Source organism: Cibotium barometz, chromosome 60 (genome assembly GCF_041138505.1).
Source record: "Cibotium barometz isolate CiBa-2024 chromosome 60, ASM4113850v1, whole genome shotgun sequence".
Lineage (NCBI taxonomy): Eukaryota > Viridiplantae > Streptophyta > Polypodiopsida > Cyatheales > Cibotiaceae > Cibotium > Cibotium barometz.
The window spans coordinates 15371998-15444086 of NC_141105.1; the positions used below are offsets into that span (position 1 = coordinate 15371998).

The following is a 72089-nucleotide window of genomic DNA, read 5'->3' on the forward strand; positions in this document are numbered from 1 at the left end:
CTCCTTGCATAGGTCTTAGGTGGGGACATTCTATGCTTATGTGGTTAGCACGACATATCAAACACTAGACCAACTCCTTGTCTAAGATATAGATGTGGTTATCCTTTCTTGGCCCAACTTTCCATTTATTATTTCCATTTATTATATACATGGCTGGTGCGGCCTATGGCTCTTTTCCTTTGTCGCCAATCTTTGAAGGCAATGTGCTAAAAGATGCTTCTGATGGGGTCCCTTTAGGGAGATGCCTTGGGGAATTTCCCATGAGTTATCGTCTTAAAATCTATGGCACTCCTACAACATGGTTGATAGTTTTTATGTTTCTCTGAGTGTAAGACATCATGCAAGGTTGAATCAAGGATTTCTTCAAGAACATCCCAATTAGCTCTTCATTAGGCAAAGAATTTATCATTATCAGAACATCAAGGGGGGTAGATATATCTCCCTCTATTGATGTAGTCTCTAATTGATTCTTTCTTTTGCTATATTTGTCATAGTAGAGTTGATCGATTGGGTTTCATCGGGTCCCCTGAAGGGAATACCCAATTATGAATGCAGTCTTCAGGGTGACAAAGTTAGTCTTATCTTTTGGCTTTAGTGATCAAAACACCTATCTCATCTTCCCTTCCATTGTAAGGCTAAAGGCACTCACCCTTACTAGGTCCTCTCAAGTCGACCACGTGGTATTGCACATTTGATCAAGTGTGCAATGGGATCTCCAAGCCCATTAAAATTTTACACTAACTTTGCGATTTACATTAGTTTGATCATATTTTGATACCTTGGGTGTGGTGCCACTGCTGCAAGTGGTGGTGGAGTAACTGCAAACCCTTTTGCTACCCCCTCCTTATTTGGGTTGCTATCCTCAAGATATCTTCAATGGTTAGAGTAGCACGTAGTGCTATAGGTGGAGGTTGAGGTAGTGGCTGTGAGGGATAGTATAGGTACTGGCAGGTTGGCGGTAGCATGGCATATGCTGGAGTGGGTATTGAGGTAAGTTGGGTACAATGAAGGGTAGCAATGTCCTTAAGGAAAGCTGGGGTATTGTGAAGGGTAGCCATGTAAGGCTAGATTGTACTATGGTGTGTATGCTCCTCCTAGTGTCGGGTCTATTCTAGAGCTATAGTGTACTAGTAGATTGGGTTGACTCTTCAGTCCTAGTGGCCTAGGTTATTATGTAGAGTAGATATAGTGTGGCCATATTGAACCTAAATTCATTCCCAAGCCTAGTCAAGCACATACACAAGCAAACCAAAGAGCAGTTTTTTGAGTTTTTGCCAAAAAAAATATAGGTTTTGTCCTCTAATTCCTGCCTGCTTAATGGTACATGTTTTTGGGTTCTTGATTTGATATGATAATTTAGCTTCTCCTTACCTACCTAATGATATGCTCAATGTAACCTAATGGTATTTCTACAAGGGTTAATGATGAGATTAATACCTAGAATGAATAAAAAACTAAAAATTTTACAAATGTAAGAAGGAAAGAGCATGAATCAAAGGAAATAGAATAGAACACTTACTTATAATCATGCAACTTGAGCTTAAAGGGTTGCTCCATGCTCCATCGCACCAAGGTAGCCAATTAAACTAAAAAGAATAATAACAAAACAAGAGTTAAACACTACCAAACTGATGGATTAACACTCCAATTGGGCTATGTTAATATTAGAAATACAAAGTATAGTAAGGGAGTCATAAGCTAAGGCACTACTTCCCTGGCACCACAACACCACAGATGTTCACTAATTTTGATTTGTTGAGTCTTGTAATACAGAGAGAAAAGAGGAAGAATGCAAGGGTCTTATTGGCTTGCATCTCTAGCCACTCTTAGTAGAGAAACCCTAGCTCTCTATAGATCTTGTGGATAGCTATAGTGTCCTTAACCTTGCCTCCCTTGTTGGCACTATAAGGGATCTTATAACAAAAGGATGGGGAGCAAAGAGAGAGTGAGAGCTATGGAAAGCTCAACCTCTACTTTGATGCCTCAGTGAGTGAGAGCATAGGAGAGGAGAGAGGGAGAAGAGAACTAGCATCAAACCATCACTCACCCACATAATCCTTAAGCATGCATGCAAAGAAGAGAAAGCATATAAGCAAACTTCAATAATAAGAGCAAGAAACTCAAGCTCAATTGTGAGAATGGGATCATGTGTTTTCTCATTAGTCAAAATGTCTTACATATACAAGGCTCATATGTACAATGCTCGATTGCCCAACTAATGTCTAGGGCCCCAAAAGCTAGTATAGGCTGATTTCCTAGTCTATGTATACACTATCGACATTACACAAGTCGTAAGATTGATTTTGACTATCTTTTTGCATTACACAAGTCATAAGAAGGGAGATTTTTCATAAATTATTTACATGAAACATATTGTGCGGTATAAAAAATATAGCTCAAGAATGTTGCCATGCTTTCGGAGTAATGCTAGTGTGGATGCAAAATCTTGGTATGAATCTATGAGAAATTAAATACTAATGAATTGTTTGGATAGGCATCATCAATACATGCAAGTTGCTCTTTAAGATCTTTGATCCTTGTGAAAAACTCATCCATTGAGTCTCCTTGATTCACATGCTCGGACTCCAATTACTTGTGTAAGTAGACCACACGTGCATCGTTATGCTCTTGGTAAAGTGCACAAGAGCCTTCCAAGCCTACTTAGGAGTTTTACATGAGAGAATATGAGGGATAATGCTCATTTTCATGAAAATTTCTGCCAATGCATATGCATCCTTGCCATCCCACTTGGGGCTTGTTATAGAGGTGGATGCCGTAGTTATATTTAAACATGTATCACCATCCAAAGTACCTATACTATCTTGTGTTGGTAAGGTAAGGCATGCCTCAATCCAAAGTACCTATACTATCTTGTGTTGGTAAGGTAAGGCATGCCTCAATGCTAATAACAACATTCCAAAGTACTTACACTATCTTGTGCTAGTAAGAAGACGTGGCGTGCCTCAATACCAATAACAACATTCCAAAGCCCTTTTGCAAACCAATAGATGATGAATTATATAAGACCGTAATAAGTAGTTGGTCTCATCAAGCTTATTCTCAATGGAAATCATTTTAAATACATCATTACTTGCTATTTCAGCTATCAAGGATGTAAAAGTTGATGTGACAACAAAGATGATGACGATGTTGACAAAGGATGATCTTAAAGATGCGATGTCGATGAATAAACCTTGATGGAAATAATTCCACATCATTTCTACCTACTATTTCAGAGCTATCAAGGATGTAAAAGTTGATGAATAATGACAATGCTGATAAGCTTGAAGAGGCAATGTCGATGTGAACAACCCTCAATGGAAATTATTCCAAATACATCATTAGCTGCTATTTGATATTTTAGCTATCAAGGAAGTAAAAGTTGATGACAATAATGATAAAGCTTATTAATGATGAACTTGAAGATATAATGTCAATGATGAGTAGAATGCCTAGGTATTTTGACCCAAAAGACAAAGACAAGAACTTGAGAACCTCCAAACTCTTTTGGGATGAAAGGGGCTATGATCAATAGGCAGCTTGAACATGGCTAGTGCAATGGTAGAATCTTGGCATCATGCAAGTCAACCATAATTCTATAATAATTGTCTATTATCTAGCACTCAAAATTTTGATGAAAAATCAACACTAGTCAGGGAACATGACATTAATAACTTCACAAACGCACAATTAGCTTCTTGGTAATAACCAACCTTGGTTGGTGCATGTAGAGCCGCTCTGCACAGCAACCAAGCTTTGCCGCATCCTCCACCCACTCCCCCATGGTCTACTACCTCCTCTACCACACAACATGGCATAACAACAACATAACATAAGCATGAAATACCTCAAATTTAATGAGAATAAAGGGGAAGAACTAGACACACATGCCACAATTTGATAACATATGGTCGGCCAATGGAATGAGGCCCATAGTTCATAATGAATGGAAAAAAATAGCTTTCCAACATGGAACCTCTATTAAATGATGCCTATCATACTATGATCAGAATAATCTCCTCCCATAGAAGCTTCCTTGCTCAAATTTCATCTAGATATAACATCTTCTTAGCTGCTCAGATAAGCTACATAATCTACAACAAAAGCGTCTACCTATAATGAAGAAAATGCCATGAAGTTTTGCACCCTTATGTCTCTCTTGGATTTAGTGGATAGGCTAATAAATAGAAGCATGCTTGCAAAAACAACTTAAGTCAGTTGTTGCCTCAATGGATATAGCAGCTGATGGCTTAGGAACTTACACAATCCAAACTAAAGAAGTCCAAAAAATAGAAGTAAGAGTCCAACTTTGAAGAGCCCAAAGAATATGACTAAACTCAAACTAAAAAAAGTGATTCTGACTCAAAATAAGAGATAAAGCACAAATCCACACATAAAGATAGAAAGAAGGAATAAAAGCATAAGTCCACATAAAAAGGTAGAAAGGAGGAGAAAAACATAGAAGGATTGTTGTTTGCCATGTTAGCCAAGATTATCGGTGGAAGTGCAACACCCTTTATCTCCAAAGTTAGAATGTCTAGTGCACAAAATATGACAATCAAGGACATCTCAAGGAGGATTGCAAGATGATTCTACATTGTGCCATTTTCCAAACAAACATTCCATGAAAATATGCATATATAATGGCAAAATACATCACCAATATCACCACTAGCAAAATGATTACCACAACCGCTTGTGCTAGTACAATAAAAATCATTTCGACCTGTTAATCAAGTGAACAATTACCAGCAACCACCTGTGCCGGTGCAGCAAATAACAGCTTAGCTTGTAACCTCATTACCATAGTAAAGGCGACCTCTCAATCGAGGAGGAGGAAGATAAAATTTTGGACCACCATAATAAGGAGGATACAATGCTACTATTGCGCCATTAGGGCACATTAGGGCACATAAGGAGGATACAATGCTACTATTCCGCCATTAGGGCACATAAAATCAGAATGCACACCATTATGGTTGGCAAAGGCATCATAAAGATTTATTACAAGGGCAGGCAAATGTGTAGAATAATTCCTTGCACCATGTAGTAAACATGGTACAAATTGCAAACTTGTGGGAGGAGTAGAGGCGTTGGCTATTTTAACAAGGTTCATGGGGCCTACTGACCAAAATCAAGAAAAGTGTGAGAGGACAAAGCTCGGACAAAGTAGAAGTCAATCAACTGGGACAAGGAGTAAAAGGTCAGGGATCAAGTGAGGAAAATGGTGCAAGAAGCACAAGGTCAAATCCAAGAGAGCCAAGAGGTTCCTACTCATAATCATGGTAGAAAAAGTAAGGAACCTAGGAAACACCCTTAACTTGGAATAAAATATCCCACAAAAAGGGTCATGGAAGAAGAAAGTGAGCAACAAGAAGAGGAGGTGCTAGTGTGCTTGTCAGTGCCAAAAAGGCCCTCATAAACAGTGGATAATAAAGACTACAAAATTAAATTTTGGGTTGTGACATGCAAGAAACTAAATAACCCATTCACATCATCTCCAATAAATTTCATCATATATAAAGAACCATCAATCCAAGGATCCATTTTTTTTTGTGAGAAGCACAAATACATTTTCTTAATGGGTCATACCCTTTGTTCAACTCAATATGGAGATTCTAAACTTTCCATTTTAGTGGTGTTATCTATGTTTTCTTCTATGACAACTAATATATTCAACTTTTAAAAGAAAAGCTTTCGACTAAAGAAAAGCTTTTAAACTTGAGAAAGACAATATGCTTATTAAAAGCATGCATGATTATGGGATGAATATGAACTATCTTAACCCTTCTCCACACAAATGTGTCATTTTACAGAACCTTAGAAGATGCAGATAAATTTTTTCACATATAATTTATAGCAAATTACTGATATAGATAAGTGCTAGACTAGAATTGATCCAAGTAAAACACTAAGAAGATACACTAAAATTTTGCAAAAAAGATTTCAAGATACCTTAAGGCAGCTTAGATTATGGTTCGGTACTTACAAATTTATCTTATCTCATTTTTCATGGCTTTTAATGCACATTAGGCTAGAAGTGTTGATAACGCAAGATCAACTTATGGAGATGTAACATGTTTTCTAGTGTACAGTAAGTTGGCTGAGTAAGAGAAACCCCAAGAAACAACTATACCTCTTCTTCCTATTCAAAAAAGCAAAGTACAAATGAGAAAAAAATGCATGTTATGAAAAACATAGCTTAGAAAAATAATGAAGGAGCTGAAGACACTGAAGGATAGCCCCCAAACTTACATTATCACAACATTTTTTGTGTATGACTTTTAGAGAATCCTTCTCTTCATGCAAGAAAAAAAAACATTGATGGTCAAATACACTTTATTAAGAAGGTAGATCTAGGTGATGAAATTACTCTAGATTTTGAAGATTTACTTGCAGACATGTTCGGTAAATTATTTATAAACAAATATTCAAGACCCTTGGATAGAAACCTACAATCATGAATAATGAGCTTGACCTTGAGAGAAGGGAAGAGAGAGTTAAGAGAGGGGAAGAGAAAGGGAGAGGGGGGTGTGTGTTGAGATAAGGGTGATTTCATTTTTATTTTAAACTACTTTGGTATTTTGGATTGAGTGTGATAGCTTGTGGCCTAGGCGTGTAAATATTCATATTTTTATTATACTATTGATAAGTTGATTATAATTTGAGACAAGTGGCATATAATGTGTGCACATTTGTTAAGGCATTATATATAGAGTGTAAAAGTCTTGTAGATTTCTTAGATTAAGGTGACAACAACATCTGTGAACAATAGCTTAAGGTCTAGGTGTATAAATATAAATCTAATATTATATGAACAAAGTGATCACATTTTCTACGTGAATGATTACCTTGCGAGCAAGTGGCAAATGAGAATGTATACAATTCACACAACACTCATATATCAAGTGTGGCAAGCCTAGAGAGTTTTAAGGTTAAATGTATAGTGGGATGTAGCATGTTTCTGACATGTTACAATGAGTCATCACTCTAGAACCTTATATTGTACTTTAATATGGTCCTACTTATGACTTACAAAGAATTGAGATATAGTCTCACTTGTATAGTCTCAACATCTCTATGTATACTTTTATTTCCCATTCATTTGGTGACTCAACACTCGCCCTTCATCTATTATTTTTATTACTCCCCCCTCATCTCTCTCTTTTAGTGTGTGTAAGAAAGTGATTTTAGGTGCACATACACATGGGGGGATGTGCCTAGGCACATAGGGGTTTAGGTCGTTACTCCCCCCCTCATCTCTCCTTTCATCTATTATTTTTATTACTCCCCCCTCATATCTTGTTTCATCTATTAATTACTCCCCCCTCATCCCTCTCTTTGTATGTGTGTGTAAGAATGTGATTTTAGGTGCACATACACATGGGGGGGGGATGTGCCTAGGCACATAGGGACATAGGGTCATTTATACATGTTGGCACATGGGCCTTGGGACTATAAAAGGAATAGGTCTTGTGTATCTAGTACTTTATTACCTTTTTGACATAATATACACTTTACTTTTCTTGGAGCTATTAGCTTCTTAACCAAGCTTTCATGGCTTTCTTCATGAACCTATGGCTACTCTAGGAATGTGTGGACTCTAGCCCTTGAGTCTAGTTGAGAGGACTCTAAACCAATGAGTTCTATTGAGTTCTATTCCTTGCCTAGATTTCTTTCTTTCATTGTTATCAAAGCTTTGCTTAGAACCTTACTTAGGAAGTGATTAAAGTTTAATCATTTTTTAATTTTGAATTATATTTCATATAAATTTTTAGATTTGCTTTGATTTTTATTGAGAGTGGATTAGCAATAAAATTAATGTTAATCATTTTTAGATACATACTAGTCATAGTTTTTAAACCCTAATCTATACTGTTTCTCGAGTATCTCTTGATTAGAGTTTCTTTTGTCATAATCTATGATTTAACCTTAATTTTTGTCATTTTATAAATCCTAATTTCTGTATAGTATTATAGCAAACCCTAGAATTAGCATTATCTTAAAAATCTTGAGGGATTTCCTGTTTTAGTGTGAGGGACTTGTCAAAGAACCTTAGTCTTGTGCAAATCTTGGTGAAAAAAGATCAAGACTTGGTTATTGTGCAAGTCCTTGGAGAATCTTAGAGAGTTGATTTACAAATCTTGATCAAGAAAGTGTGCATAGTTAAAATCTTAGAGTGTTAATTACAAATCTTGATCAAGAAAGTGTGCTGAGTGAAGTTCTTGTGCAAATCAACGTACAAGGTATTAGAGTGCAAGAATTGAAGTACGTGTTCAATCTTTCATTCTTTCTGCAGTTCTTGCTGATTTTCTTGCAAAAAGAAGCATGAAATGGTTGTATAAAGAGCAAAACTGTTGGTGGGCAGTAAGCAGATTATGCAGGGATTAAGTAAGTTTAACATTTTAACGATCTGATGGTCCTACTGTAGCAAAACTATTGGTGGGCAGTAAGCAGATTATGCAGCGATTAAGTAAGTTTAACGTATTAACGATTTGATGATCCTACTATTTGATGATTTCAGTACTCTATTGGGGTCTCAACCAACGACAATCCGACATTCTGTGCCAAAGATGAATTGATATTCTATGCAACCCCAGCCTAAGCTGACGATCCCAACAGCTCCATGCAATCCTAGCCGAAGACGATAGCATCATCTCTGGTAGGCGCAATAAGCTGAGCATGAAGTAGGAGTGCAAGCATCTTCTTTAAGAACTGGACTAGTAGCCATAGCCAGCAAGATTGTGTAGCATAAGATTTGACTTAATTCCACTACAGCAATGCCACAACTCAGCTATCTCAGAGCAGTCACCCTATGCAGCATAGCTCCAAAGGTGTGCTTATAGAAGCACATAGTCTTCTCAGAGAAGCCGACCTGGACCTGTGTGCAGCACAATAATAACAAACAAAATAGGCACATGATCACATAGGGAAACAAGAAGAGGATGATGTAATTCCACAATAGACAAGCCAAATCTGGTTAGAGACATGGGCTACATTTGCTAGAAAACATGCAGCCAAGTGTGAGAGGGAGAAGCTTAAGCTAAAAAATAAATATAAGAGGGAGAAGAAGAAGAGGGAAAAAGATTTATAGCCCTTTACAAAAGGCCCTTATATCTTTAAACCTTAGGGTTCCAACTCCCCTCTTCACACTCTCATAACCCTAACCCAATTGGTCTATTCACACTGGCCTTGTCTAGCCACACCTTATCTCCCATTTCAATTGTGGCTATTTCCCATTTTCCATTTCACTTGTGGCCATTTTCCATCCTAGATTTCACACACATAGTTTAGCTTGAGGTGTATTCACGTGTCAAGAGTATATATATATATGTATATATATATATATATATGTATATATATATATGTATATATGTATACATATATATGTTTATATGTATATGTATATATATATATGTATATATGTATATATGTATATATATATATACATATATATATATATGTATGTATGTATGTATGTATATACATTATACATATATGTATATATGTATACATATATACATATATATATACACACACACACGCATATATGTATGTATGTATACATACATACATACATACATACATACATATATATATATATATGTGTGTGTGTGTGTGTGTGTGTGTGTGTGTATGTATATATGTATATGTATGTATGTATGTATATATATATATGTGTATATATATGTATATATGTATATATGTATATGTGTATATATATGTATATATGTATATGTATGTATGTATGTATGTATGTATACATACATACATACATACATATATATATGTGTGTGTGTGTATGTATGTATGTATGTATGTATACATACATACATACATATATGTGTGTGTGTGTATGTAAGTATGTATGTATGTATACATACATATGTGTGTGTGTGTGTGTATACATACATATATGTGTGTGTGTGTGTATACACACACACACACACACATATACTACATACATACATACATACATACATACATACATGTGTGTGTGTGTGTGTGAATTGCTACTTTGTGCTTCATATCATGCCATGATTTACAACTTGCTAGTGCCAATAGAAGGAGATGGAAACTACCCAATAATACTCTCATGTTCGATCCCGTTTCCACTAGAACGAGATGGAAACTGCCCAACAATACTCTCATGTATGTGCCCATTTCTACATTTGGTGCACATGTGCTTGTTATAAACATCCTCCATAACACATTGCGTGCATGTGAGATTTCCATAACCCATTCTCCTTTTTTAGTTCAAATATAAAGGAGGCCAAGCCCATTATTCGTAGACATCAAGATGTAACCTTGATCACACCCATTAGCATTAGTTAAATATTTACACCTTTTTTACTTTATCCTTTGTCTTCAGGGCATCTAACTCTCACTCTATTAATCCTCTCCCTTGGGCAGCAAGAGCAAATAAGGTGTTTGTTAACATTGATCACTTGAGCTTATTAATGTTTATAGTAGCTAAAGAAAAAACTACTTTTCATTAATAGTAAGTTGATGGAAAATATACATTATGATCTAGAAACCCACAATATCATTACCTTTTCATTTATTTCAAAGGTAAACCGTTATCCTCCTCATACCTTCTCCATAGTTCAAGCTATGTGCCTTCTTGTTTCAATGCCAATTAAGTTTAAACTTGCAAAATAGTTTTTTCCAAAAAACTAATTAAATGAGACAAACTTTAGTCTTGCAATACCTACATGACTACACTAAGAGTTACAACACAATCGGTTTGTTCAAATAAGGTGTCTGTTAATATTGATCACTTGAGCTTATTAATGTTTATACCGAAAGCAAAAACTATTGCTTTTCATGAATAGTAAGTTGATGGAAAATAGACATTATAATCTAGAAACCCACAATATCAATTCCTTTTCATTTATTTCAAAAGTAAACCATTATCCTCCTCACACCTTCTCCATAGTTCATGCTATGTGCCTTCTTGTTTCAATGCCAATTAAGTTTAAACTTGCAAAATAGTTTCTTCCAAAACACTTTTTGAATGAGACAAACTTTAGTCTTGCAATACCTACATGGCTACACTAAGAGTTACAACATAATCGATTTGTTCATAAATCATAATTAGAAACAAAAATCAAATAGCTAGATTACAATAAGCTGAGAGAGCAAACTAAAGTTATGAGTAGAATATAACAAGGTTTGGCCTCTAGTTGAACACACAAGAAATACAGTTTCAATAGATTCCAACCTATGACTCAACCATTGAATCATATACGATGGTATTAATAATAAGGAAAATTTATTGTTTTTATATATGCGTCTTCACTACTTTTTGCTAACAATTAACTTTATTTGTTCCACAATTCATAAACATTTCCTAGTGTTTCTAGGACTTTATTGCATAGCCATGGGGATGAACAATCTTGGCTCTTAGTGATTCCAAAGAAAAATATTGTAAGCAACATACAATTGAGTTGCAAAATGGATTAAGAATGAGCAATCCAAAAAAAGTATTCTTGTTTGTACTTTTGAAGATTCATATGGTTAAGTTAATCAATCTAGATGATTAAGTTAAGTAGTTTTAAAGATTCACGTGCATGGTTAAGTTAATCAATCTAGATGATGCACAAATCTTTTCATGTGTAAACACTATCAAATAATGCACGATCATGTGTAAACACTATCAATTTAGATGATGCATAGACCTTTTCATGTGTAAACACTATCAAATAATATTGCACGTATCATAAACACTATCAAATAGTATTTCCAATTGAGTAGGCATATACACTAAAGCATTAATCCTACTTATCATTAACACGCTATCATACTGCACATTTTTCTCCTATTTAACGCTACCATTGTGAGTATTTGAAGCAAAAGTTTAAAATATGTGCTCCATCATATTAAGTGTTTGGGTGATTATCATGTCTTGCTAGGCCTTATTGTTGATTTCTCTTTGAATGGACAAAAAGAGGTTTGGCCACCCAAAAAAAAACTAATTCTTGGTTAAAGTAAAATGGTGCCACATACTATAATTAAGGCTCACACCTCAATAATAAGAGTGAGTCTAGATTTTAAAGATTACCCACCCCTTTATATCTTTGTGCCTACCTATATAGTATAAGAAAAAACTGAGATTTACTATATTTCCAACACTTAAAATTGAAAATCGCCTTCAAAAATTAAGATTAAAAGTTTTAGAATTTTGTAAGTTCAACGTGTTTTAGCTATAAAAACCTTCAAAATGCCTAGTTTTTATAGATTTACCTTTTTAAAAAAAATGAAAGCTTGTGAATTGTGTAATAGTAATAGCATATCTTGGAAATCTTGGATCTCTTATTACTTTTGTTTTGTAAAAGCTTGACCCTAGAAAAGTTATAGTAGGCCTATAATGTTTCTTACAATTGTTGTTTTTTGAGACTTTATGTATTTGTGTAGTTATAAGTAACATGCACCGTGTGTGCATGTAGGTACCCAAAACATACACATCTCCTATTTGCATTCAATCAAGCTGGCGATGGCCAATAGTAAATTTACCATAGTAAATTTACCAAAATTCATATTTTTGGATGTAGCTTAGTTCTTTTTAGTAAAAGTCATAACCAACCAGTTCTTTTTAGTTGAAGTCATAACAAACGGTACGAGATCCTTGGCTAGCTAAAGGTTAAGTTGAGGCACGCCTTTCCCAAATGCCGAGGTTATGCCTCGGAACAATCAAATCCTCTCAGTGCTAAGCTACAAATCCTCTCGGTGCTAGGCTACAAATCCTCTAAGTGCTAGCAAGCTACAGGCATGTGGGTGCAAAATCTCAAAATTGTCTTTTTATTTAAAAAATCACTCTCCCTACATTATTTGATCCCACATAGTAGGTGGGTCATGTTGTTATTGTTCTAAGTTGACTTTAGAAACAGGTACACATGACAATAAATAGATAGAGATTATCTAAAAGTGGATAACCCACATAGCAGTAGGTGGGTCATGTTGTTATTGTTTCTAAGTTGACTTTAGAAACAGGTACACATGATAATAAATAGATAGAGATTATCTAAAAGTGGATAACCACAAGGCTGACGAGGGGATGCTACGGAGTGTACGGTACTAGACGCGCAACACAGACGTACGGAGACTAAGCTGTTGAGGTAAAAGTCGTGCACACGACAGACATGAGGGCAGCATCCATGACGATATTTTTATGGGCGTCAGAGCCATATGACGTGCAATACACACACACAGGCCTAGGCCGCCATTTGCGTACGGCTCCACCAAATACGGCTATGGAAATGCAACCAAAAAAAAAACAATATATATAATATATACAGGAACAAACAAACAAACATTTGAGACACTACATGAAGTAGGGCCCCATTAAAGCGAGAGAGAGAGAGAGAGAAAAGCGCTACACGAATAGGTCCCTTTGAGAGAGAGACGAGAGAAGATGCCCTTGAGAGAGAGAGAGAGAGAGATGAGATGCCCTTGAGAGAGAAAGAGAGAGAGAGAGAGAAAAGCGCTACATGAATAGGTCCCCTTGAGAGTGAGAGAGAGAGAGAGAGAGAGAGAGAGAGAAGCACTACATGAATAGGTCCCCTTGAGAGAGAGAGAGAGAGACAGAGGCCCTTGAGTAAAAAGCCAAAGATCTTGTTTTTGTATTAAAAGTAGAGTGTTGTATTTTCCCATCTTATCACAAAAACTGATGTACTTTCTCTAAAATTTTTAGTGCTAAACCTTGGTTATTTTGGAGCATTTCCTTTATTTTGAGAAAAACACCTTTTTTTAAAGGCTAGTACCCCTTGCAAAAATTCATTAGCAACTTTTTGAGACCAAAATTCACATTTATAAAGTTTGGATATCATATTCACATACGCTCCCCAACACACACAACTCTTATGGGCAGTCATTATGATCGCTCGTATGGTGTGTGGGACCTTTATGTCTAAGTAGCCTTAGTTACAATCCCCCACACATGATCCAAGTCTTGTAGGTAGAAATCATGGTCCTTCCTACCTAGCCAAAAGTTTTTGGCGTTCGTTTGCCATTTGTGAGATTAAATATGCAATTTTAAATGTGGAATTATTTCAAAGTATCACCTTGAGAGTCGTATCTTCAAACAAAATTTACACTTTGAGTTTTCATATCATTTTTTTCAGTCAATCACGTGTCAATGTTCATGCACGCATTAAAGAACTTATGGCTGCATTTGTGAAACCATTATCAAAATCTCATTTTTTGCAAAAAAAAAAGTTATCATCTCATTTTGTGAAACTAGACAAAGAATTTTCATGTAATGAGACTTTTCATATGTGCCTTGAAACTATAACCTCACGACATGTGGCATTAGACCTAAGGTTGCCAACTTCTCATCGCTCGAAACAAATGGTTTTAATCAATGGAGGTAAAAAAGATGTTCATCCTACTACCCATACCATGTAGCCATAGTTTACACAAGCTAATACAAAGCAATGAACTATTCCAAACTTGTGCACATAATGAAAATCAATACCCAGTTTCCCAAAAAAAAATTGTTGGCTCATAACTCTCCCCCAAACCCCATATAATATTTCATTAATGTACTAAGGAGGTGCTACTTATAGAGGCCTTAGCCACTTAGCCAAGAAGCCCCAGCTCAACATAGAAATAGACAAGGAGGAAGAAAATCCTAACAAACAAGTCTAGATACCCCTTCAAAGGGAACATATAGGAAATAGATGCCAATGGCACCCTTGAGCTTCTTATCAGGATAAGAAATTATACATAAATCTCAAGGAGAGAAGGATAAAGCATAACAAGAGGCAAGCCATGATCTTGGAAGGGGGCACCCATGCAACATACTGTTGGAGATTGACTAGACCAAAACATCAACTACATAAGCCAAATCAACCAAACTCATCCAAACACCCAATGATGTTAACTAGATGGCATAGATCATAAGAACATAGGCTAGACTTTTAGCCTAGACTCCACACAAGTTTAAGCCAAGGTGCATTATGTTTAGATGAATGGATTCAAGAACATAGAGGATGAGCGGTACAATGTTTAGCCGATGTGCCAAATTGACAAAGATCCAAACCGGTCATATAGGAGAATGGGGTGGAAGAACTCACATCTATATGACATTGTTATGTCTAATGATTATAGTGATGGGTGGGATACCAAATCTTCATCCCATGTAATGACATCTACAATAGTTATAGCCATGTGGACATGTCCAAGATTGAGAAATGGTTAAGCCCCATGACAACCAAGGAGTGGTAATAGTACTAAAGGAGAATTGGACCTACACGACAAGAAAGTTATCACTAAAGAATGACCATAATAGACACATGGAGAGTAGAAGCACACACAAAAACATCACCAAGCATTGTAGAGGGATATTCACACTTTATTAGAAATTTTCCTACACATAACTTGAAAGATCCAATTTCTTTATCTAAGCTTGAATAAAAACAAGAGTACTCGGCCATGTATTATTTCGTGTATTTTGTACAAAATTTATATACATGCCATCTATTATTTCATGTATTTTGTACAAAATGAAAACAAGCGTGCTCGGCCATCTATTATTTCATGTATTTTGTACAAAATTTATATACATGCCAAGCAATGGAAGTAGAATGCTTGAGTCACGTGAATGTGCTAGGAGCTACAAGAGCTAATTAGGCATGATATACCACCCACGGAGTGGTGACACTAGAAGACCTACATGACAAGATAATCATCACACAAGCTACCATAGACACATAGAGAGGGCACACACAAATACTATACCAAGCATAATAAAAAGATGTTCACCTCTATTAGGCACATTAGTTTTACATTATGAGCATCTTAAATGCCACTCAGTTTCTTTTTAAAAATGCATTTTCTTGCACACAACGTTGGAAGATTCAACTTTTTGTACCTAAGCGTAAATGAACACAAGAGTCACGTTAGTCATCTATTATTTCATGTTTGTGTGCATAACCTTTTATATATGCCATTATGATCAAGGAATGGAAATATGCCATTTATGATCATAGAAAAAAGTATTTCTTTGATTTCAATTGATAGATTTTTTTTGGCCGAGTATAAGATATATTTGTCATGACCATGGTTTATTGTGGTAGTGTATCTACAAATGAAAACACTACAAATATATAACTAATGATTTGTTGCGGTAATGTATCTACAAATGAAAAAGACATGACCATGGTTTGTTGTGGTAATGTATCTACAAATCATGGCAAATACAAACTTGAAATAGAATTTTACAAACCTAAAATTCAAGTTGTCCAAACAAATTATCACCACACTACTACATGAAATATTGAAAAAACTACTAATATAATTATCATTTGCCCCCAATGTTTTAAACAATTATTTTGACTCTTTCAAACAAGATAATAATAGTATTAAACAACTAGACCAACAATAGTCTATCACTTCCTATAAAAAAATTATACAAATTCAAACTTGTCATTTTGACCAATTCTTGAACAAATAGTGCATTACATCAATATCACAAAATTAATCATTAATAAATAGCAATAATCTTGAAAAGAACACTAGGAATCATACATAAAACACCTTTTTCAAAGACTTAAAAATTGGTGGACAATGCAATGCTCATACTTGATCCATACATCACATCTTCCTATACAAACTCAAACTTGTCATTTTGACCAATTCTTGAATAAATAAAACATTACATCAATCTCACACAACCAATCATACTAGGAATCATATGTACAAATGCATTGTTCAAAGACTTAACAAAGTTATGGTGGGTAATGCACATGCATAACTCATACTTAATCCATACATAACATCCTCTTATTGTACTACCTACTTAACTAAAGTTGAAAATATAATTTCATTGACTCTAGATAAGACAAGATATGGCATAAATAAAAGACCATGTTGATATAGCAAATAAAACAAAAAACAGATAGGTATATCACATCAAGGACTCAAACCACCCAAGAAGTACTATAAGTAATATTATCAATTCCTTTGCATCATGCTCCAAGGACAACTTTCCATTTATAAATACAATTTACAAATACAAAACACTAGAAAATTTATACATTTGTCCTTAAACAACCAAAAAAATCTAGAAAGATTAAATAATGAGTCTACAGAGCATGTATGTCCATTGCTGATAGTATGTAGCAAGACCTTTTGTTCTTGAAAACTCATCTCTAATGGCAACTATAGCCACTCATTTCACACCATATCATGGTTATCAAGGCCATGCATGTCCACTTGACTAGTCTTTACATGCCTCATTGCAGTTATAGCCAACCATTTTCACACCATATCATGATCGCTAAGATAATGCATACCTAATTTTATGTTGTGTTACATACATGAATGGTTTAATGATTATGACTTCATAGCATGCCTTTTCAATCAAAATGATCCATAAGACCAAATATACAACACAAGACCATGGAGGTCTTGAGCTAAATTTGTAATTCAAATGATCTTTGAGACCAAATATATAAAACATGACCATGAAGGCCTTGGACCAAGTTTATAATCCAAAAGAAAATATTTGGAAGACAAAACCTACTTATCAGCCTAGAAGAGCTCCACGGTTCCCTATTATAGCATGACCACCACCAAGGTACTAATACCCTTCCAATAAAAAACTACATCACATTAATAATAAAAGCATTCATTGCAAGGTTCCATGTAGCTGGAAAAATAGAGCACACTTGTGCCACCTTAGATAGGGGTGCATGTTATTAAAAATTTACGCTCTAAGACTAGCCATGTCATGATCCCCGTATCCTCTCTCTCTATGTGGAAAGTGATTTGTAGGAAGCTCTAAGTTTGGATGGAAACATTGAAGAGAAGAAGACACCTCACCTCAATGGAATCTCTTAACCACATCAGACTTAACCTTATTTCCACAATTATAAGCCTCTTTCTCATTCCCATTGAACAATACCTCTCAAGAAAACACACCACCTCAAATATAGTTAAGGCTTATACTATCATATGCATTTAAGTGTTTCCTTTCTTGAGAAGGGGAAAAAAAAGATAGCACACACAATAGATGCCATTCCCCTCAAGTGTCCTAGCTTAATTTTTTTGTCATTATGCTACAATAGCATAATCTACACTTTCAACATGCCTTAAACCTAAAGCTCTTTCTCTTTTTTCTTTTTATAAGATAATTCAGGCATGTACATCTTATAAAAATACTAGGGCAAGGTTCAAATGCTTCCATTTAAAAGCATCTAAATGGCTTTAGAGTTGGAATGGAATGTGCACCGCTACATTTATACATCTTATCCAAGATTCATTCTAGCATTGGCTTAAGTGTTAGGCTCTATGGTGAATGACGGAGATTCAAGTCCACTACAAATGTCTCCACCTTACAGAGTTATTTTCCACATCTTATCCTCCCCACCACTTTTATGAAGGTTCTTCAACCTACCCTTCTATCTTTGATGAACAATGCAACTTCATAAATTTCAACTCACTTTTTATGCATTTTTCTCTTAGCTTTATGTAAAGTAGTTGTATTATCCTCCCAAAATATCTATCTTGCAACTTGCAACTTGGCATGATTTTAGATGCCGCATATTGGTTCCATCAAGCATGACTAGAAATCAAAATGGTTGGCTTGGATTTAAAATGTATCCTTTTGTGATACCTTAAATATAAAGGTTAGGCTTGAGAGGGGATGGTGCCTTGTGGAGTCTTGAATGATAGGATTAAGAAGGGCAAGAATAGATCATAAAATGGTTGGATTGCCTCCTAAAGTTGAAATACTTTTTTTGAATAGGATCTACTTTAATATGATGCCTTTCGTGGTACCTATATAGAGGCAAGGCTTGAGGAGGTTCCTTGTGAAGTTTTGATGTGAATGATAGGAGTGAAAAGGGTGAAGACCAATAGTCGTGGGGAGAGAGAGAGAGAGAGAGAGAGAGAGAGAGAGAGAGAGAGAGAGAGAGAGAGAGAGAGAGAGAGAGAGAGAGAGAGAGAGAGAGAGAGAGAGAGAGAGAGAGAGAGAGAGCTCCCACTTGCCGTCTTTTCAAGGTAACTTTGGATAATTTTGTCTTCTTTGCGTGAGTTACATTGGGGTCACTTCCTCATCATTCCATATCTTTTTGTCTTCAAGTTTGTTCAAAATCCCAATCTTATTGAATTTGGTAAAATAAGTGATTATTGCATGATTACCTTTGAGAGAGAGAGAGAGAGAGAGAGAGAGAGAGAGAGAGAGAGAGAGAGAGAGTAGGGGGGGAGTATCATGATGAAAAAGAATTTTATTGAAATATAGCAATGTGAATTCTACAATAAAGATCAAAAGGTATAGCGAGTCATTAAACTATGTCATCAAGGCTATAGCTTGTTCTTAGTGTTTGGGTTATTAAAAATTTTGTAAATGAAATTTTATAACGTAATCAATGTTATAATTGTGTACTTACATTGGTTATCTCCATTCGTTTTGTTCTTTAGATAAATGGGCTACCTATTTAGTTGGATGACCTTTCATTATAAACATATTCTTTATGCCAATCTATTATGCACATGATGTTAAATGTTTATTGACCTTTATAACTATTTTTAAATATGCTTCAATATTCATGTTGATCTGATTAACATCAAATTCTTAGCATGATGATTTTGATGAATGGAAAAACTATCTTCCACCTTATGAGACTTGTTATGGGACCATATAAACTACCTTCCACCTTATAAGACTCATTTACGGGACAAAGAGTTCGCCATATAAACTACCGTTCACCTCATAAGACTCATTATGGGACAAAGAGTTTGGCATATAGACTATAGCATGATGGTAAAAATATGGTCTCCTACACAATCTCAATATATTGTTCAATCAACTCATTGGAAAAAAATGCCCATTGGTGGATAATGTCATAGCATGATGAAGGTGACCCCATCTAAGCATAGTTGGCACACTAGTTAGCTTTACATGTTAAAGCATAAGTTTTTGGAGACATACAATGTGATTTGTCACATGCTTCAGTTGGTGTATAAAAACCTAAGTAACTAAAGGGTCATTAGATATAGTTTTTGTACAACAATTAGAGAAGAAAGACCTAAGTAACTAAAGGGTCATTAGATATAGTTTTTGTACAGTAGTTAGAGAAGAAAAACCAATAAATTTTGATATAATATAATCATGAACATTTTAATTATCACCACACACACGTATGTGTTAGGACCTTTATGACACTTGGAGAAGAAAGTCTAATTCTCAAGCATAAAAATTAGAGCATAACAAATTAAAAGCGTAAACCTTAATTAAAAAAATTAAATAAACAAAAGAGCTAGAGAATAAGAAAGAGATCACTGTCTCGACAGAAGATTGGGTTGAATCTCCCCTGGATGAGTGTGGTCCTTGTACCACTCACCCATATTTATATGTGTTAGAAAAAGCTTGGCTTTCAAAAAGATAACTTCTAAAAATAGTGCTTCTGAGTTTTTAAGTGTTAAAGCTCTATAAAAATATAACAAGCTACAATTAAAAAGTCTTGGGCCAAACAAAAGTATAAAATAATATTTGGTATGTACAAAGGTATGAGGCCTTAGCCTTACAAAATTACTATTCGGTATGTGCAAAGGTATGAGGTCTTAGCCTTACAAAAATATTAATGCCTAAATATGAAACTATAAAAGGTGTTCACATGTCAACCAAAATATCTCATAGTGGTTCTTGGTTAACACATAATCTGCTACTCAATCATCACCTACATCCAAAATAATACTTTTCAATGCACACAAGTGATTAAACACATTAATCCTCACTATATCATATTAGCGTACACAACTGATTAAACACATTAATCTTGGTAATAATATAAATAAAAGGCTCATACAAAAAGCAAGAAGGGTGGTTTTCTTGCACAGAGGTGGTTTTTGGTTTTAAAAAAGTGACAAAGATCTATAGACCTTGATCTAAAGCTTCATCTAATGTTCACAAAAAGCACATAAACCACTCAATCCTTTGCCTAAAGGTTTTTACACCCTTGCCTTCTTTATCCCTTAAATTTTTCTATGAGCTTCTTTCTTTCTCCAAAGTACTTGTACCCTTCACAATAAATTTCATAATAGTGTCCCAATTTTTTGGGCTTCCCGTGCAAGTATTTTGTCTTTATTTGAAGCTTTAGTATTTACCAAAAATCAAATATTTGGCCTTCTTTGCTCCAAATAATTGCGTAAACCTTGCTTTCTTAAAAAATCCTTCTCCTGGAGTGGTCCCCAAAGCTCTAATACCACTGTCAGGACATTTATGACACTTGGGAGATTCTTAAGCACAAAAATTAGAGCATAACATATACTTGCAAAAATTAAAAGCATAAACCTTAATAAACAATAGAGCTAGAGAATAAGAAAGAGATCACCGCCATTGACACAATATTGGGTTGAATCTCCCCTGGATGAGTGTGGCCCTTGTACTACTCACCCATATTTATATGTATTAGAAAAAGCTTACTTTTCAAAAAGATAACTCCAAAAACAAAGCACAAGTGCTTTTGTTTTTTAGCGTAAAAGCTATACAAAAATATAGCAAGCTACAATAAAAAAGTCTTGGGCCTACCAAAAGTATAAAATACTATTTGGTATGTACAAAGATATGAGGCCTTAGCATTACAAAAATATTGGTGCCTAAACATGAAACCATAAAAGGTGTTCGTGTGTCTTCCAAAATATCTCAAAATGGTCTAACACGTTCTATCCTCGATTAACACATAAACCGCCACACTCTATCATCACCTACACCCAAAATAATATTAATCAGTGCACACAACTGATTAAACACATTAATCTTAACCATATTATACTAGCACACATAACTGATTAAAGACATTAATCCTAGTAAATAATATAAATAAAAGGCACATCCAAAAATAAAATATCCTTGTTATGGCTCACCCTTACCCCCCTTGAAACACATCCAACAAGAGATTACTTCGTGAACTGCAATTGTCGTGTGAGAGGATCTTTCTGATGGGCTGAGCTCATAATCCTTGAGGTCTCCAAGCTCTACAACTCCTTGAGAAGCAATTCCACCGTGCCTCGCGAGTGTTGTCACACCGTCGCGTTGCACTACGGGTACTCGTCCCTCCTCTCACCTCACTTCACTCACACACACACACACACTAGCATGCATTAGGGAGAGAGAATAGCAAGAGCAAGACTCTATTGCACAATGGGAGAGTATCTTGTATTGTAAGAGAAATTCACTTATATACATGGCCATAAGTGTTCACACTCACTTAAACTGTGGTGGCCGGCCAGGCACTTTAGGCTTATAAGAAGCCTAATGCTATTAGAATAACTACTCTCATAATATATCCATGAAGTACATCACTTAGGACTTCATCTTAACTTACTACCACACGCTCTTGAAGCATGAATTGCCATAAGTATTCTGTCAAACCATTACCGATGCCCGTCCAAGTTGTAGATTTGGACGTCATTGCTTCATATCTTGAATGTACGACCTTTTGGTGTATCTACCTTGATTCCTTGATATAAGATAATGGTAGTAGCTCTTGTTAATCCTAGAAATGGGTCAACAATATCGAAATAAAATAATGGGCATCCCCATAGAGGTTATGACTAACAATATATATGCACACATGTATATATACATGTATATGTATGTGGATGTATATATGTATGCATGTACACGTGTTTGTGTGCATGTGTATTTACATGTATGTGTCCATGTGGGTGTATATGTTTATGTATTTGTGTGCATTTATATGTATTTATGTGTACTTGCATGTGTATGTATGTATGCATGCATATATGTATGCATTTGTGTATGTGTGTGTGTGTGTGTGTGTGTGTGTGTGTGCATGGATGAATAGTGTATATAAATACGGCATATATATGTAGATATACATAGATCTATGTATACAAATACGTGTACGCATGTATACAAGTGTGTGTACGCATGCATGTGTATGCATGCATGTGTGTGTGTGTGTGTGTGTGTGTGTGAGAGAGAGAGAGAGAGAGAGAGAGAGAGAGAGCACGCATGTGCATGTGTGTGAGTGTGTGTGTGCATGTGTGTATGTGTGTATGTGAAATGGGAATGATAAAAAAATCAAATTCACAAGAAGAATTAATGGAAATTAAAAGTCTATAATCCAAGAGACGTAAGGTAGGACAAAAAAGACTACAAATGATGGGGCAAATGCTAATTAATAGAAAGATGTCATCAAAGTTCTAAAGTTGAATGCAACTATATCAATTAGTGGAAGCGACATTGAAGAATCTCTTCTCAATAATTGTTTTAATTTTTTAATCAAAGAATGTTGTGCAAGAACTTGTTCATTCAAAAAAATGAGGTAAATTAGTTTATGCGGGTGTTTGTGTGCATGTGTGTTTACATGCATGTATGTGTGTGTGTGTGTGTGTGAGAGAGAGAGAGAGAGAGAGAGAGAGAGAGAGAGAGCATGTGCACGTGTGTGTGTGTGTGTGCGTGCGTGCATATGCATGTGCATGTGCATGTGTGTGTGTGTGTGTGTGTGTGTGTGTGATTGAGAAATGGGAATGATAAAAAAATCAAATCCACAAGAAGAATCAATGGAAGTTAAAAGTCTATAATCCAAGAGATGTATGGTAGGACAAAAAAGACTACAAATGATGGGGCAAATGCTAATCAATAGAAAGATATCATCAAAGTTCTAAAGTTGAATGCAACTATATCAACTGGTGGAAGCGACATTGAAGAATCTCTTCTCAATAATTGTTTTAATTTTTTAATCAAAGAATGTTATACAAGAACTTGTTCATTCAAAAAAATGAGGTAAATTACTTCATATTCATTATCCAAAATCATGCAAAGTCAAGCATTGCAATAAACAAGCATATCAAAAAGTACCATGAGATGTGATAGAAATGGTCAAGTATGTTGGTAAGTGTAGAGCATTAGAATAAAAGAATATAAATACTTTCATAGAATGATTAGTTTATTGAAACAAAATAATATGCATACTTTACATGACATGATTATTTGTTGCATGAAAGACTTAAACAAACCTCATTTACAACAAGAATGAATCTTTTAGTATTAATGTCAAAGACACTAAATTAAGAGTAGAATTTTACATGCAATATGGTGATGATGAGTTGAAAATTTAGAATTTGTCTTACACTAATCAACATTTTGATAGGGCTTTGGTCTCTTCACTTAATGTGTCATCAACATTTATTTTTCTCGGCTCCATTCCTTTCCCTTGAGAAGGAGTAATCCAATTTCAAGAAGGATGGTACTTGCCTTCTTATGAATAATAGAGCAAAAATTATTCCTAGATATACAAGTTGTGTAACTAGCAAAAACCCAACTCTTTGATGATAGAAAACAAGGCTCTCTTAGGATAAATTCTTGGAGGGGTATCCTTCCAAAGAGTCTAATAGCAAAGCAAGGGAGAAGATCCTAGAGGGATGTCCTTCCATACTGTAGAATTTATCAAATCTACTCTCTCTCTCTCTCTCTCTCTCTCTCTCTCTCTCTCTCGCGTGTAGCATTTCACATCTCACACAATACTAGGGGAGTGTGTCTAGTGTAGTCTCTCATTTAGCATATAACTCTTGCTTATGGCATATCCTTAGGGTTGGAATGGAGTAGGAGGTGAGTGTAGTAGGGGAAGGCGAGTGGGTGTTTGTAAGGTCCCTTAGGAACATTAAGTAATGCGCACAAGTGAAATTTGAATATTCACCCCATGAGAGTTTGGGTCAGCATTAAATAATCACAAAAAAGGATAGAAGATTTGGGAAAAAATCACTAGAAAATCACGAAGGCTGTCTATTATTTAATATTATTAGATTCTGTTACCCATGGGAAATCTAGGTATCCAGGAACAATAGAGTCTTTCAGAAAGTGGGAATACTGGTCTAGATGTTACTGGGCTGATGTGTAAATGTATTCGTTTATGTTTGTCCATATATTATGTTAATAAGTTAACCAATGCTGATATATTCTAGGCAATATGCTCTTTGCAGGCTGGGATTAGTTGACCCTTGTACATACTAGGTTTCCTAACTCCTGTTATTATGTGGCGATACTCAGGTTATGATGTGAAAGCAAGGCTGCCCAAATATGGGCCAAAGACAAGAAGATGGTACCTAAAGGAGAAACACTCCATCTATGGCCTTTATAGAGAACCCCCTGGGCACTAGACCAATGGTGAAGGTGTGGGTAGGTAAACAAGTCTTGGAAAAGATGCCTCCCAAAGGTTGTACCTCTGAAGCAATGATGATAGCCTGCATGCAGCTAGGGTACCATATTTCTTGGAGCTAGTCCTCTTTTGTTTGGGAAGACGATAGATGGGATCTTTTATACAAGTTGCTTAATTGTAATGTAAATGATCTAGAATAAACTTTAGCCAGGGGCCTCTCTAAATTTTTTGTAAAGGCAATAATATATCTGTTTCCCAAAAAAGAAAGGTCTAGAATGAAGGTTTGAAGCCTGATTGGGGGCGGGGACCAAAACAACGAGGTGCCTAAGGCCTTAAATGGGCGCGGGGGGGGGGGCTTTGTCAACCAATCAAAAAAGGAGACGTGTTGACATGGAAAGCTACTTTCTGAAAGGGGAGAGATGTCTTAATCGTGGCCGATATTTTCTTAGGAAAATTAATGTACGTACGTTGTATAAAAAGAGGTAGAGGAAAATTAATGTACGTACGTTGTATAAAAAGAGGTGGGGAGTGTGGACAGCACGGGGAGGGAACGTGCTCTTCTTATAGAAGCAGCACAAGCATAATAATAATAATAAAGCTTAAGCATAATAATAATAACAATAATAATGGGGAATAAGGGAGAGCGAGATATTATTCGTCCTCCGAACCGGCGCCCGCCTCTGCCGCGATGGGGCCCACAATGCTGACATGTCGTCGCGTCGAGTTTTTTTTTCTTTTTCTTAAGTGGTGGGACTTCCAATCCACGGGCTGACGTGGACTCTCCTCCCTCGCTTTCCTATTTATTGGGCACAAGCCTCCCCAAACTGTAGGCAGCTCTCCCCTCTCTCTCTCTCTCTCTCTCACCCCCCGCCCTCCTCCTCTCTGTCTATATATCTACACGCTAAACTAATGGCGGCTCGCAGCATTTGATTTGCTCTTGCTTTACACTATGCTCGGGAGCGGCGTTTGTTCTGCTTGTTTTCCTGCAGCAGTGGCTATGGATTCTGGTTCCAACCACCAGGTTACGGTACCTGAGGTATGTTGTCCCCTGTGTGTGTGTGTGTGAGAGAGAGAGAGAGAGAGAGAGAGAGAGAGAGATTTGAACCTTCTTTTTACCAGTCTCTCTCTTTATATAGACATATGTATGCACGCATGTATCTATCTATCTCTATATGCATGTGTGTGTGCATTACGTATGTATGCGTGTGTCTAGCTCTATAGATACATACATAGATAGATAGATCGATAGTTCACAATTTGCCAGCGCTTCATTTGTGTGTGTTTTGGGTGGGGTTGGGGGAATGACGCCTTTATATGTCATCAAGGGACATGTAGTGTAGTCTTCAGATGACTAGTTACAAGCTTGTAGTTCATGAGTTAATATGTTTTTAAAGGTTGCTTTAAGGTCCTTGACTAGACCTTACATTAATTAAGCAGGCCTGGCCAAGCTGGATTATTGAATTGGAGAAATCGAGATTAACAGCAGTGGGAAGTAGCTTTACGTGTATGCCTATCTAGACTTTGGTGTCTAACCCTAGGCGTCCAGTCTTGGTTAGCTGGATTAGGGTGGACTAGTGTGAGGTTTATCTGAAAATTCATATCCCTATAAGTGAAGGAGATCAGGAGCCCTGACCAGTGTTCCATGACAATTTATATGGGCGGCTTCAAGCTTCATTTAGAGTTCTTGTTTCCGCAGATTTGTTGATTTTTTTTTTCCAGAAAAGAGACTTCTATTAAGTAAGAAACCAAACAGCCATATTTGGTTTTACCATTTTTCATGGTCTGAGCAGAGTGATACAGTTTGTTAGTGGACTTGAATCACCATGTTTTTGGACTATAGCTGATCATTTGCATGAATCTAACATCTGTGCAGAAACGAGGCTTCAGGACACTACTTGCATACCTTGGACCTGGCTTTCTGGTTGCCATTGCTTATATTGATCCGGGAAATTGTAAGCAAAATATTGTGCAACTAATTGGTTATCATGTAAATATATTGGCAAGACACAAACCTCATAACTATTTTTGCACTTTCTGGCAGTTGAGACTGATCTGCAATCAGGGGTGAAATTCAAGTATGAGGTAAATGTTGCTAAGCATGCACACACACACACACACATGCACGCATGCTCAGTTGGCAAGAGGAGAGCTAATGGAGACTTTGATGTGTTGTCCAACTAACTGACAATTTTACTTGTCACTTTATTTTCCCAGCTCCTATGGATTATACTCATAGCATCTTGTGCTGCCTTGTTTATTCAGTCTCTTGCGGCAAATCTGGGAGTCGTTACTGGTAAGAAACTTGATTTGATCAAATTCTTGTTTGACTAGTGTTTGACATGTCACGTAAATGAGGTAAGAACAATCCATGGCATAGTCATAAATCAACCTCCCCACCCAACATACCCCCCTTGTTGGCCATGGTTGTAAAGGCACTTTTAACACTTTGAAGGATTTCAGACTTGCTTACGCATATCAAAACATCCTTATGATCGCCACTGTGCCCAGGCCATAAGTCTAATAACACCTTGCAGCAGTTGTAACATTATTTCAGCACCATTCTTCAGCCTACTCACCTAGCTGATGGTGATTGCCATTATTTCTCATCAGTTACCAAGGATGACTTGTCTTGCCTATGCGGGAGCATTAGTTCATTGTACAGCTTCCTTCTTGTGAACCTTATTGGGATATTTCTCTCACCTTGACCTTTTGGTTCTTGCTGTATATCGTGACTGTATTATTTCGATGAGTCCTTGCCCCATAGACCTTACTTTTCGTACTTGGCCTCAATTCTGTAATCATTGCCTATAATATAGAGCACCCCCTTTACAGCAAGCCATTGTACCAACAATGATATTAAGAGGATATCTGCTTTAGAGAAAATAAAGCCAAGATCACATTTTGGTTTTTGTAAGTTTGGGAAATAACCTGAACTTTCCATTGGTATGTCTGTGCTGTATTAGCAAAATTTCTTTTGAAGCCTTTACCAAGTTGCAGCCATTAATTCTTTCCATCCAAAGCTGGTATGCAATTCGGCTAACCAGTGACTGCGCGCATGCGTGCATGAGTGTCTTCTTTACTGCTAGTCTCATAATGGCTGAGTCTGTCCTTCACCTCTGGAGAAGTGATAATATCTATGAAGATTTGTCTAGCATGAACCTGCACCTACTCGTGGCGCCAATAATTTTTGTGGGTCAATCAAAGTTAGAGGCTGTTCAAACATGGTCAACATGAGTCAAACCCTGACCATCTGAACGGACCGGTTAACGCTGGTCAACTTAGGTTAAAACTCGCCCAAAACTGGTCAAAACAGACTTGTTAGCTTTGTAGATTTACATACAATAAAAGGTGACCCTGGTATGCCTTTCTATAGTCTTAAATGAAACAAAGCTGCTACTCTTGCTTTTTCCATTCTCTCACTTTTTCCCTGCTAGTCTCACAAGGTGAACTTTGGAATTTGAGTAGCCCTGATATCAAGCTAGTGCATGATGGTTTTGGATTAACAATTCTAGATAATCTTGTGATGATCTTGACACAAGAGTTGATAAGATCTTTCAATGTGCAGGAAAGCACCTGGCAGAACACTGTAGGACTGAATATCCAAGGAAAGTGAACTTTTGCTTGTGGATTGCTGCTGAGGTTGCGATAGTAGCAAGTGACATCCCAGAAGGTTTAAGACATTACCTACTTAGTAAAATATAGTGCATAACAAATTTATTTTGCTGAGTACTTTTTCTTCTTTTGAGAGGACAGTGGAATTTCAACAAGAATGCATATCTTTAAATAAATAAATAAAGTTATAAACACATGCAAACAGACCAACAAACAACATATAATGTATAATATTTATGTGCGTGCACATGCATGTGTGCACACAAATATGTTTGATTTTTTTTCATTAATTAAGCTAAATGAAAATAAAAATAGTCCATGCATTGATTAGTATACTGCATCCTACTAGCAAGGACATAGGACACTCGCTGTTTTAAGTGCTCTTGCTGCTTAAAAGACTGAATGCTAAAATAACTTCCTTTTTTGAGAGAGTAATATATTATATTAGATGTGGGGTCTGAACTCGTGCCCTCAGCTGGGGAACTCAGTAGGATAGTCACTTGCTAGAGGTCCTATTTTATAGATGTGATTTAGTTTAGAGGAATATCAAGTTGCAAGTTGGTTGGCTCTTATTTCCCCACTTTTGACCTTTAACTGCAATGTGCTCACAGTGGTGAGCGACAGATGTGTACCTTTCTCTTCAACTCAGATTGGAGTTGCCCTCGGATGCATAGCCTCTCTATGTAGGCATACGAGAGAGAGAGAGAGAGAGAGAGAGAGAGAGAGAGAGAGAGTATTAAACGTCTATGAAAGATCCAAAGGGTCTATGAGAATGAAAATGAGTACATATGATTCAATAAATAACTGGATGTTCAAAACATGAAAAAAATAAGCATCTACCAAATAAGATGGGCTCATGTACTACGTGAGCCCATGTATACAAAAAAGAGAGTCAAAGCTCATCCTCCTCCTGAATCGTGTACGGTGCAGCAATGTCCACCACCTGTGGCGGTACAACTCTCTTTGGTGTCTTGAGGATGCCCTGTATCTGCATTGGAGAGAGAGAGAGAGAGAGAGAGAGAGAGAGTTATATTAATGTCTACGAAAGGCCAAATGACCCATGAGACAAGTACATAACATGAAGACCATAGAGCTCTTGAGTTAAATCCATGTTTGTTTCAACTGGCCTTAGGCCCAAGATCCTCCTGTAGGCAACGCCACTGAGGAAGCAGGAGGCAATCCAAGGGTAATTCAAAGGGCAAAGAAGGGGCTACGGGGGATAAAGCAAGCTTGTACTTATATTGATCAATAAAGGAGAGAACACAGAGAGTTACCAGTGCTACTGTGTTAGTAAAGGTACAAGAGGTGTGTTTGCAAACGTATCAAATGAGCATGAGAGAGAATGCAGAGACTCCAGAGGATAGAAGTGAGTGGTAAGGCTTTAAAGACAAAGGATAAAATACACACCCCAAGATTGCGTCTTCCTAACTTTCTTTTGGAATGGATAGGCGATAGTAGGGAATCGGATTAAGAAGAATCATTAAAAGCAGACAGCCTACATGGAAGACACGTAAGCCCCCAATTTCATGCATGTGCATTTCCCTCCTAAAAATCTTGTCCCTATGGACCCTTGGTATGTGCCATATCCATGCCTTCTGGTCCTAGACACACTTGAGCTATCACCTCATTGGCCTTGAGTTAAATCTGCAGTCCAGCAAAAGGAAAGAAAACATTCAAAAAATCAGAAAATCCTACTAATCAACTAGGAGAGCTATGATGCCACTTGTGAAAATATCTGTTGAAGTCTTCAAGGTTCCATTTGGAAAAGCACCAAGGCATGTGTTGAGGTGATGTTCGATTTGAGCTATGTGCTTGCCTTTAATGGCAGTGCTGATGTGATGCTGGCTGCCAAAGGTTTGGTGGGAACTCACTTGTGTAAGACTTAATTTGACTTTAGTAGGCTTTCGCTGTGGTTGGTTGGTCTAGTGATATAATGCTGAAAACCGAAATGTAGAAGTGAAAGGTTGGATTCTTGTTGCAGACATGCCACTAGGAGGTTAATGGATATGCACAGAAGTGCACTTGTTCTTTCAACTTCTGCGCATGTAGCATTAGATATCTCCCTTCAACCTGAGAATGAGGACCTGCCATGCGAAACTTCTGATTTTTGCAACTGGATGTTGAGATGCCCACACAGAGTGGGCAAGATTGCTTCTCTGTCTCGCGGTCCCTCCAATCAATGTGATTGTAATCATTCTTCATCTTTTGTAAGTTCATGGTTTATTGCAATCTCTTCACAAAAAAACCTCCTGGGTACAGTGGATCTTACCAGCATCACCTGTGTGCTCTACTTCAAACTGAAATAACTAGGTGATGATATCTCCAGCCAAATAGATATAGGCTTGCAACACCTTTGTCTTGTTGTCCGTCTCCATGTACACACACAATTAGATACATGTACACACACACACACACACACACACACACACACACACACACACACACACACACACACGTATATGTATTTCTAATTTTCTTGCCATGCTAGTTTTTAAATGCTTTTTGATGCTAATGATGTCCTTGTTCACATGAGAGCATCACATCATTTTGTGAAATTAGGTATAACTTGCTTGCATGGGCATTGATGTTTGAAAGCATAAATACTGCTCCTTGTATTTGGTTGTGTACTTGTGCAGTTCTAGGAACAGCGTTTGCTCTGAACTTGTTGTTCCATATCCCCGTTTGGTCGGGAGTTCTTCTTACGGGATTAAGCACCCTGATTCTCCTCGCTTTGCAACAATATGGGGTACCAATATTATGATTTTTGCAGATATTTGGTTTTTCATTTTGCAGAGCCACAGTATTCATGTATCTTTTATATTTTGTATATGGTTTTAAGTAATTGTATGTTTTATGATTAGGTGAGAAAGCTGGAGATGCTGATTGCCCTCCTGGTTTTCACAATGGCAGCATGCTTCTTTGTAGAGCTTGGCTATGCAAGACCACCAGCTGTTGAAGTTCTGAAGGGGATGTTTATACCTAAGTTAGGAGGAGACGGTGCTACTGGACTTGCCATCTCTCTGCTTGGGGCTATGGTGATGCCGTATGTATTGGATTGTGAAGAGACACACGCCCATGCACCCACACATGCATGCATGCATGCATGCCTCTCTCTCTCTCTCTCTCTCTCTCTCTCTCTCACGCACATGCGCGCGCGTGCACACATTTTTTTAGTAATGATATATTAGTAGTGGGAAACCTCAGTGCAAGGTTAAAAGTTTGCAAATCAAGATCCTGGCTCACATAACAACAGTGCAGTGTCTGTCGTAAGGAGAGCCTTAAGGAGGAGAAGGTGGCTGACATATGCTGTCCGAACATGATTCGGTTCTGGCTGCTCCAAATTGTCCACATAGCCCAGAACCGTGCCCAGGAGAAGAACGCAGCTTAATGCCAGAGCGCAACTGTCAGCACTCCAAATATCGAGAACTAGTGCAGGAAATCTAATATGCAGGCAAGCTGAAACCCTGTCCAGGAGCAGTCTGGAATGTGGACGGGTCCAAAGGAGGTGCGACACCGTCTCAGTCTGCACACCACAATGGTGGCATGACAAGACACAGATATGCAGCGAGTGCAGGACCCCCCCACTGGGAGAACTCCAAGCGTACATCTCCAGAGGAACATGCGTTCTTTCAATGGCAAGACGCTCGTTCAGATCCCTCTTAAACATTTCCTCCACCATAGTAATGTTCTTTGCAAGTGCCATAGATCATTACATACAGGTGTAATCCATGGCGGTGGCTGCTGCCTCACATATAAATTCTTAGCCGATATGGCATCCAAAGGCACCCCCAAGACTTTCGAGTCATCCAGGTGGTCGTGCATATGAAGCGGTGGTATTGGTGCAAAGGGGGACAACAACTCACATATCTCACGCCACAAAGGTCTATAACGCATACCCAATCCAAAGGCACGTTCAGCCATATGGAAGGACTTAATATTTCTATCCTGGTCCACCACATCATGGATCTCAATTATGCCCTTTTTTGCCAAGAAGAAAGCTTTTCTTGGTTGCGTGAAAGCCAACAGGCGGGCAAGAGTCACAATCCAATGTATGCTTTCAGCCTTGAGCGAATTCCCTCGCACCATGTCACGGCCATCCGTGTCGTAATACTTTCTTCCAGTCTTGAATAAGGTGCGTGCTATACGGGGAGTCGGGTATCTTTCCAACAAAATGACCAAACACCACCTCCCAATGTGTAGTAGTCCAGTCACCAAAGTCCGAGGATCTCATCCTAACACACATGGCCGCTAGCATCCGTGACCAAGGCTGCCCGCTGCATTGCGAAATCTAACAACAGAGTTGCATTCCATGCAAGGACATGTATATGTATGTTGAGGATGTTCAATCCACCATGCATACGGGGAGTACATAGCTTTGCCATTGACAATAGCTTGAGTGCTTTCTTATGGTGCTTTGATTTCCAAAAGATCTCTAATATTTCTGACATAAAGGCATCAATCCGATCACGTGGCTAAAACAGAAGAGGTAAAAAGAACTGAGTATATGCAATGAGTATGGATTGCACTGTTTTCAAGTGCACATATAGAGGCCAAGTGGCAAGCTTCCAGTAGTACAACTTCCCTTTTATTCACTATAGTATTCAATCTGCCTATCATCCCAAGTGATGCACAATCTGTGAAGGCTCAATTATTTGTCTTGGCCGTATATGAGCACGCCAAGCTTCAATTTTCATTGGCAAGAGTTTGGATTTTCCGAAATTGACTTTGTGGCTTGCCGCACATGCAAAAAGATCAAGTGTTGCCATTACGGACTTGAGATCATCTGGATCATCTGCATATGCTTGTCCCACAAATTGTTCACCTGATGGCAAATCCAGCCCATGCAAAGTATGCACGGCGCGCGTGCACGCACACACACGCACACGCACGCGCATGCATGCACGATGCTCTGTATGCATGCGCATGGGTGTGCACGCATAGATTGCACACGCATACAGGGTGACACCTCTCAGTATGGGCTGCCTACAGCTACGCGCGCACATGCTCTGTTTGCGCGTGCATGGGTGCGCATGCAAATAGAGTGACACCTCAGTACGGGCTGCCTAGGACAGTCATATGGGCAGAAGGCACCAAGGTGGACGATAGGATTCTTGGATGCCTGGGCATTAGTAGTTGGGGTAGTTTTTCTTATAAATAGGTACCCCAACCCCCCTTATTCTTCATTCTTTGTCCCTCTCACGCAACCCACCCTTCTCACATTGTTTGAGCTTCCAGGAGGTTCAGATTTCTGTCCCAGAAGTGAAGCAGCAAGTTTCAGCCTGATGCAGCCAGCAATTCACTTACACACAGAGGTTCTGAGTGTGACTTGGCTTGTCAGGGAAATAAGGCTTTCAGCAGTCTTTTCGGTTTAGTTTAGTTTCTAGCCTTAAGCCACAGTTTTGACGGTCCTCTACATACAGCTTTGCTCACACAAGAAATACAGAATGGTACTTAGGTATCTGCGGTCCTCTACATACAGCTTTGCTCACACAAGAAATACAGAATGGTACTTAGGTATCTGTGTGTGCATGTGATTAATTTTAAGTCTTATGCTACTCTTTATCGCTATAAATGACTTGCACTTTGGACTACAGTCGGTATCATAGTGTAGGGCTGCTCCAAATGTTTTCCATTTCTAGCCTACTTACTCATGGTTGGTTGCCTGATTGGGTCAGCTCTTAGTATCAGGAGAGCACTATCTGTGGGGACAAGTATATATTTCTTATGTCGCTCTCAGGTTCTGGGCTGCATTGCCAAAATAGATGGACCTCTCTCGACATCAAGGTGAACAGGTAATTAATTACTTTGCATACTTTGGGAAGTTGTCCATGACTTCGGCCTATTTATAGGGATATCTACCGCGCGGCCCGCCTGGCTTCTGCCCAAGCCTGCCTGGCCTGTCCAGATCTCTGTCCAGGCCTGGCCATTCTGCCTGATCTAGGTGGCTGACTTCTGTACATACATCAACTTAGTGGGTTTAAGAACTATGCAGGGTTCACCGATAAAAAATTACCTGGATGTCCCTAGCCTACCCTGATGGGGACCCACATCCTCCGATCTAACCTGCTTTGGAAAGAACCTTGCTCTGCTAGCACTGTCAGATGTGGAATGCATGCAGACATTGGCCTTGCTTTGAGCCTGTGAGCTGCCTTAAGCTGAACCTGTTGCTCTGATACCATTGTCACATGCAGAATGCATGGACATTGGTCTTGTGGTGCTCTCATCTGCCTCTGGGTGAACCCAATGCTTTGATAGTAGCTTTTTACCATTCCTAGCTGAGTTAAGTGTGCAACTACTGTGGTGCATTAACTTGAGAGCTTCTTAGTGACAGCAAGTGGTGAAGCTTGGGAGAGGGGAGCTAGCAACCATTGGTGTATCTTAGAGATTATGAAGATCCCAAGCTCAAAAGCAAGGTAAGTATCCCACAACGGTTGTAGCTTATTTCCTTCCTAAAGTGAAAACCATGAGAGTTTTTTAGGGGGCAAAAACATGCCAGGTACACAAACAACACCCCCTTACAAGAATTTGTGCAGAGGGAAACCTTTATGGGACAAAACAATCAAATAACATACAGTTCTAGATTTTAGACACTGAACGTGCCTAGGAGTCGGGAAACCTTCTTTCTCACTCCAGAGGAGTTGGATGTGGATGCAAAACTATGAGAAGCTATAACAAAGATGTAAGCCCTAAATTGCACTTGCTTTAATATGCTTTAAATTTTGCTCTCTCCTCCAAATTATTATTGACCCCAAGTTTCTCCTGTGTTTCCCTTAGCTTTTTTCCTCATTTCTATTTAATTGTTACAATTTCACTTTCCATGTATACTATGTAATGTCCTTTTCTTGATCTAAGGCTGTTTCCGTTGCATTGACATCAGCTGTTTCAGTTCCCCTTTTCAGTTTCAAGAAACTCTGCTATCCATGCATGCCCAGCGCTGTCCAGTTGGGTTGCTAGATTGTGTGATTTGGGCATCCTGTAACCCAAATTGGCACCTAATCAGGTTTAATATGCCCATGTGGCACCCAATTGCAGGGTGCACGTGACATGTCAATGTATGTACCTTCATCAAACGCAAGAGCATAATTTGTTGAGGCCGGTAAGGCAATGGTTGCAATGTTTGCTTCTGTATATCGCACGTTTTATGTCCTAAAGTAAGTTCCACAGGAGTGTCCTTAGGGAGGATCAGGCATCAAAGTTGCAATGTTTGCTTCTGTATATCACAGGCTTGGCAGTGGTTGCAATGTTTTCTTCTGTATATCACAGGTTTTATGCCCTTCAGTAAGTTTCACAGGAGTGTCCTTAGGGAGGACCAACCATCAAAGACCAACATGGAGTTGGTGGATGTTGGTTTGAGCATGCACAGCCATGGAATACAGGTTTTTTGCACGAGAGTTCTTAGCCAGAGGTTTGTCAACCTGTACTTAAACAAAAGGATTCTCATCAATGACCAGTGCTTAATCATGAGGTGCTTGGCCAGGGGCAGGCACTTCATTAAATGGCACTTTTTTCAGAATTTTTATCAAGCGATACTTGTGGAGGTTCTTGTCAAGGATGCATTGTGAATCTTAAAAAAAGGGGCTTAAAGCTTTATCAAAGTTTTATTCAAAGCGTCACTGCATCCAGGAGGGATGAGAAATAAAAAATGATGGGCTCTAGCCCATGGTGAAAAACACTAAAACAATGAAGCTTTACCAAAGTTCTTGGGTATGTTGTATCTTGGGTTAGAGGAGACTTGAGCTCGTAAGTACTTTTTTTGACTACCCATTTGGAAGCTGTACAATTGCAGTCTTAGCTGGGTGACACAAGTCAGTACGGACTACCTTTTAAACCTATGGGCAGTAAACACCAAGGCGGTTTTTAATCAAATGAAGAAGGGCATGATGATCAACATAAAAATATAAGAAATTGCCAAGTAGTGCCAAACTTTTAAAACGTGCACCCATGCACACCATGCGTATGGTTTGCTTGTTCTCTCTCTCTCTCTCTCTCTCTCTCTCTCTCTCACATGTGCGCACGCACCCATGCATGCGCATGTGCACATACACATGTACCTATGCACACCCATACTTATCGGCTCTCTCTCTCTCACCTCCCCCCCCACTGCGCACATACACCCAGTATGTCCTCTCTCTCTCTCTCTCTCAAATCTTCATTGGTATGTCTGCTCTAATTTTTAGGCTTATAAAGTTAACTGGTTCATATTTGCAGGCACAACCTTTTCCTGCATTCAGCTTTGGTGTTAAGCAGGAAAACTCCTAGAACTGTCCGGGGAATAAAGGTCTTATTGTCCCTGCTTCAAAAACTGCATCTGGTCTATGACATCAACTTTAGAATACAATCATTTGTTGCCATCAAATGCATGATATATGAAGCTGTGATATGTGTGCAGGATGCGTGCAGATTCTACTTCATGGAGAGTGCTTTTGCTCTATTTGTAGCATTCTTGATCAATGTCTCTGTCATGTCTGTCAGTGGAGCTGTGTGTGCAGATCCTGGTCTGTCAGCTGAGAATCGCGAGAAGTGTGATGAGCTGGACCTAAATCAAGCCTCCTTCTTACTCCAAGTATGTACATCTTTTTCTTTTCTTTTCTTTTTTTTTCCCAAGGAAAGATCCTTCCATGTTACCAAAAATACAGCCGAGGCCCGAAACGGCTAAGTACATGACCCAGTCTCAATCATTGGAAACAAGAAAGTGATAAGGGACGGAGAGGGGCTCTTCCTCGTGGCCACTCTCGGAGGAAGGCTATCTCATACAACGGGGGGGGGGAAACAGCCAAACAGGTTATCTATAAGCCAACGGGGAGGGGGAGGGGGAAACAGCCAAACAGGTGGCCTATAAGCCAAGTAACCTTGCTATCTCTGATCTTGAGGAAAGGACCGCTACTCCAAATCCGCAAAAAAGCCTCCTGGTGCATACACTCAGAGCCGCCTTGAAGCTTCTCCCATTGGCCTTGGAGGGTGTCTTATGTCCGTCCATATGCTCCTTATGGACTCAACGGGTGGCATGTATGGCCTTGTTGCAACAAGCACGCAAGATGTGCCATGCTGCTATACTGCTGATGATCTCCCACCTCTGAGGGGCATGTGGCCCGTGGGCCTTCTCCCCAATGGGGCTGCTGATAATGTGGCTGTCATGATACTGTGATGAGAGAGGAGAAGGGCGAGGTCTTGTCCCATCTCCTCATATGCTAAGGCCGGTGCTGTCTCGAAATCCCAGGCTTTTGTCCCCTAGGTGATATGTGGGATGGTGAAAAAGCGGAGGATCCACAACCAAACCTGCTACACCGTGGGACAATCCCAAAGACAATGCCGCCGTGACTCTAGAGGGTGTCCACATCTAGAACCAAGAGCTGGCCGATCTCCAACTGCCAAACGAGGTGCCCATTGGCAAGCTCCCTTGTGCTATCTGCCAAAGGAAAAGAGTAATCTTCCGTGGCCGGAAGCTGTCCCATAGCCACCTTTCAAAAATCACGGAGTTAGCGCGCGGGGATGCCTAGTGTGCTGCTGGCAACACTGGCGTATTATCTGAAAGAATGGGTACTATGCTGTGATACCCACAAAGAAATGCTGCAAGAACTGTACAACACTGTATATGGACAGCAAGCATAAGGAGAAAAGAAGATCATTGCTGAATATCACCAGAAGAGGTAGTACCTCACGTGGAGCAGCATGAGGGAGGTCCCGTAGATGCTACCTATCACTGCAGAAGCTGAAAAGAGAGAGAATCTGAGGGAAAAGGGAGCCAGCCCCTATATACTACCTCAGGATGTTGGTCGGCCAGCTATAGCAGGCCGACAGCATGGCTGAAGCAAAAAATGCTATAAAATGCTGAATAATCTCTGCTAAGATATGCTAATGCAGGGCTTCATATGGAGCCAAATACAAGCATGAATATGCATGGGAAAGTCCATCCGGGGATGAAATAACTTCCAACACCTCCTCTTCAACGCCAGATGGGTGGACCAACTCCGGCACGCTGCAAAAAATCCTCCAAAGAGTTTGAAGGAACAACCTCCGCATAAAAGGCACAAAGCTCGCGAACATATGGTACATCTGAATACCGAGAAGGTCTCCGGAAGAAGCCACGAGAAGATATCAAAGACGAAACACTAGGATCAATCTGGAGAGAGAAGCCTTCGGGAGATTGAACCATAGATAGCTCTGAAAAATGTGGTACCTCCTCTACATCTTCAACAAGTATCGGGACCGAAGTAGAATCCTCCTCTGAAGGAGGAAATGAAACAACCACTGGAACAAACTGATCATCAGTGTAGGGATAGGCTCCAAGATAGTGGAAGATGCCTCCTCTTAAACATAAGAAGGAGAAGCAACTGCCAGGAGAGAAACGCCAAAGTAGGAAGCTCCATAATATGTGAGGATATCTCAACAAAATCATCCACCTGCTCTGTAGAAGAACCACTATCCTCCTCTGAAAGAGAGGAGAGAAAATCTGCAATAATAGCATCAGCATGAAACAGCACAAGAGAAGGAAGATACTCATCCAAAGGGATGAGAGGGGAAGAGAAGAGAATCCCTGAGAGGGGAGAATGGTGATCTCTAGAAGCCATCACCTCTCCAAGAGCCCAAGCTTCCTTTAGAAAGACCAGAAGATAGGATGGGTGAGAGGGAACCAGAAAGAGAAGAGAATAGAATGACTCTCCAGTGTGGTAAAGGCTGTAAAGTAGCTCTGTAGAAAGAAATTGCAGCACTTGAGGCAGTCCTGAGTGAAAACGCAGCTCCACATGAAAACGCAGGTTACTGATGAAGAAAACGCAGCAGTAAACAGCTCCTATATGTTGTAAACAGTCAACAGCAGCATGGGAATAGAAAACGCAGGTCCTTGTAGATGTTTCCCGCTCTGATACCATGAAAAAATGGATACTATGCTGTGATACCCCACAAAAAAAATGTTGCAAGAACTGTAGAACACTGTATATGGACAGCAAGCATAAAGGAAAAAAGAAGATCACTGCTGAATATCACCAAAAAAGGTAGTACATCACATGGAGGAGCATGAGGGAGGTCCCGTAGATGTTGCCTATCGCTGCAGAAGCTGAAAAGAGAGATAATTTGAGGGAAAAGGGAGCCAGCCCTTATATACTACCTCAGGATGTTGGTCGGCTAGTTGTAGCAAGCCGACAGCATGGCTGTAGCAAAAAATGCTATAAAATGCCTAAAAAATACCAAAAAATGGTAGAAAAAATGCTAAATAATCTCTACTAAGATATGCCAATGTAGGGCTTCATATGGAGCCAGATACAAGCATGAATATGCATGGGAAAGTCCATTTGGGGATGAAATAATTTCCAACACTATCAAACTCTGGCATCTGAATCCTATGTCCTAGACGAGCTGTGTAGTCAAAGAAGGGGGTGTCGGAGGTGTCCTCGGGGGCAAAGGGATCGTGCCACCGCCACTTAGCACGATCCCACTGTAGACACATCAAGGCCAACCCTCCCATAACCATCTCCAAGAGCTCTCTCTAGCCACTTTGTTTGGAGGTGGATCAATGTGCCATTTGTGGTCATGAAAGCAATCATTCTCATCCTTTGTAAACTGCATCTGTTGAGGTCCTTTGGGGGATGGGGGATCTGCGCAATCTGCCCTGTGGCCCTAAAGAGAAAGTCATGACTATGCCTCCATGTGCACCTTGGACTGCCATCGGCGGGGGTAGAAACCCCTACCCACTCAGGGGGAGCGGGTCGTGGACCAGTTTGAGCCACTCGGGAGGGATGGAGTAGTCAATGTTGAGGGTGAATCTGTCTCTTTCCCTGATCCCAAGTAGGCTCCTCTCCTGAGCCTCTGGCGGGAACTGCTTGAAGGTGAGCCACTCTCCAAGAGACTAGGCCGGTCCCTCCTAAATGCGCCCCATTAGACGTGAGGACGGAAGCCAAGCATGTGGCCACTAGGAAGTGCAATCAAGGGGTTCCAAAGCAATGGCCATCGAAGTCTCTCCTTGTCTATAAGACTAGGGAAATCTGGTGAAGAGCAGATCGAATGTAGTCCTAGCCTTGGAAGAGGCTAGTGGTGAATCAGTCCTTGAAGACTGGGCTAACGCCGTAGGTCCTCATCTCTGTGAAGATCCATCTCGAGCTCGGGGACCAAGGACCACCAAAAATTGAAGTGTGGGGAGAGATGCGTGGGAAAATCCTCCTAGGACTCACCACCTGGGGGGGAGGGTTTGGATGGCGAGTAGTTACATATGTACATCTTTTTTGTAAACACTGTCTTCTTCTATCCTCTTGCAGAACATCATATATGTTATAAAAAAGAGGAGTTAAAGCTTCCAAGTTTCTTTAATTATCAAAGGACTAGTTTTGGGGGGTTCAAACATAATGTTGGCCTGTTGCTTTGTCCCGGAGAGCAACAAAATGCTCATCAAACTCCACCCGTACGCCAGTCTTGCAAACCTGATGCACTGACAACAGATGAAAACCAAGTGCCGGAACATACAATACCTGGGAGGAATGCTTCCCCCCCTGCCATCGGGAACTATCTCCATCCTGCCCTCACTGTGAACTGGGATAGTGGATGTATCACCAGTAAGAATATGACTAGAAAGCCTGCAGAGATCTTGTAAACCGGAACAGAAGGAGTCATGTGCCTGGAAGCACCACTATCTAGAATCCACTCCCGAGTACCCGGTGCGGGGAATCCTCCAATCTCCTCCCTGCCTGAAGAAAATGAAACATCGGTGTCCACCACCTCCAGGTGCACAAAAGCCGGAGTCTTCATGATTGCCTGCTGAGGAATCTTCACCCTTCTCGGTCTTCCACTTGGGACACTGCCTCCAATAGTGGCCTTTCTTGCCACAATCATTACAGGTCCTCTCTGCCTTCAGTTTCTCGCGGTCAGCGTCGGACTTCTTCTCAAAAGACTTCTCCGATGAAGCCTTCCCTTTGCCCGAGTTACGGCCTTTCGACCGTTGGCCAGTTAAGGCCTCCGAACCTCCACCCTGAGGAGGGTTCGTGAATCGTTCCTCTTGGTCCACCAGGACCATGGGCACAAGCTCCTCCCACGTGATGGTGCTGAGCCTGCCACCACTGGTAATCAAAGACGAGTAAAATGCTAAGTACGAAGAGGGCAAGTGCGACAGTAACGTTATGGCCATGTCCTCTGACGATATCTCCTTCCCAGCCTGAAGAACTTCCTGCTGAAGAGCCTGCAGCTTGTTAATATGCTCCCGCATCGTCGACGACTTTGCAGGGCTCATAACCCGCATCTGTACTTCCAAGGAAATCCTCTTCGTGGGCGATACCCTGTTGTAAAGTGAGGCCAAATGCTGCCATATACCTCTGGCCAGTGTCATGTGCTTTACATGATTGATTACCTGCGGTGTGCACTTGAGAAAGATAAACGAACGGACCCTGGCGTTGACACGATCCCAAATCTGTGTCTGAGCCTCCCGGTCCTTTCGGGTTGACGGTAACTCCCCTTCCTCTACGTCCGGCCGTGGAACACCAAAACGACGACGAAATCAGCGAGGTCGTAAGACTCCAGAACAGATTCCATCATAACCTTCCATATGCCGTAGTTGCTCCCGTCCAACTGACGGTCCACCGGGAACGTGGGGAGTGTCGGGATCTTCACATGCCTCTCGGCCATCTCAAACAGATCTGCCATTGCACTCTGAAAAGGGTGGGTGGGTGGGAACAAAGAAGAACTAATACCTGCAAGTGGCTGTCCAGCAAATCAGCCCGCCGTCCTCTTGCTTCTCCTCTTCCCGAACAGTCCAAAACAGTCCACCAATCAGCCACACAACAGTCCCCCTCTTGCTCACACAAATCCCAAGAACTATCTAGAGTCTAGGCTCTGATACCATGTCAGAATACGTAGTGGAGATGGTGACCAGATTTGGGAACACGAGAGCAAAAAAACGCATGCAGAAAAACAGCACAAGAGAGAGAGAGAGATGTAGGCGTGTAACTGCTCTATATACACAAGAAAATCCCGGGTATGATACACTAGTGGCAAGGGGGCTGGGGGCCTATTTATATGCCCCCACATGAGCAGTCGGCCTACTGAAAAAGGCTCCACGAGTGCATCATCAGTCGGCCAGCACTGAGGGTCCACGACTGCATCAAGTACAGTCGGCCAGCTCTAGTACACACATCTGATGTAGTCGGCTAGCAAATGGATCCTCCTGCCAACTCAGGGCTGCCTCCCAAGCCACAGAAAAAATGGGAAAAATAAGGGGAAAATGCGGAGAGTGGGGAAAAATGATAAAACACCTCATAAGGGCGGGCACACCCACAACAAAGGCCATGGTGTATAAAACTAGACAGGAGATGACTTCTAACAGGAGCGCCCGTATTCACTGGTGGCCCATTGGCACTGTAGGTGGGTGGATAGGGTGCCCAAGAGTGGCTGTTTGGCCAGCCTTGGTTGAAGCTGTTAATGCAAGGGCATCACTTCTGTGCGTCCAAAGCTTAGGCCAACTTGGGGTCTATGTTGGAACACCTAATGCAAGGGCATTGATTCTGTGAGCCCTTGTACTATAAAGCTTAGGCCAACTTGGGGTCTAGCAGGTTCTGGCATGAGAGATTTGAGCGTTTGAGTTCAGGTAGAATAAGTGCTATACAACTGACCAAGGGACTGAAACTAAAGACATCCTCTTGGATTGCAATTCAATGTTGGAATTGGTGTGGGAGATGATTTGCTAGTCATCTGAGATGTGCAGAATAGCTGCCATATTCATCTAGAAAGCACTTTTGGGGCTTTACATTACCAAGGACAGATGTACTATCTTGAGGCAACTAACACTGACCATAAGAATCCAGATAGATAGGAGATAGAAAGGATTGGAAATATCTGATGATGTTTGTGGGGATGTCTTAGTATCTAGTCCATACTATGCATGATGGAGTTGATGGGTTATTGTCTTATGGATGACTATCATAGGTTATAAATTGCACTTTCTTATAAGGTGAATTTGGGCATGTTCCTGGATTCATCTAGGTATATCTTTATGTTGTACTAGCAGACATGCAAAATTTCACATTGTGAAGTTTTCGTCCAAGTTGCGGCTAGTTGATATTGTGTTAATTCTTTCCATCTTTAGTGAGGATGTAACACAGCCAGAAGATGTACTTGGTAAAGAGGATGATAATGCTTGGTTTAAAGATCGTTTGGCTAGTGTTATGGATGTGTTTATGCAGCTCACACAAAGTGAGAAGTTTGCTGAATTTATGAGATCCTGTACAGAGCCCGAAAAGAAGAAGAAGAAGGTGCGTACTAAGAACCTTCCTCAGGGTCATAGTGGTGCCATCCCACAGGATCCATCTTTTGGACAGTTTCTGAACATGCAGCATGCTTATGGTGCTAACTCTCAGAGTTCCTTCTTTGGACAGCCATCTATTCCTCAGCAGGCTATGCATCCAGGTTATTTTGGTGGTGGCTCGGTGTTCCAATCTATGACTGGGGGTTATCCTCAGGGAGGCATGGGTATGCCAGGGCCTTTTGGAGCTAATTTTCAGCCTGGTATGCAGGGGAATATGTATGGTGATATGCAGTCCGGTATGCAAGGAAATATGTTTGGGGGTATGCAACCTGGAATGCAAGCAAACATGTATGGTGGTATGCAGCCAGGCATGCATAATGGTATGTTTGGAAACATGGCTGGAATGTATGGCATGCCAGGTGTGGAAATGGGTAATGTTGACCCAATGATGGGCGTGAATGTTGGGGGCAGCAATCTTGCGAAGCCACTTCCATACGATAATCTAACGCCTATGGGAAAGGCGAAGGATTATAAGGAAGGGGGAGCTGCTGTGAAATTTGATACATTCAGTGGGGCCAAAGATAAATTAAAAGCACTCACCTTTTTACAGCAGTTTGATGCTGCTTTTTCTGGTGGGAATTACACAGAGTCCTCTAAGGTGAGGAAAGCTGCCACTTTTCTCAAAGGTAATGCTTTGCAGTGGTGGTCTACTCTTCTTTTGCAGGGCATAGCATCCACTACTTGGATACAATTTAAACAGGTCTTCTCTTCCGTATGGCTCACATCTACATTTGAGGTGGATGTTATGACTGCATGGCACAAGTTGGATGCTTCAAAATGTGACAATTTGGAAGATTATAACAAGAAGTTTTGGGAAGCTTTACTCCCAGTGACTTCTTACCGTGCAGTGCCTTTGTCTGAGCAGGTAGAGAAGTATTGTTGTGGGCTGCCCAAAGAGGTGCGAGATTATTGTATCAAGACTCGAGTAACGAACATGTCACAGATGATAGAAAATGCTATGACAGCTAATGCGTTACTCACTGGAGGATCATAAGGAAGTAAGAACTCGAGCAAGAAAGCTGAAAAATCTGGGCATGCTTCACGTGATGCTAAAGGGTCTTCAGAGACGCGGTATAAGAAGTTGCCAATGCCCAAGAGAACTTCTGAGGAAAGACAGGCTTTGAGTGATGCTCGAAAATGTTTTTACTGTAGTGAAGAGGGACATATGTCATTTAATTGTCCCAAGAGAAAGTCCCAAAAGGACTCTGACAATAAAGGAAGCCCAAGTCAAAGAAACCAAAACCTTCTGCAGGGTTAGTTCCTGATCTTGTGGGGGAACAGCCAGGTGGTGAAGAGACAGAGTTGTGCAGGGCATGGGGCAAAGTGAGAGATCAAAATGCCTTGATATTCTTTGACACAGGTGCTAGAGCCAACTTCATTTCACCAGATTTAGTTGGCCGATTGGGGATTCGTGCAGAGGAGATGGGGCCGTTATATGAGGCTAACATGGCTTGTCCAGGGTATGCAGAACCCGTTACTCCTATCATTGGGAAGCTCAGGCTTCATTTGCAGGGTTATGTGGACAACGAAGAGTTTTTCATCATGCCTTTGGATGGCTGTGATGTTTTGTTGGGTATGCCATGGTGCCACAGAGTACATGCGGTAGTGGACAATACAATAGGAAAATCACTCTGACTCATAGAGGGAAAGAACATGTTTTGGATGTAAAACTTAAAGGGGAATCTGTTCCTATTGTATCAGCTTCGGCAATTTCATCAGTAATGAAAAAGCATCTTTCTGCGTACTTGATTTATGTAAAGGATGCACAAGATGATGAGTCTAAGTCTAATTTGTCTATGTTAGATAAGGACAGGACTGATTTCTTATGTGGATTCCAAGATTGTTTTTCAGAGTCATTGCTAGGAGAACTTCCTCCTGAGAGGCCAGAAGATCATGCCATTGATCTAATTCCTGGTAGTACTCCACCAAATAGACCGCCGTACCGTGTTAGTGTAGCCCAACAGGAAGAGATTATGAGTCAAGTGCAGGAGCTTTTGAATAAAGGGTTGACACAGCCTAGCTCATCATCCTTTTGCGCACCTGTACTCTTAGTGCAAAACAAGGATGGTTCTTGGCGCATGTGTATTGACTACAGGGCGCTGAACAAGAACACCATCAAGAATCGATTTCCCATTCCGAGGATCGATGACATTTTGGACCGCTTACAGGGCTCCACAGTTTTTAGTCGCATTGACTTGAAAAGTGGGTATCATCAGATACGTATTAGACCCTAGGATGTGCATAAGACAGCATTTCGAACCACGTTTGGGTTGTATGAGTTCTTGGTTATGCTCTTTGTTTTGACAAATGCACTTGCCACATTTAACAGAATGATGGACAGGATTTTTAGGCCTCATAGAGCGTTTGTGGGCACATTCTTTGATGATATGATTGTGCATTCACAAACTGAGGAAGAGCATAGAAGGCATTTGGCCATTGTGTTTGCAGAACTCAGGAACCATAGGCTGGTTGTTAATGGCAAGAAGAGTGAGTTCTTTTTGCAAGAGATACATTTCTTGGGGCATATTGTGTCTAAGCATGGAGTCCGTATGGATCCAGCAAAGGTGGAAGCAATTCTTAATTGGCCAGATTTGAGGACCGTGCATGATGTACGCAGCTTTCTAGGATTGTGTTCCTATTACAGGCGGTACATACGGTATTTTGCTGAAATTGCTTCGCCTCTTTATGCCTTGACAAAGAAGGCAACTCCGTTTAGATGGGCTGATCGGGAAATTACAGCATTCAAAAAGCTCAAAGAAAAGCTTACTTCGGATCCAGTATTGGTGTTACCGGACCTCCGAAAGACTTTTGTTGTCCAATGTGATGCATGCGGAAGTAGCATTGGGGCAGTTCTCATGCAAGAGGGACATGTGATAGCCTATGAGAGTAGAATATTGCAAGATGCCGAGAAGCATTTACAGGTTTATGAGAAAGAGATGTTGGCTGTAATTCACGCTCTTTCTACATGGAAACACTACTTGCTTGGGGCTGATTGCACTGTGCAGACAGATCATCAAACCTTGCGTTATTTCCTCACGCAAACTAAGCTTTCAGAGAAGCATATGCGTTGGGCAAACTTTTTGTCTATGTTTCACTTTCAGATTGTGCATGTGGAAGGCAAAAAGAATGTAGTGGCAGATGCTTTGTCATGCAAGCCACAGGTCTCTGCAGTTTCACTTGCTTATCATCATGAGCTTGATGAAATAAAAGAGCAGTATGCCCATGATGAGGACTTTGGCAGGGTGTATGATCAGATGTCTGAGGGTCAGCGGCATGAGCATTACACTCTCAGATATGGGTTTTTATTGATGCATGGCAGACTGTGTGTTACCAGGCCATTGCGCCTCAAGGTTATGATTGAAAGTCATGCTCCACTGTATGCAGGTCATAGAGGTATTGACGCCACGGTAAAAGCAGTGGAGACTTTCTTTTATTGGCCAACCTTGAGAAGAGATGTTGATGCCTTTGTGAGGCAATGCATCGTATGTCAGAAGGTAAAGTTTGACCGTCAAAAAACACCAGGATTATTACAGCCTTTACCTATTCCAGATAGACCTTGGGAGAGCATTGCCATGGATTTTATATTTGATCTTCCACGGACACAAACGGGTAATGATGGCATTTGGACTATCATATGCAGGTTCAGTAAGCAGGCTCATTTCATTCCCGTGCGTAAGACAATCAAAGTGGATCATATGGTGAAGTTGTTCAAGGCGAACATCTTCAAGTATCATGGCTTGCCTACGTCTATCATTAGTGACCGTGATCCACGGATGACGAGTTTGTTCTGGAGAGGGTTGTTTGACAACATGGGTACAACTCTCAAGTTTTCATTGTCATTTCATCCACAAACAGATGGTCAGTCAGAAGAGGCTAACTCTACAGTGTTGGATCTTCTTAAGTGTTATGTGTCAGAGCACAAGCAACAATGGGAAAAGTATCTTCCTTTGGTGGAGTTTACATATAACAACACTGTTCATACCTCGACAGGCAAGGCGCCTTTTGAGATTGTGGAAGGAGGGAAGAAGGTACCACCCATTTTGCACACAAAGGATAAGATCTTTGAGGCTGATCAGTATGTGGAGAGTATGGATGAAGCTTATCGGAGAGTTAAGTTGGCACTCCAAAAAACTCAGCAGAAGCAAAAGAAAGCCGCAGACCGTCACAGACGTGATTTAGAGTTTGCATTGGGTGATTGGGTTCTTTTGCGCTTTGAAAAGGCTAGACTCAAGAAGATGAAGAGTAAAGAGCGTTTATTCCCTAAGTTGAGCATGCGTTATTATGGGCCTTTTCAGGTATTGGAAAAGATTGGTGAGGTAGCCTATCGTTTGAAGCTACCAGATCACTGGAGGATTCACAATGCTTTTCACGTAAGTCTCCGTAGACCTTTTCGTGGGGATGTGCCTGAGGATGTATCAGATGAGGCTCAGCCGGAAGTTGAGGAACTTGATGAGGTTCTTATTCCAGAGCAGATACTGGCACATAAGGAAAGAAAGGTATGAGGTAAAGTTTCCCGTCGCTATCTTGTGAAGTTCAAGAACTATTCACCGATGGATGCGAAGTGGATGGAGGAAGGTGACTTAACAGATTCACCTCAGGTTTTGCAGCTTTATCTCGATGCCTTTGAGTTAGAGCCGACTCTTGTTGTGGCTCATTCAGGTTCAACAGAGCATGGGTCTGGAGCATTGCCTGATGCTCAAGAGGGGGGTAGCACCTCCACTCCCTTGATACAGACAGGCTCAGATGACATCTAGAGGTCGCTTGGTGCAGTTTTTATCTCACCCGAAGGTATTGATGGCTGACAGTACATCTGTTTATGGGACTTCTATGATATATGTGTACTAGTCACATGGGATGTTGTGGTTGTGTATGGTTCACAGTGGTATACAACTTGGACTACTATTACGCCATTGGTTTGCAGTGAATGTTGATACATGTGCATGGCTTAGAGAGATTGGGACGCTGATCTTGCCATATTGTATATTTCACTTTGGATATTTTGCTGTATCACCAGAATGCAATCGAGGACGCTTGCCATTTTTCAAGAGGGGGGTATGTCATGGCCCTGTGAAAATGGAACAGCACAAGTGTGGGCATGGTGGTTGTTGAGCCAAAATATTAAATGATTCACATTTGGGGTGCCCGGACAGAGATAATGATGTGTGGACATCTCCAGGTGTGAAGGGGGAAACTAGAACATTAATATTTTAATGTTTTATGCATGGTTGCCCCTAGGCCTTAGTGGCCCCTAGGGAACTTTAATGTTTATTAAAGTTGGGGCCCTAGAATAAGTTTGGAGAGAGGCCACTCCACTTTTGGAGTTGCATGCCTCTCTCACCTCTCTCTCTCTAGCTTTTGGGAGTCGTGCAAGACATTCATGTGTAACTTAGTATGGTGGAAACTTGAGGATGTGAGAATATCTAATCATCATAAATAGAAATGGATGAAAAAACCGTGGGATTGCTGGCTGCTGCAGAGAAGTCTGATTGCTGTTGTGTGAGAAGAAAACAAGTCGTACAGAGCAGGCCGTACAGAGCTGTACGATTGCAAGTACAACTGTACGATTGCAGGTATAGGCGGCGCTGACAGGAATCCGTACTGTGGGTGTTGGCGGCGGCTGTTGTAGGCGGCTGGTACAGGCAGCGCAGACAGGTACGACTGTAGGTACAGTACTGTACTTGTAGACAGGTACGACTGCAGGTACAGTACTGTACGACTGTAGGTACAGTGTACGGACAGGTCAGGAGCAGGCGGCGCTGGACAGTACAGTTGCAGGCTGTGTTGACAGGTACAGTCAGCAGGCAGCTGCTGTTAGTTACTGACCAGTGCAGAACTGACACGTGTGGAAACTGTACGGACAGGTACAGTAGTGTTCTACTGACCTGTACGGGCAGCTACAGCTGGTGGCAGATCTGTTCAAACCTGAACAGTAGAACACAGTGCATCTCCAACTGCAGGCTAAGTTTTTCCAGAGTTATCTAATACATCAGACAAGTGGTTGCAAGAAGGGAAGTACAGATTGGTACGTCTGGCTTCGCAAGTGCAGAACCACGAGCTGATTTTGGTAAGCTCTGAACTTGTTCATCTGTCTTTCTTTCCATTGGCTTATGTCTGCTGCAGAGTTGTGCTATCTGGCCCCTTGTGAGAGGAGGGGTATGGCAGATTGAAAAGGATGGAAACAGAGATTGGACAGTGAATGTATGTTTGTGCTGAGTTGTTGAATCATGTGCATGAGATATGCCAGATGTATGCTCAAGGTTGTCCTGCTGAATGGTCTTGGCTGATCAGAGGGAAGCACAGAGTGTTGCTTTGAGACACAGATCTGTGTGTGTGAATCCTCTGTGCTAAGAGGTATTGTGGGCTGCCAGATTGGACATACAGGCGTATTCTCTTGGCTGGTTTTGTTATACTCAGCCTTACATATTTTTGAAATTGAATAAAGAAATACCGCAAGGGGCGCCAAGCTTTGGGGCCAATAGGTGTCGTTCTATTTTCAGATTTGGGGCACTCTAGCTCCAATCATATTTGTTTTCATATCTGGACTACAAGTGGAAGGGTGACTGCTAGTCTACCGCACTTTGGTTTTTACCAGAGGCGGGTTTCACTTATGTGTGTGTGTGTGCGTGCGTTGGGGGGGGGGGGGGTGAGAGCATATATTGATACCAACTTTTACACCCACTATTGGGCATTGATGACATTAGTAGGGATGTTGTAGTATCTAGTTCATACTTAGTGCTAGGCTTCATTATGGCTGAGTTTGCCTTGCCTCTCCGGAGCTCTGACAGAAACTCAGTACATAGACCTTTGTATACTCTTATGTGTGTGTGTGTGTGTGTGTGCATGCGTGGGGGTTGTGTGTGGGAGCATATATTGATACCAAGTTCTACACCCACTATTGGACACTGATGACGTTAGTGGGGATGTTGTAGTATCTAGTCCATACTTAGTGCTAGGCTTCATTATGGCTGAGTTTGCCCTGCATCTCCGGAGCTCTGATAGAAACTCAATACATAGACCTTTGTATGAATGTATACTCTTATGTGTGTGTGTGTGTGTGTGTGCGTGTGTGTGCGTGGGGGGTGTGTGTGTGTGTGTGTGTGTGTGCGCGGGGTGTGTGTGTGTGTGGGAGCATATATTGATACCAAGTTCTACACCCACTATTGGGCACTGATGACATTAGTGGGGACGTTGTAGTATCTAGTCCATACTATGCATGATGGAGTTGATGGTTTATTGTCTTGTGGATGATTGGGGTTATAAATTGCACTATCTTATAAGGTGAATTTGGGCATGTTCCTGGATTCATCTAGGTATATCGTTATGCTGCATTAGCGGACATGCAAATTTCACATTATGATGTTTTCCTCCAAGTTGCGGCCAGTTGATATTGTGTTAATTTTTTCCATGCATATGCCCTATCAACTACCTTTTTGTTGTAATAATTCTTTCTATTTATTATGATCCTTAGTCCTACAATACCAGCTTGCTGAAAACATGCCCACAAATGGAGCGCTGTCTAATATATATACCTAGATGAATCCAAGAACATGCCCAAATTCACCTTATAAGAAAGTGCAATTTATAACCTCATGGTAGTCATCCACAAGACAATAAACCATCAACTCCATCATGCATCATATGGACTAGATACTACGACATCCCCACTAAAGTCATCAGTGCCCAATAGTGGGCGTAGAACTTGGTATCAATATACACTCCCCCACACCCCCCCCCCCTCCCCCCCCCCTCCCCCCCACACACACATAAGAGCATACGTTCATACAAAGGTTTGTGTACTGAGTTTCTCTTAGAGATCCGGAGATGCATGGCAAACTCAGCCATAATGAAGCCTAGCTGTCTCTGCCCTGGTTTGAGTGCACACAATAAAGTTGTCTAAGTTCATTGCAGCAAAGGCAGTCAAACCTAAAAACTGTGAACGCAGCAGGCATCAATCCATTCTGAGAAAATGAGGCTCCAATGTCAGATGCCAACTTTGCAATGCTGTAAAATCATGAGAGCTAGAGGCTCCTTTTATTGTAACCTTTGAGTTCGCTTGTCCTTGCTTTTTGTATGTCATTAATTGTTTTAAAAAAAGCAATAACCAGATTGTTCTTCTGGTCATTGAGCAGCTGGTGGAAGAGGTTTGCTGTTCCTTGTTTTGGCCGGGAGGTTACATATGATGGGGTCGTGGGATTCTGCCTACAGATACAAAAGGTAAGGGGCTCTAGACGTGCAAGCAAGCTGCCTCCATTTTTACATGGCCTTGAAGCTACTCTTGAGCCACTCCTATTGGCCATGGAGAGTATGAATGAGATATTGCACTTATGGACTGCGGGAGAGGTGGTTGTCCCCATCCCTATCAAACCTGTCAGGCTGTGAGGCTACTAATCAATGAGAGTCTGGAGGTGAAGTAGAGGCTCAAGGAGAATCAGGTTATCTGATGGCTCTGATCTGTTGTAACTCCAGGCAGAGTGTTGAGCCTGTGTTGTATGCTTTGCAGGGAAGTGGGGCCAGTCTTCATCCCTAGGCTTATTACAATGTTGATTTTGTTAGCACGGGAAAAGTGGGCCTTCTCCAGTGGATATCAAGTTCCTTTGTGTGATGGGAATGGCCCCCTCCTGGTTTTGGGCTCAAATATGGCCTTAATACAGTTAGAGCTAAGCCAAGATTGACTCTTGAATCTTTCCAATACCATTAGGTTGACGTATGACCTTGTGTTCAAGATACTAATGCAGGTTTTCTTAGACGTGTGAGAGGATGTCTTTGATTGCATGTGTGTATTTACGCGATTCTTTTCAGTACAGATGCTAATGCCCTGGGGCTTTATTATAATCGTTTGGCCACCTCACCTCTTGGTCAGGAATCAAATTGCATGCTTCTTTGTGCTAAATCAAATTGTTATTCATTTTTTGGGATTTTGTGTGGTACTTGAAAATGGAAGTCCTTAATAAATACAAATCAATGAAAGAGTCTGACTCCCTATAGTTTTCAACAAGGACATGCAGCTCTTTTTTTGTGATGTGATGGAACTTCTTAGCATGGCTTTAAATTTTATAGGATTATCTTTTAAAATCATGTGTCTTTTCTCCTTAAAAAATTAATATTTATCTTTTTGTATGCAGAATGTTCTTGGAAGTTGGAGCTCCATGCTTTTTGGTGTTGCCCTTCTGGCTTCTGGGCAGAGCTCAACGATCACAGGGACATACGCTGGTCAGTATGTCATGCAGGTATAATAATGTGTGTATTTCTTTTTCCTACATCCATGAAGTTGGCATTAGGCATGTCAACCCCATCATTACAACTATTTCCTCGCTCTTTTAAACAAAAGGCTCAAATTTCGACTCTCGTGTGTGTGTGTGTGTGTGTGTGTGTGCACACGTGTGTACATATGTACATATGTACCTACCTACCTACCTACAAAATATAATATACTTTGTTTCAGCTGTTTTGCTTCTCTACACTTTGGATGACGTGAATTTTTGCAATTTCACAGGGATTTTTGAATTTGCGGTTTGTCCCATGGGTTCGGAATTTGCTGACTCGCTCTGTAGCTATTATGCCTAGTCTCCTTGCAGCATTAATTGGAGGTTCATCCGGAGCAGGAAATCTGATCATTATTTCTTCGGTCAGTTTTTTTTTCTCTCTTGATGCCAAGTTCTAATCAATATTTTTGGTTTTGTTTTGGAACAATTTTTATGATTTGAACCTTCATGAGTAGACTCTCATGGAGTCAAGATTGCACTTGGTTTTTGTACAAGTCAGGGAAATAACTTTCCATTTGGTATATATATATCTTTTTTTCTTTTGGGTGGGATATCTATTATATTTAGTTATAGTGCGCCTAGCATGGTGGGTAACTAATCCAGGTCCTCACGATTGGAGGTGAAACACTTTATCACTGGGCTACAAACCCCTGAACTGAAATTGATTTTCTTATCGATTCCCACCTTGACTTTCACAGATGATCTTGTCATTTGAGCTTCCATTTGCTCTCCTTCCTTTGCTGAAGTTCACTAGCAGTAAGACAAAAATGGGTCCCTATAAGAACCCTATTGTGGTAAGTGGTATGGTTTCATGTTCTTTTTTTCCCCTCCCAATCTCGTATGTACCATCCTCAAATAACAACACTGTGCGCAGGTCACAGTCATCATGTGGGGAATTGGTTGTGGAATCATGGTCATTAATATCTACTATTTGTCCACTGCTTTTTACAAGTGGCTTGTGTCTGATAATGGACTACCGAAGGCGGCAGAGGTCATTGTTGGAATTATCGGATTTGGCGCCATGGTGATATACCTCGCTGCAATATGCTATCTTGCATTCAGAACAGAGAAGCAAGTGACATACCTCTTGGGACCAGAAGAAGCAAATAGTGAAGCGGTAGGAGTTGACAACCATGAAGTTGAGCTCCATGGACCCTTTGGTATGCTACCCCGAGAAGACCTTATGAGCATGCAGCTTCCACAAAATGGCTACAGAAATGATCTGTAATAACCAAGCTATGCAAGCACCCTGGCTCGGGCATGTGCATGTTCATCCATAATCTTCAACCAGCTAGGGCATGTGCATGCACACCCAAGAAAATCTTTAAAAAATTCTCTTTAATATCTCTACTTCTGCTCGTTGAGCCAAAGATTCACAATTGTTTTGAGGAAAACTTTAGAATTAGAGGACCGATGCTGTCTGCAGAATTTGAGCTACTACTCCATCTCATGATGCAACCACATGGTATGTGATCCTGGTAGTGAATCAAGCGAGCATTCTTCTAGGCATTTGATTATTTGGGAGATTATGCCAACATCATCCCAATGGGAGTTACACTCCATTTATATCAAGCAATTGTGATCACACTTTGTATTCTGCGGCAGGAATTAGCTTGAAATAAGTAAAACTCTGGTGAGCCTAAGTAAAACTCTGATGAACCTGAGGGGAGCTCACTACATTTACATCCCGTGATTCTGATCACACTTTGGTTTGAAATAAGAAAGCCTCACATTCAAGCCCATACAGCCTTCACGATCTTGGATTCTTTGTTGCGTTCTACTTGGAAATAAAGCTGTACAAGCAAAATGAGGGTCTGTGAGTTTCCTGGTCACTTCAAAATGCAAATGCGAGTAGCTATGAACTCGGTGGTTGCTCAGGGAAACATACACAGGTCCAGGTTTGCTGTGCTAAAGTTGATGGTAGTCGATCCTTGTGAATTGACAAAAGAAAGGGACATGTTATGAATTTGTGCATTGGATTTGTGTGCACAAATCATACACATTAATGTCATCAGCTACTCGCACTTGCATTTTGAAGTGACCAGGAAAAGGGTGACGAGAAACATTTCTTGGTGGGGTGTGCGCGAGCGCGCATGTGTGAGATTGCACGGGCAAGGCAGACATGGAATTATGCAATATGCATGTTCATTGTGGTTGGGCATTTCCAAAATCCTAAAAGAGGAAAGAGTAAAAATGGAAGTTAAGTGCAAGGATCAACCATAAGCAATAGTCAATGGTTGACCAAATTGTCAAAGTTTGACATAGTTCCACCTTGTCTAGGAGGACACTTACATAGGTTTGGCCTTCTTGTCTCCTCTAATGAACTTTGGGCCATGTCTTTTGTCTAAGGGTGTCAAGAGGCATCTAGTTACCTCAAAGATGACGAGTGGATCTCCATGTGATTGGGGTGTCTCTACACCTTGATTGCTGTGTTGCCTTTGTGTCTTCTCATCGCCTACTAGCGCTTTAGTTGAGTGCTATTCACCACGTTGCATGAATGATGTGAAGGGTAGTCTAGTGTTAATTGCTTCGTAGGTTAATATGGTTTCACCCTGTAAGGCGCTTCACAAGCTTACCCATTTAAATGGTCACTTGAGGTGTTGGAATGCTTTCATGCATTGTTGAATTGGTAGCTTAGAAGCATATCAAAACACAATCAAAAAACACTTAATTACTTGCATAACCATTATTAACTAAGGATAGGATCCTTCATCATTCCCCTTCAAGTCTAAAAAATCTCAAAGACTCCAAAACCAAGGAAAACTAGCTCTTTGGTTGGGGGATGCGAATCCACGATTTCATGCTAAAAGTCATAAGTCTGGACATGTGAGCTTGCAGATGTGAGTTTAGAGGTAGGCATACCTAACATTGTATCGAACAATCATTAGCGATTTGAAGACTTGTAAGGACATATGCTCGTGTCCTTTTAAGATTTTCTTGTCATACACACTATACCACCTACAAATTTTCAAAAAAAAAATTTATCCTTCGTAATTATTGAAAAGTTGGTACAATTACTATTTCTAAGTGCACACACCAATCATGTCATAGTCCTTGTTCTTAAAAGTTTGTGTCCCAAGTAGGCTTATTTCATAAAAAGAAATTATGTGAGCATAATTCAAACAAAAAAGGTGAGCCTACAGATGTGAGCTTGGACACGTGAACCTACAAACGTGAGCTTGGATACGTGATGAATCTATAGATATGAGCCTAGACACGTGACTCTAGAGGCATGAACCTAGAGAGGTGAGCCTAGCCAAAAAAAGAAAAAACAAAACACCAAACTAAATAATAATTGTGTTATGTTTTTTTTTTGGTAGCTTGAGCAAATGTGTTTGAAATCAGTTTGACTTGCTTCAAGAAGCACTGGAGAACATTTCACTTGAGAGACGCTTGATGCAAACTTGATCTGGACTAATTGTTTGGAAACTCAAGTATAGTGCATCAAACCACACTTCCTCAAACCACCCAGCATTTGATCCTAGCAAATGATCAACACTTAATAGAGCGCTTCCTTCTTGTTAAGAAGGCAAAACTTCTTTAGATCCACTTCAAGCGAATGAGGAGCTTTTTGGAACAAAATGAGCTAACTAACCACAAACGTGAGTGGAGAAATATCAGAACACCTAGAAATAGGACCCGCTGTGGTCCTCCAAGCCCTAGACTCACCAATTATCTCTATAAAAGCAGTGACAAACTTCATGAAAAGGGAACTAGACCACCTTATCTTTGGGCGAAGTTCCATGAACAAGACCAAGAACCTCAAGGTTCGCTTTCGTAGGAAGTGGTCAAACCATGTATGGCGCCGCAATGTTTTAAACATTTGGTATTGATCTTGAGCTGGGATTATCCCAAGCTGATCTCACAGCGAAAAAATAGCGTAACAATCGTAGTTTTTACGGCAATCAAAAGAAACTTGAGGATTACTCCACCCCGTGTTGAAGAGAGAATGAACCAAGCCCAAGAGCTTGCAAAGAAGGTGTAGAGCAAATGCTAGAGCAAGTGGTCGAGAACAAACAAAAAAAAAGCAGCAGCAGTTGGAGCGTATATCCTAGAGCCAATCATAGACGTAGTGAGGGAACCTCTGACTTTTCCCACCACGGCCTTAGAGAGACCCATAACCATTCTTAAGAGGCTACAAACAAAACCAATACCAAAGCCTCTACCTCTAGATCAATCCAACCAAGCCCCACATTGCTAGTAGATACTGTGAGGGAGGACTCGATTGGAAGTGAGAGCTAGCTTTCCATGGGTCATCATAGTTAGCATAACATTTTCTTCTAGGTGATCGATGACAACTTTATTTCATCCCCTTAGAGGCACCGTCTCTCAGGGAAGAATCATTACACACATCACTTACACATTGGTAGGACCTAGCCCACCTTAGAGTGAGTATGAACCAAGTGTGTGAATATCGCCCACGTGACATAAAACAAAGAAGAAAATTGAAAGATGACGAAGCAAGAAAACTCTCCTAGTGGCAAAGCCAAAAGCAATGAAAATAAATAGGCACGTCAAACGGACGTCAGCAAAAGCCAAAACTACCATTGGCAAGAAGCAAATACGGGCAAAGAAGCAAAACATCCCAAACCACCGGCATTCGAGCAAGCCACGCTCAACGTAACACTGATGTTCCCCGTTCTTCCCGATAAATTGATGAAATATTTCTCAATGCTCCTTTTATTACTGCTTATTATGGCTCCCCATTGAGTGGGTAGTGAGAGTGGATAGAGTGCACCCCCCACGGACAGTAGAGCTAGTACATAGTTGGGTTTGGTTGCAAGTACCTTCCTGTTGCTAGAAAGTCCAAAAGAACCTCTAGAAAACATTCCCAAAAATTCCAAGAGATTCCACCCAGCAAGTCCAAATCCCACTTTGAACCTAGCCAACTCACAACACCACTTCACACAAACTAGGTATTAACTCAACACTCCCTACACAACGATTGTGCACTTATGTAATACTAAGGATTTAATCTCTTGCAATAGGAATATTCATGCACACATCATGGTTAGCGGGGCCACATCCACAACATCATCTGTGCATAGGAGCCTTGAAAGTGGCCTCCAGATGTTCTGAATCCATTCACCAAAATGTCACTCACCATTAGGGATGCTTCCTAGATCCCCACATGCTCCGAATTGTATGAGGATACCTCATTCATGCTCAAGTCAAAAACCCCCTTGAAACCATATATAGGGTCACCTACTCAGGGACAAAATGTCATGTCGAGTTCCATTTACCCAAAGTAGCCCCTTACCTTGACAAGGTCGGCCTCACGACCTACCATAATCAATCACCATGGGGCTTGGATCTCCCGCTCACCTTGCACTACATTGAGTCCTACCATAATATAGACAATTCGAGGGAATTCGAGATGCCAAATGGGTCACATCATTGGATCCCAGGATCTCGTACGAAGAGCCCTATACACTCCCCTTGCTAGCTCATTACAAAGTGTGTGATCATTGTCAGTGGTGAAGAACAATGCTAATCAATGGAAGTGGCCTCTGCCTAATTTCAATCGTATTGATCGCTTGAAGAAGTTGGTCTTTCTATCTAGGTTTCTCATGTTATGGCCATGATGTACATGACTTGGGAGTGCCTACAATTTCAAGTAAAGATGCTTATTACAAAGTGTGTGAACATTGTCAATGGGTGAAGAACAATGTTAATAAGCAGAAGTGGTTTATATACTCCTCTCCCTAATTTCAATCATATTGATTGCTTGAAGAAGTTGGATGAAGGAAATGGGGAAATTGCAATTGAAATGGAGAGTGCACACAACAGTTAAAAGATATGCCATTATAATGGAGATTGCACATCAATTAAAAGATATTCATGGTGTGTCCATTGTAATGGAGATTGTATTAGTCAAAAGATAAACATGGTGTGTTAGTATGATGAAAAGGAGTTAGTGTAGTACGGTTGATTAAAAATGTCCATCTAGTTCAGTCATGGTGCAAGTCGTTGAAATTATTCTCTTTGATTGGTCCTACATGATTTCCTTTGTTTTTCTTACATTTTCTTTTGTTGCCTTTTTTAATTCTCTTTAGGGTTTGAGTATAGTAGACTAGAATGAAACAACACTTAATTACTAGTATCCCATGGGATGGTAAAGATGTGGTTAGTGGTTTCAAAAGAGGAAAGAGGAACACAACCAACAAAGTGAATTGCATGCTCCATTTGATTATGTAAGGATTTCCAAAGATCACAACATTAATGAGCCTTGGCATTGCTCTATCTTTATCTCCCTATGAGTTCAGGTCTTTTTGATTGCTAGGTTTTTTTGCTTCTAGATGTACACGTGGTATGTACATGCATACTTCTTCTATCATTGTAGCATGTGACTCGTGGTGGCCTTAGAGGTCAAACCAAGTTGGGATGTAGTCCTTAAGATGTTGAGTGATGAGGATACATTGGGGAATCAGCCCTAGGAAGTGGATTGGTTGCCATTAGGGGTGTGAGATCAACTATTTTACAATATATCATATTGTATACAATGTTTGGTTTAAATAGCCAAAGGATGAACCCCTGATGTGTGCCATTATGTCACATGGAGGGTAAGTTGAAGAAGATTTTGATGAGGATCAAGTCACCCTTTATGCACAAGATTGAACACGCTAACATAATACGTTAATACATTAAGGATTTAGTTAGCATGGGAGACCATATTACCCCCTTAACCTATCAAGGGTGTAGGTGGCACTCAAGGAGATATCCACCATGCAATGCAGTGATGGTGGAAGGGTGGTAGCTTGGTCGGTGTGAGTTAAATGCGAGGCTACTTGGGTGCTGAGCTTGGAAGGCAGAGAGATTGGGTATTCCCTTGAAGTAGGTGGAACTAAATCTCCAACTCATTTGCTTTCTTCATGCTCTAGCACTTTTTGCTTTCTTTGAATCTTTTAACTGCTTTCTTGACATTTTTCTTTGAAGCACTTATACTTAGAGACATTTTTTTGCTTTCTTTGAATCTTTTAATTGCTTTTCTTGACATTTTTCTTTTAACTGCAACTTGTTGAGCCGCTATAACTAGTTACTATAGGTGCACAATAATTTGTATTAAAGCACATATACTTTAGTTACATTAAAGCAACCAGTTGAGTCGTTATGCCTATAGGCACACCATAATTTATCTTTCTATGAGGCTTGCAATGTAATTATAGTTGTCCTTCGTTGAGTAGCCAATTATGCCCTAATTGTGAGGAGAGGTTCATATGATCTTCTTGCACTTCCTGAAGTAGGTACACCATTTGAGTCCATGAAACAGATTTCTACAAGGCTTGTGTGAATGGTGATGCCTTCTTGGCCTTGTTCATTGGAATCCAACAATAGATTGAGTTGTCATCATAGAAGCCTTGAGCTTCTAAGAAAGTTTTGGGAAACCGCTATTAGCGTGTGGCATGGGTTTTGTTGGGGTGAGGTTCCTTGGCCTTGCTTGGGTTTCCCTTTGATTTCTTGGTGTCCAATCGGGGACAAGGTTGTGTTGGTGTCCTTGCTTGGGTTTCCATTTGACTTCTTGGTGTCCAATCAAGGACAAGGTTGTGTTGGTGGCCTTGGGAGCCATACTGGGTGTTCCCCTCATGGAACTTTTGAGCTTCAAGCACTTGGTTGGGCACCCAATGATGTTAAATCCTTTGAGCTTGATGCCATATCTTTGGTTACTATGTCATCTAGTGGTTGAAAGGTTTATTGAGGGCATAATCATCATCTTTTGATAGCCAAGTGTGTGCGGTGTTACCCTCGTAGTAGGTTGGTAATGGTATGAAGTTGGGGTGGGGGCCGTGTCATTTTTCTCAATGGATGTCAAGGAAGGGGCCTTGGGGTTTGAGGCCTTTGAGCTGGAGAGCTTTCAACGATGAGATTAGATCTAGTGAGAAGGGTGTTGATGAAGCTCCAAAGTTCTTTAGCAAGGCTTGTAAAGGTTTGTTGAGGGTTTCCTCTTTTTTTTGAGAGGATTGCCAACGTAGAGGATGGGACCTTAAGGTGAAGGGAAATCAGTGGTAAGATCCAAACATTGGCTTTTTTTCATCACATTGGAGGATCATGACCTCCTTAGTGTCAACATTCAAGGTAGTCATGCATTCTTGCCAATTAATGTGGCATTGAGTAGAGTCAGTCCACTCTCTCTCAAGTATCACTCAGCCTTGAACAAGAGCACCTATGTCAATCACATAAAATCTACACTCCATAAGGTTATTACCAATGTAAATCGTTGGATCAAAGAACATAACACTTTTTATCCACATTTCACTAGACATGGCAATGTAATAAGTGGTTGGTATGAGTGTCGGTTGACTCTCTCTCAAGTATCACTCAGCCTTGAACAAGAGCACCTATGTCAATCACATAAAATCTACACTCCATAAGGTTATTACCAATGTAAATCGTTGGATCAAAGAACATAACACTTTTTATCCACATTTCACTAGACATGGCAATGTAATAAGTGGTTGGTATGAGTGTCGGTTGACTTAGTGATTTCTAGGCTTCTAGAAACATAAAGTTGGAATGAGATCCTGGATGTAAGTGGAGCTGCGAAATCTTAACCCCATGGTTTTAATTTCTAGGTCTATTATTCCCAACAATGCATTGGTATGATGTCAACTCTTTCACCACCATCTAGGATGGCTTGGCATTCTCTATTTTTATAAAGGTTAAGAAAGATTGCATTTGTGGCATCACTTTCAAAGTAGTGCCTTAATTTATTAATGGTATTTTTCATACCTTGGTTTTCTTAGTGCTTGTTGATGCAGCACTATGGTTTTTCTCATAGGGTCTTTTGACTCTTCTATATTTACTCAGAAACCTCCTTCTATCCAATCATATAGATCTCTCCATAGGCTTTCGACTTGCACATAACAATGTGCCAATGGGAGTTCAAAGGATAGGAAAGATGAGAGAGCAGCAATGTCTCAAGGTTTGTATTCCCCTTCAGTTGGGTGCATGACTTGGGTCAGTAATGGTAGGGAATATATACCTAGATGAATCCAGGAGCATGCCCAAATTCACCTTTTAGGAACGTGCATGTTATATACTCATGGTAGTCAACCCACAAGACTATATAACTATCAACTCCATTATGCGTAGTATGGACTAGATACTCCGACATCCCCACTAACGTCATCAGTGCCCAATAGTGGGTGTAGAACTCTGTATCAAGATATGTTCTCACACACACGCGCACACAGTAATGGTAGGGAATGTTGATCTCATCCTTCTTTTCAGAGGGAGAGATGTTGTGCTTACAAGAAATACTCTTTCATACCTTGTGGATGCACCTATCACATGTTGAATCCTTGTCGGAAATTTCTCCAAAGTCCTTATTAGTTTCTTTGTCAGAGTCCTCACTCATGAATGGATTAAAGCCCTTATGGAAGCTCCTTGGCAATGGGTTTCACAACAAGCATGGGTTTGATAGGTGAGGCCTCGGGCTTATTTCCTCCCACAAAGGGATAAGTGGCCAAAGGATTACCTTGTACCACCTCGGAAGTATGGATCTAAAAGAGGAGGTAGGTCCTCGCGGGCCCTCGTTAATTCCCCTCTCATTCCCTCTAGTGTCAGTGGAATCCCCATCAATCATTGGTTTAGGTTCTAGCTAGGCTTAGACTTCCTTGACTAAGCTTGAGATTCTTCAAGCATGTTCTTCTCCTCAATGGGGTTTGGATATTCACCAAGCATTTTGGTAAATGATCTAGTAGGTCAATAGGAGCCATTTTAAAAACTCCGCCTCACGTTTGGCCAAGAATGTGTGCTTCTTCTAACAACTAAGGCACAACGAAAGGATCTTTGCTGCATTTCTTATGTAAATATGTGTCCATACACTTGCCCTTATAGGAGGTGAACCTACGTGTTCTTGTATATTTTTCATCATACCACTGGTTTTGTGGTTGCCTCTATGTTATGAGGACCCAACCATCTCAATGAACAATCCATTTGCCTGCCTTGTATGCTTCCATGACCTAGATCATTATGATCTTCCTCTAAGCTTGGCTATGCTTGGCCTTATCAAGTGAAGCAACCATGTCTTGGCCACTTCAACCATTGATGGGTTGCCTGTATATCTTCCTGAAGCTTTATGCTTGTCTCCTTGAGTTGCTTCAGCTCTTCATGAAGGGATTCATGAGACGAGCTTTTGCCTCTTCCCCCATCCCTATTCTCTTTAATGCATTAAGCTCTTGATGCAGCGTCTCCTTCTATTGTGTGAGTTGTTAAGCCCCTACATTGAGGCACTTGGCACCCTAGGATTGGTTGAATTGAATTAGCTTTTTTTTTTTTCACTTGCATTGTATGGGAGAGATTCAATAAGATTGCTTATGTATTTCTTTATAAAGAAAATTTCCTTAACCTTAGATAAAAATACATGTATTCTTGATCCGGTGTTCATGTTGTAAAGCTACAAAGCAGGACCCTAACATATTTGGGCCAATTTTTTCATAGTAAACTATTGGTTTAAAGGCTTGGCGTGATCTTGTGTAACTCTTATCATGCACATAGCTAAGCATCTTTGATCTACGTAGTGTATTACCCTTGAAAGGGGGGCCACATACCTCTCTAAGGGGCAGTGGAAAATCACTAGTATCTCACAGCAGACTCGACAAGTAAGCAAGTAATGTTCCTTTCTATCTCCCACCCTACATTCTTGTTCCTCTCGTGGTATACCTTGTGATCTCCCTACCTCATTCCAATGGAGACGATGGGACTATCATATGACCAGAAGCACTCCATGAGTTGTATATCTATAGACGTATCTTGGTTTCTCAACAAACTATCCTGTATATGTCTCAACAATTGCTCTCTATAGAGGGTAAGCTTTCTAGGGAGCTCTTGAGGAAATTAGCCAGGTTGGATTCATCTCCAAGTAGATCAAATCTAGGTGGATAATTTTGTTAATCTCATGAAAGGAAGGACACAAAAAAGAAACCTCCACGGTGTAGTCACAGAGAGGGAGACGGTCCATCTGGAGACCAATGTGACATGAATCATCTAGTGGTGTGGGAGTACCATGATCTGTTTTGCCCTTCCTACAAGGAGGCGATCTTGATCTAGTGGTGTGGGAGTACCATGATCTGCTTTGCCCTTCCTATTCAGGAGGCAAGCTTTATCTAGTGTTATGTATATGGTGCATGTAACAACTTCAAAGGGGTATCTAAGACTAGAGGAGCTACCCAAAACTCAAACAATACATAATCTATCTGAAAACATTCATGCTAGTGATCTCATCAGATAAACCTCTGGTACTTGTATCCATCCAATCACGTACTCATAATGCCATTATCATATCCACCAATGCGAAGTGCAAGGTGAGACACTTGCAAGGCCGTACTATCAGTATTGAATCAAAAGCCTTACGGAAGTCACAAACCTTTAGTAGACTTATCACCTACACGCTCTTGTGTTCCTCAATGATAGCCTCGAGAGCAAAGATGTAAACCAATGGAGACAGCAAATGGGACAATGATTATGGAACACACTTCTACACTAGTGAATGCATGGGATCCCTTCGATGAACTAATTGCCTTGGTAATGTCAGGCATCCAAGAATATGATCAACCCATTATATGATAATAATAATGCCTATAGCACCAAAGACATGCACGCTGCTGAAGTGGACCTCCAAGGCAGTAAAAACCACACAGTCTAGTACAAAACTACCAATACAATTCATCTGTGGTCATGCAACCCACCACGCAATGGATGAAAAGGACAAAAAACAAGAACACCTTTCTAACAATACTGCAAGCCTTCCATATAAATTTCGTTATGTATTTTTTTGAAAAGAGAGATTTGTGTCCATACTGATGATGATGCTTGAGTGAAGGGGTAATTGCTCTCTGACAGCCTACATGTGCAATATCCTTGGCATTTTGCTTGCCTTTGCCCCAAAGGACAAGCCCGACTTAAGAGTTTTATGCCTTGATTGCCAGTGATGTCAAGCCCATTTAACTCTTTCCAATGTTCATATACAAGAAGCTTCTGGACTTGACCTAAGGTAAGAACTTTACACACAAAAAAGTATGAGCATAGCAATGCTAGACACCACACAAGACAGAAAATGCACTCCGTCCTTATGATCCCCAACCATTTTGCTGGTAAGACCTTGCACGCCCATGCTCACCCGGCCGTTGGCGATGCAGGTTTCCATTAGCTAGAGGTGATGGCTGCTTACTGTCTTGGGACAGATGTGTTGTGTTTGCCATATCTTTCAGATTTTGTATCTGCCCTAGTATCTCAACCACCTCAGTCATTGATGGTCTCACCTTGGGATCCCGGCTCAAGCACCGAAAAGCCAGGTTTCCAGCTTTTTGTGCACCCTTTACAGAATAATGGCCATCGAGGCGGGCATCAATTATCTTGAATATTTTCCTTTTGTCATTTAGGTGTGAGCGAGCCCACTCTGCCAAGTTGTGCTGCCCACTAGGTCTGCTCTTATCCATTGATCGCTTTCCTGTCAGCATCTCAAGCAGCACGACGCCAAAGCTGTAGACATCGCTCTTGGAAGTCAAGTGACCTGCAAATACAGCTCGATTGTTTAAATCCTCACTTCCATATATTTCACTCCACACTCCTGCAAAGATTGGTCAACATGGCCTTTTACGTTTACCTGTCATTACATACTCTGGTGCAGCATAGCCGTAGGTACCCATGACGCGCGTGGATACATGAGTATTGTCTCCTTGGGGGCCATCTTTGGCCAGACCAAAATCAGAAAGCTTGGCCTTGTATTCCTGTGAAGAACACTAGCTGAATTTAGTGGAGCTAGTGTGTAAATCAAAACATAATAATCAGACATGTCTTGACATGCATGAATCTGTGCGCCAAATTACATAATGATCATTTTCTGAAAAGTGTTAAGCATACACACCAGATCCAACAGTATGTTTGATGTTTTGAAATCTCGATAGATGACCGGCTTGCTCCCACTGTGAAGAAACTCAAGGCCCTTTGCAGCACCCAGTGCGATTTTCATCCGGGTATTCCAAGGGACAGGAAAAGCCCCTCCTGCATCAGCAAAATAATTCCACCTATGTTAAACTGGATTGATGTCGTCTGCCCACTAACAGCTACTCAGTGTGAAACCAAGAAAACCTACTTCGGAACAGGTGATTCTCTAAGCTCCCTCGTTGCATGAACTCATACACAAGGAGTCTCTGATCTTCCTCAATGCAATATCCAACTAGTTTGACAAGATGGGGGTGATGGAATTGCCCAAGAAAGGTTATCTCTGTCTGTTACCATCAACAAACACAGAACACGCAGCATCATGAATGATGTAGGGCTTCTTATATAATGAATATAGAGACAAGGGTGTTTATTATACTTACCAGCCATTCTTTGTGACCCTGCAGCCCACTCTGATTGAGAATTTTCACTGCAACAGTGAGGCCTGTCCCAGGCCTGACGGGTGCCGTCCCATGCTCATCTATCCAGCCCTTGAACACACAACCAAACCCTCCTTCACCTAATAAGCTATCCGGGCGAAAGTTCCTCGTAGCAGACTTTAGGTCATTAAAGGAGAACCTCCGCAATTGAGAAGGCACCACCAACTCTTCTTCTGTTTTTGAGATGACAGATAACTCGGTTGCATCAGGCTCTACTGGAACGTTGGACATGATGGCCTGCTCAAGGGGAGGTTTTGAGCAGTTGTCTTTATGAAGGTCTGTGTCCCCTGCACATAATGCTGTAACTAGTCAAAGAAACACATCACGTTAACATTAAGTAGCACTGTCTTCATATTTAAAAACTGATTGTGTCTTTGCATTGAGTGGAAAAACAAAACCTTATCTCTAAGGTAATGAATAGTGGGTCTAAGGATGGCAAGGAGACAGGAACAGGGCATGAATCACCAGTTGGTTTGAGTCACATGACTTTGGGATGGAACACCTCCCCCTCTTTGAGTACAGCTTGGACTCCATGCATGCATCACCAGTTGGTTTGAGTCACATGACTTTGGGATGGACACCCCCCCCCCCCTTTTTGAGTACAGCTTGGACTCTCCCTTCCTTGATCTCTCACAGCAGGAGATCAACTACATCCATCTAGATCTGACTAGACTTCATAAAGACCAGACATGGATGTCCCCGGCCAAGCTTTCCCTGAAGCTTCAGTCCTACAGAGAGCATTTCAAGGGTCACTGGGGCTGGTTTCATTAAGAGGCCCAGTTATCTCCACAGACACATGACCCACACCATGAGGATTTCCCTTGGTCAGCTGAGGGTGTTGTCACACCGCCTTCGGATTGAGATAGGGAGAGCAGCGGGCATCTCACAAGACAAACGGATATGCAGACTATGTAGTACGAGTCCAAAGGCATTACTTAGATAACAGTTTACTATGAGATACACGGAGGGACGGTACCACTGTCTCTTTAAAAGAAGAAGGGGGGGGGGGATTACAGAGATCAGAGATGCTTCACCTATTTGAGTTGAGGCACCACAGAGACAGACTATTGAGGTAGCAACCCGAGATGCCAAATACCACACAGACATCTATCGCTGACAATTTTGGCCCCCAGCAGAAAGCCCCAGCTAACACTCAGAGCCTGCACGAGATTTTCTGGGACACATTGACCAGGACAGAGGGGACGTAGGGGACTGGAGCTTGGGACACGGGGACGCCGTCCCGGGACGCAGTAACAACGGGGACGGAAGGGGACAGACGGACGTCCCCCTGGAGGCAGTCCCTCACAAGGGACGGGGGGGGGGCGGGGACGGTTACTGGCCAGGGACGCTGTGGGGGATGGCCCTGTCTCTTGAGTCTTTGGCACTTTGCTCATTGCTCAAGCTTCAAGCAGCAAGCCACACTCTAGTGACTAGTCTCTAGTATCTACTCTCTCTAGTCTCTCTCCTTCAAGCCTCTTCCAACTTCCAAGCCTCTCACACAAGGCTCAACCACTCTAGTCTCTACTATCTAGTCTCTCTCCCTCTCTAGTGTCATCTTCAACCATGGCATCCTCTTAATGTGCCGGGGATTCCCATAGAAGGACGACAGGATGGACATGGTGGGAGGAGGTTAACTACACCCCATCCACTCATAGAGGCGGTTCTCGGCCATGGGCATGCAAGCTTTGCCCATACCGGCGAACGGGTGGTGCCGACAAAGTGCGAGCCCACCTCTTGCATGAGAGTTGGCATGAGGTGCGGTTTTGCACGAATGTCATGCCCGAAAAGCGACAGGATCTTCTTGACAAGCTTGCCGTCTATGAGGCGGTTGAAGTGGCAAGAAGGACACCACGAGTGGCCGTGGATCCCGCGATGATGGGGAGAGGAACTCAGGCCTCTACGATGGAGTCATGTGGTGGATCGGGATCATGCACGCCATCACCTTTACCATCGAGTCGGAATGTTGCTCCATCCATGACGTCGGCACCCTCCATCTCCACGGCCTCTCAACCCTTATGTGGCCCATGGCGACAATCTACACTTGGGGAGAATTGGAACCCTGAGTTGAAGGAGGAGGTGGATATGGGTGGATGATGCCTCTTGGTGGGAGAGTGTGAAGACCACAAATGCTATGGTAAGACCCATAGTCCACCTATTGAGGATTGTAGATGCTATGCAACCATGCATAGGCAAGGTCTACGAGGCCATGGATCGTATGATAGAGAAGTTGAAAGACTTCGTGCTTGACGAAGACAAATATGAGGGGATCCATGCCTTGTGTCTAGGAAGGTGGAATTCCTACTACTCTCCATTGCATGCAGCACCTTATGTGGTGGATCCAGAATTCCAAGGCAACACGCAGGAGAGCAACCGGGAGGTGAGCGCTGGATGGAGAATTATCTTGGACCGTCTTGTGCTTGATGAGGATTGCAAGAGAGTGACTGAGAGGTGAGTCCACCTATTGAGGATTGTAGACGCTATGCAACCATGCATAGGCAAGATCTACGAGGCCATAGTTGTTTCTCGTACCGGTACGAATGGATTTGTACCGTACGGTTCGTACAATACGATACCGTATGGTACGAGGTTTTTTTTTTCCCCTCCCAAAATTTTTTTTCCTTGAAAAAAAAATTCCAAATGCTTTAAAAAAATATAGAAACGTTGCTTAACGAAGATCCCAAATGCTCGCAATACTTCGCAACTTCCGTGTCCACTCAGTATTCCATACGGGGTTGTTGAGACCCCTAAAAAATCTAGCGAGGTAGACTGGTAGTGTACACTTGATTGGTAGAATAAGAGAATCTTGCTACATCACTTGGAGATCCCTGGTATAGGTAGACTAGACAATTAGATTCTCAAGTTAAGTACGAGGGAGAAGATTTGGACATGGCCATTTTGATCTAGAGAGGAGTCCCTAAACCTATCACCCTAGATGCACTGCTCGTATTTGTGCAAGGACGGTCCCTTAGTCATAAATGCTACACTGGGAGACCTTTGGTATTGCATTACCCATCCAGGTTCTTTTTGGGAGACAATCGGGAGATCCAACTGGGAGAGACACATATCCATGTTCTGGTTCCTCAAGCATTGTAGAGTCCTCCCCTCCCAACCTTCCCTCACATTCAAGCTTGAAGCTTAGGTTGTAAGTGTAAAAAATAAAAACCGTATTTTATCTTACGGTATCCAAAAATTTCATATCGTACCAAAAATTCCCGTACGGTATCGTATTTTCGTACCATGACAACTATGTACGAGGCCATGGATCGCATGATAGAGAAGTTGAAAGACTTCGTGCTTGACGAAAACAAATACAAGGAGATCCATGCCTTGTGTCTAGGAAGGTGGAACTCCTACTACTCTCCATTGCATGGAGCAGCTTATGTGGTGGACCCAAAATACCAAGGCAACAAGCAGGAGAGCGACCGGGAGGTCATCTTGGACCAGCTTGTGCATGATGCATCGGTTAGGCACAAGATTCGGGACTAGATTTTGGCCATCCGCATACTTAGCCAAGCCGTCAGCTCCTCTTGCTTGAGGCAACTTTGGAGCACCTACAGCCGCATTGCCTCTAGGAAGAGGAACCGACTCGAGGTAGAAAGAAAGAAAGAAAGAAAGATTTTATTAACGTCTTCCAAAAGACCGAACTCGGCCTATGAGACAAATCGGAGTACCTGTATGGGGTATCCTCTGTCATCCCAACAAAATGAAAAATTACTGAATAAAAAAGCTGAATCTGGGTGTGCAAGGGATGGAGCTCTATTACTAGGAGAATGCAAAGCTATATGCAGCGTGCGAACTTGCAAATGCTTTGCAAGAGCGTGACCAAGAAGGCAAATTCCTTCACTAAGTGGAAGATGAGTCAACAAGAAGAGCAACAAGAGGATGAGGTGCAACAGCAACATGCCAATGAGGATGAGAGTGAGGATGAGCTTGATGCTCCTTCGGCACAAGCTACCCATGACCATGAGGCGAGCACTTCACGTGGATGATCATTCATGGATCATGATTCATGGGCCTTACTACTTAGCTCTAGCCTCCAGGCTTTAGCACTTTTTGTCATTGACTCATTTGAGTCCTTCCAAGTACTGTGCCTCCTTAAGGCTTAGTCTTGACTCTTGAGTCATGACTCATTTTGTATCTACTTAATTATTAATACAATTAACCATCAACACCTTCACTCTTTGATCGGCATATTTTGTTAATATGACTCAAAAGCTTACCATTTTAGTGTAAATTTGTGCTCATTTTGATGTACTTCCAAAGTAGAATAAGTGTAAAGCAGAAAAACTTTAAAAAAAAGTATTTTTTGAGTACCGTTCCTTCCCCCGTCCCCGTTCCCTACTTATGGCCGTCCCCCGTCCCTTGTGACTATGCCATTGAGCGAGCTCCCTCCAAACCCGTAGTAGCAGGCTAGCATCATGCACCTAGAGAGTTCTTCAAGAGAAAGCAGAGTCCCTCCAAAGAGCCAGACGCCCCCGCTTATGGCGACCCACACCCTCCACTCACTAGCTTGAGATGTGGGACTTGCTTTAGCGATATAGAGAGGCAGCCCCATAGGTGGTGGATATTGAGGCTACGTACACAGTTCATAAGGAGGACACATTATGAGCCGGGACACATGAGATTCTTTTGTTGCCACTTTCGTACACACAAGGTCTATGTAGTACACACTGTCTATCCTTTTGGCAGCTAGTCTTTTACTTTTTTCATGTTGTCTTGACATCCAGTTTGCTCATGGATTACATGTAACAACTTTTTGGTTTCACAGACCCTTCAGGGCTTTCGTACTCTCTCTCTCTCTCTCTCTCTCTCTTTGGCCATTCTCCTACCCTTCCAAGGGCTCCATAGTGTGCACATGACACCTTATGGCGAGGGACTTATGTCTACGGCAAGGCTCATGTGGACTAGCACCTCATGGTAGGGGATTTGTGTCTACTAGCTACAAGAAAAATGAAAGGGAGATTGTCTAATACATTTTGTGCATTGCATGGCCTACCTCCATGCCTAAAATTGGTTCCGCGTGAAATGTTTTACTACTTGCAAGATCTGAATGTGTAGTTTACTAGGTAGGTGATGCCCTCCCGTGAACAATAACATAAATCTATATTCTGACCTTGCTTGTGGGTTGTTAGATAGGTGGTAGGTATGACTCTAAACACTTTGTTTATTCATACAAGAGTTATGGCTTATTTTTCTTTTTGGCATGTTCACACTTCATTAGTGTGGCCAAACAAGTTATAAGTGAGTTTGGTTGGGCATTCACACTTCATAGTATGGGAGTATAGATTATAAGCGAGTCCGGGCATTTTTTAGATGGCGGCCGGCCACACTCCCATAAATCAGTCACCCTTTTTATTACAATGGTGTGGATACATAGTGGACTGTAACAAACCTTCATAAAGGACTATGGCATGGTTACTTA

The 72089-nt window shown here is 41.0% G+C and overlaps 2 protein-coding genes across 3 annotated transcripts in view; one reads left to right on the top strand and one right to left on the bottom strand.

Moving 5' to 3' along the window:
* Window positions 1-25961: 25961 nt before the first annotated feature.
* On the top strand, window positions 25962-55025 carry LOC147605034 (metal transporter Nramp1-like). The gene is made up of 13 exons (XM_086794444.1): window positions 25962-26166; window positions 27004-27082; window positions 27172-27212; window positions 27345-27423; window positions 28696-28800; window positions 31379-31488; window positions 31604-31785; window positions 36951-37020; window positions 37132-37305; window positions 53145-53249; window positions 53516-53647; window positions 53984-54079; window positions 54160-55025. The coding sequence occupies exons 1-13, from the start codon at window positions 26080-26082 to the stop codon at window positions 54511-54513; spliced, it is 1614 nt and encodes a 537-aa protein (XP_086650570.1). The 5' UTR covers window positions 25962-26079; the 3' UTR covers window positions 54514-55025.
* A 10013-nt stretch (window positions 55026-65038) lies between these two features.
* Window positions 65039-72089, bottom strand: part of LOC147605035 (receptor-like cytoplasmic kinase 176) — a 10180-nt gene continuing 3129 nt past the window's right edge. The window contains exons 2-6 of one of the 2 annotated variants that reach the window (XM_086793885.1): window positions 66611-66972; window positions 66379-66514; window positions 66151-66287; window positions 65890-66013; window positions 65039-65796 (exon numbers count right to left, since the gene is read on the bottom strand). In XM_086793885.1, coding sequence (XP_086650011.1) covers window positions 65354-65796; window positions 65890-66013; window positions 66151-66287; window positions 66379-66514; window positions 66611-66972 — 1202 coding nt within the window. In that variant the 3' untranslated portion in view covers window positions 65039-65353. The remainder of the gene's footprint in view (window positions 65797-65889; window positions 66014-66150; window positions 66288-66378; window positions 66515-66610; window positions 66973-72089) is intronic. The other variant, XM_086793886.1, reaches the window with a different exon arrangement.

Bases quoted from the DNA above. Each gene is read 5' to 3' on its own strand.
- LOC147605034 (XM_086794444.1), top strand. From the start codon at position 26,080: ATGCTCGGGAGCGGCGTTTGTTCTGCTTGTTTTCCTGCAGCAGTGGCT. The intron at 26,167-27,003 runs GTATGTTGTCCC...ACATCTGTGCAG, and splicing joins ACCAGGTTACGGTACCTGAG to AAACGAGGCTTCAGGACACT. The intron at 53,250-53,515 runs GTATAATAATGT...GCAATTTCACAG, and splicing joins CTGGTCAGTATGTCATGCAG to GGATTTTTGAATTTGCGGTT.